This window comes from Sus scrofa, chromosome 13 (genome assembly GCF_000003025.6).
Source record: "Sus scrofa isolate TJ Tabasco breed Duroc chromosome 13, Sscrofa11.1, whole genome shotgun sequence".
Lineage (NCBI taxonomy): Eukaryota > Metazoa > Chordata > Mammalia > Artiodactyla > Suidae > Sus > Sus scrofa.
In genome coordinates this window covers 71,540,570-71,609,734 of record NC_010455.5, presented here as the reverse complement: position 1 = coordinate 71,609,734, position 69,165 = coordinate 71,540,570, and the positions used below count along the sequence as shown (strand labels likewise).

Below are 69,165 nucleotides of genomic sequence, written 5' to 3'. Positions count from 1 at the left end.
AGTAGGGGAAAGTGGACCCAAGCCAGGCACCCTCGCTGCCCCTGCCTTCACCCTGGGCCAGGGGCTTCACGGGGCCTCAGCCTCCCGACGTGCAGTCGGAGGCTGCTGGTCTAGAATTTCATGTATTTTAATTTGACTTTTTGCAAAGCAGCCTAACATCTTATAGGAGTGTGAAGAGCTGAGAGGAGGATAGCAGTGTTCCTCAGGCTGTTGCCGTCTGGTCTTTCCTTCCACTTTTCCTGTTTGTTTAAAAATAGGGTTCCGCCTCCATTGAGCCCTGCTTATTCTTAAATTCATTATGCCTAACTGATCTTGTGTGCGTCATTAACATAGCTTAAAATAATTCGGAGTTTAAATACCATGCCATTCATTACGAAAGCAATATAATTTTATTACAGAGAAGTAAAATACAGAAAATCAGAAGAAACACCCACATTTTCACAACTTACAGATGATGATTGTTGACATGTTGGGGTGTCTTCCTTTCCTCTTTTTTAAGACCCTAAATGAGGTTGTGCTGTATATATTTCTTTTTTTCCCTGCACTTACATTGTTTCTAAATTTAATTTATTCCAGTCATAGTTTTTTTTTAATAAGAAAGTACCCATTAGTCTTAACTCTTGTGTTTTAAATAGTAGCATAGTCCTCTTGACCCCTCTACCAGTGCCCTGCTTGTGATGAACTGTCACCATTACAACCCATTTGTAATGTTCCCTTCCAGGCCTTTTCCGTTCATTCCCATGTCTAGTTCATCAACTAAATTATGTATCATTATATATAAACTGACTCAACCCAGTTCACTTTAGGCAGAAAAGCCTAATTTTTTTTTTGCTTTTTAGGGCCACACTCATGGCATATGGAAGTTCCCAGGCTAGGGGTCAAATTGGAACTAAGCCGCTGCCCTCCGCCACAGTCACAGCAACGCCAGATCCTTAACCCACTGAGCGAGGCCGGGGATCAAAACAACATCCTCATGTCAGGGATTAAACCCACAAGCAGATGCAGCTTATACCATAGCTGCAGCAATGCTAGATTCTCAACCTGTGCCACAGGGGAACTTCCTCCATGTTGCAATTTTAACTTCCATTCTGTGAGCTTTTTTGTTTGTCTTGCTCCCCACTTAGGGTGGCAAGTTGTCCATCGTGGACTTCCATTTTGTGCTGTTTCAGTAACAGATTTTTTTCCCCAAGCAGTTGAAGCAGAATCCCAGAATTGAGCCTGGTTGACTTTGGCTCGGAACTCCATCCTATGAGCAGAAGGAATGTGTGCGATTTTCTGAGGCTGCCTCGTTTCAGTCCCATCCTGAGTGGTGTAGCTCCTTGGGGACCACCCCTCAGGGTGGTGGGGAGTGGACAGCATTCTCATTACCACATGGGGTGATGGGAGGAGCCTCCTGAAACAGGCTTTCCCCCATCTGCTGAAATCTTCTCACAGTCCTCAGATCTCTGCATGCATGTGAAGCTTGGAAGAGTGTTATGGATTAACCATACTTTGTGTCACTTCCTCCTTTGGCTGACTTTGTTTATTTCTAGGTTTTCATAATTTTGAAATTTTTGCTGTGTGGTGCTTGAAACAATGTATTATTTTTATTTTTTATTTCCCTGATTATTAATGAAATTGATAATTCAATTACTAATTGAAATTTTCATATGTATAAATTTTTTCTTCTTAAATTATTAGCTTTTGTTCTGCAACCAATCTATTGAGTTGTCATTTCTCTTGAGTTTCAAGAATTACTGAATATTGTAAAGAGTAATTATTAGTCTGAAAGTATTTTCTTTACAGCCGCATCTGCAGTATATGTAAGTTCCTGGGCTAGGGGTTGAATCAGAACTGCAGCTGAAGGTTTATGTCACAGCCATGGTAACACCAGCTCCAAGCCGCATCTGTGACCTACACCACAGCTCACAGCAATGCCCAATCCTTAAACCACTGAGCGAGGCCAGGGATTGAACCTGCATCTTCACAGACACTAGGTAGGGTTCTGAACCTGCTGAACCACAATGAGAACTCTGTAAAGTATTTTCTTCAGGACTTTCTCATTTATCTTTTTTGCTTGTAGTTTTTTTGTTTGTTTGTTTTATCTATATTCTTAATATTTTTTCATGAACATAGCAGTTTCCCGAAACTGCCAGAGCAGCCTGTGGAACAGCACCCCCAGGTCTGCAGGAGGCCCCATTCATGACTTTTGGTTCACGGACCTGAGGTGTTCATGTTCTCACTACAGTATGAATAACTCTGACTCACATCATCTATCCAACAGCCTTTGCCAGCTTTCCTGTTTGTTTTTTTTTAATTAGGATCAATTCCTTCAAAATGAACTAATGGGGTCAAAGATTTTAACACTGTTTTGAAAAGGGTGGTACCACATATAGAATCCCATTACTAGTCTAGAGAAGCACCTCCTTGTGATATTTTCACAACCACACCTGCTGTGTGCCTGTGTGACACTGAATTGGGGGAAGGTAGAGTGTGGTTGTGGCTGGGAATTCAGCTAATTGGTGCCCTTTCTTTTAGCTCTTCCTCCTCCAAGAAAGACACGTGCTGAGCTCATGAAGGCCATTGATTTTGAATATTACGGTTACCTAGATGAAGACGATGGTGTTATTGTGCCTTTGGAACAAGAATATGAAAAGAAACGTAGGTCTACATGCATTTCATTTCATTACAGGTGGCATCTGGTTTCTTTTCTCTCCTTTGAAGACAGGTTTTTATTTATTTATTTATTTATTTATTTATTTATTTTTGCTTTTTAGGGCTGCCCCTGCAGCATAGGGGGTTCCCAGGCTAGGGGTGGAATCGGAGTTATGGCTTCCGGCCTACACCACAGCCACAGCAACGTGGTATCTGAGCCTCGTCTGCCATCTGCACCGTGACTCATGGCAACGCCAGATCCTTGACCCACCGAGTGAGGCCAGGGATCAAACCCGTAACCTCATGGTTCCTAGTCATTTCCACTGTCCACGATGGGAACTCCTATTTATTTTTTAATTCTTCATTAGGGCTTTAAAAGTGTACAGTATAGGTGTACAATACAGTGACTCGCAATTTTTTTTTTTTTTTTTTTTTTTTTTTTTGCTTTTTAGGACCACATTCATGGCTTTGAAAGTGTACAATATAGGTGTACAATATAGCGACTCAAAATTTTTTTTTTTTTTTTTTTTTTGCTTTTTAGGGGCGCACTCATGGCACATGGAAGTTCCCAGACTAGGGGTTGAATCAGCGCTACAGCTGCCAGCCTCTGCCACAGCCACAGCAACAAAGGATCCAAGCCTCATCTGTGACCTACACTGCAGCTCATAGCAACTCCAGATCCTTGACCCACCAAGTGAGGCCAGGGATCGAACCTGTATCCTCATGGATCCTAGTTGATTTTGTTACTGCTGAACTTTGATGGGAACTCCATGATTCATGATTTTTAAAAGTTATGTTCTCCATTTATAGTTAATAGATAAGTCATATAGTATTTGTCTTTGTCTAGCTGGCTCATTCCGTTTTGCGTAATGTCCTCCAAGTTCATCCATATTGCTCCAAATGGCAAAATTTCACTCTTTTTTATGGTCGAGTAGTAAATCCATTGTGTGTATATGTGTTTGTTTAAATATATACCTATACACACGTACATACTACATCCTTATCCATTCATCTGTTGATGGACGTTTTTGTTGCTTCCGTATCTTAGCTATTGTAAATAATGCTACAGTGAACTTAGGGCGTGCATATATCTTTTCAAATTAATGTTTTTGTATTCTTTGGAAAAATACCAGGAGTGGAATTGCTGGGTCATATGATCTGTTTTTAGGTGGTTTTGTTTTTTGTTTGTTTGTTTTGTCTTTTTGGGGCCACACCCATGGCATAAAATGGAGGTTCCCAAGCTAGGGTGTGAATCAGAGCTGTAGCTGAGGGCCTATGCCACCGCCATAGCAATGCAGTATCCGAGCTGCATCTGCGACCTGCACCACAGCTCACGGCAACACTGGGGTGAGGCCAGGGATCACATGTGTGTCCTCATGGATACTAGTTGGATTTATTAACTGCTGAGTCATGATGGGAACTCCTATTTTTAGTTTTTTGAGAAACTTCCCTCCTGTTTTTCACAGTGGCTGCATCAATTTCCATTCCCAGCAACAGTATACAAGGTTCCCCTTTTCTTGACATTCTCACCCAATTTTGTTATTTGTGTTCTATTTGATAATAGCCATTCTGACATGTGTGAGGTGATCTTATTGTGGTTTTGATTTTTATTTCCCCAATGATTAGTGATGTTGAGCATTTTTTCAGTGCTTATTGGCCATCTTCATTACCTCTTTGGAAAATGTCTATTCTGTTCTTCTACCTTTTTTTTTTTTTTTTTAATTTTTCAGCTGCACCCTTGCACCCTTGGCATATGGAAGGAATGGGCCGGGGTGGAGTCTGAGCTGCAGCTGTGACCTACACCATAGCTGCAGCAAAGCTGGATACTTAACCCATTGTGCCATATCAGGAACTCCTCTTCTGCCCATTTTTTAATTGGTAGTTTGAGCTATATGAGCTGTTTATAGATGTTGGACTGGATATTGACCCATGGTCACAATTTTTGTTTTGTTTTTGCTTTTTAGGGCTGTACCTGTGGCATGTGGAAGTTCCCAGGTTAGGGGTCAAATTGGAGCTGCAGCTGCTGGCCTTCACCACAGCCACAGCAACGCAGGACTTGAGCCATATCTGTGACCTACACTGAAGCTTGTGGCAATGCCTGATCCTTAACCCACTGAGTGAGGCCAGGGATCAAACTCACATCCTCAGGGATATTAGTCGGGTTCCCTACCACTGAGCCACAGCGGGAACTCCCTGAAAACGTGTTTTTAAATAGTGCTTTGTGCCAGAAAGGAGTTTCCTTGTTTTGGCCTTTAGTGTATGTGGTCTGATAGTGAACTAACTGGTGTCCCTGAGGCAGGCAGGGTCATGCTGGGATGGAAGCAGTAGTGGGGGAAATAGAGGCTCAGCATTGGACCTAGTCCCTGTCCACCAGGAGTCCCCTGTCTAGAGTCCTCCTCAGACCAGCCTGCCTCCACCCCCTTTTTTCTTTTGCAGCTGAACTCCAGCATATGGAAGTTCCTGAGCCAGGGATTGAATCGGAGCTACAGTTGCCACCTGTGCCATAGCTGTGGCAATGCTGAATCCTTAAAACACTGTTCCAGGCCAGCGGCTTACTCTGCCTAAGCAGAGACAAGGCCGGATCCTTAACCAGCTGTGCCACTGCAGGAACTCCCCGGTCTGCCTTGAAATCGTGAAATGCCCACTCAGGCAGCCTTAGATCTGCTACGTGGCTAATGGGCCATCAGTGTAGGGCAGGGCGATTGTCCCAGCAGCACGTTCAGCCTTTCACCGACACTCTAGAAGCTCGGTGACAAGGCCGTGAAGGGTCAGTTGGTACTTGTCCCTGAGTGCTGCACTGAGCAGGCACTGATCAGGGACAGGAAGCAAGAGGTCAGGAGTCGGAGCTCTTGGCCAATATGCTATCCACGGGTTCCATTTCCACTGGGCCTGGCAGGAAGCCACTTGGAGTCATGCATGGAGAGGATCTGGTTGTGTCCCCTAAAAGCTGCCCTGCAGCTGCTGTGAGACTGCACTGCCCTCAGGTGGGGTTCCTACCACCTAGACCCTTTGCAGAGGGGTTGTGTTGGCTTTGGCCTGCATGCTGTTTAAAGCTTTCTTAGAAGCCAGAGTATGTAACACCTCTGCTCCCTTGTCTGCAGTCAGAGCCGAACTAGTGGAAAAGTGGAAAGCAGAGAGAGAGGCCCGGCTGGCAAGAGGAGAAAAGGAGGAGGAGGAAGAGGAAGAGGAGGTCAACATCTATGCTGTTCCAGAGGAGGAGGTATGCATGGAGAGCTCAGCCTTGGGTGCTCACTGCCTTCTTTGTGCCGTTGGGGAGCGGGTAGGAGGAATCTTGGCACCCAGATTCTGCTCTGCTCCTTTCTCCTTCCTCCCCTGGACCTTGGGGATGAAGGTCACCTCCTGGGATCATAGGGAGGGTTCCAGAGAGGAACGGCTGGGCCAGCCCCTTGTACCTGGGCTTCACACCAGGATGGCTTACTGGCCTCTCAGAGAGAGGCCCTCCTGAACTGGCTGGAGATGGAGTTACATAATACATAATATATATACATTCCTTTTCTCACATTATCCTCCATCATGTTCCATGTCCAGCACAAGTGACTAGATATAGTTCCCTGTGCTGTACAGCAGGATCTCATTTCCTATCCACTCTAAATTGAATCGTTTGAATTTACTAACCCCAAATGTCCAGTCCATTCCACTCCTTCTCCACCCACTTTGGCAACCACAAGTCTGTTCTCCAAGTCCATGAGTTTGTTTCTTTACTATAGATGGGCTCATTTGTCTGTATATTAGATTGTAGGTATAAGTGATCTTATATGGTATTTGTCTTTTTCTTTCTGACTTCACTTAGTATGAGAGTCTCTGGTTCCATCCATGTTGCTGCAAATGGCATTCTTTTGTTCTTTTTTTATGACCGAGTAGTATTCCGTTGTGTATATATACCACATCTTCTTAATCTGTTCATCTGTCAGTGGACATTTAGGTTGTTTCCATGTCTTGGCTATTGTGAATAGTTCTGCAGTGAACATAGTGGTGCATGTATCTTCTTCAATAAAAGATAGATGACTAAGAGTAGGATTGCTGGGTCATATTATAGTCCTGTATTTAGTTTTCTGAGGTACCTCCATACTATTTTCCATAGTGGTTGTACCAATTTACACTCCCATCAACAGTGGAGGAGGGTTCCCTTTTCTCTACACCCTCTCCAGCATTGTTGTTTGTTCATTGTTGATTCTTAAAACAGTGCAGGATGGTGAGAGTAGCGCATCTTCTAGTAGTGCCAGCCTTTCATTAATGATGTGCCCCGTGGCTCCTCTTCCTCTTTTTGCAGTCCGATGAGGAAGGCAGCCAGGAGAAAGGAGGGGAGGACGGGCAGCAGAAGTTCATCGCCCACGTCCCGGTGCCATCACAGCAGGAGGTAGGTCCAGGCTACGAGCTGCCTGTCCTCGTACGGGCCCCGGAGCGTTCAGTGCTCTTCCTAGTCCTTCCTCGTCGTTAGGGTGGCCCTGGCTTCTGGCCGTACAGCACTGGTCATTGGGCTGAGAACAGGGCATGGAGTCCACAAGAGGCAGGCTCTCACCTGCTGTTCCCATGCTTCCAGTGGGAGAGAGGGAATCTCATCACTGCCCGGGGTGTTGGGCTCCTGGGTGGATGCCCTTCTGGCTGGCCTGGGGTTGAGTGGCGGGGTGGTGAGGGCCTGACTGGGAGCGTTGCCTGAACCCCTGGCTCTTTTTGTCCACAGATCGAGGAGGCGCTTGTGCGGAGGAAGAAGATGGAACTCCTCCAGAAGTACGCCAGCGAGACCCTACAGGCCCAGAGCGAAGAGGCCAAAAGACTGCTGGGGTACTAGGCCCGAGCTTGGCTGTCCAAAGGGCTGTGATGTGCTGGGGGTCTTGGTTCCTCCAGCCTATGTTAACCTTTGGCAGGTGGCACCGGAGGCTTCCTTTTGCATCTCGCCTCCTTTGTCCCTTTCCGATAACTGCCCCATGCCCCTGGTGGGCTTTCTGTGGGCTGAAGGCATCCACATTGCCTCCTTCCAGTGTTTTGCAAGTGTGCGAACCCACTTATTTCTATCTTGGGTGTGTAAGACAGCCTACTCCCTGGCGGCCTGTGAGTGTCTCAGTAGCCACCTACTGCTATTTGTTGGGGGAATGATCATTTAGTGTCCACTACTGAAAAATGCAGCTTTTCCTAAAAAGGCATATTTGTGATTCCTGTTGAAGAATGAGCAGCTGTGTGAGCCCTGAACCCACATCCCATATGTCACAGCTGGCAGGTTGCCTCTGGGCTCCCTCTGCTGGCCTTGCTTCCTGCCCAGGTGGTGGGAACTTGAGTTTGCTACTTCTGTTTAGGACTGGTCCTGCAGAGAGCTTTTTTATTAAAGGTTTTTGTATTAAAGGGAAACCTCCATGTCTGAGGTCTGTTCCCTGGGTGGCCTGTCCTGAAGCCACGGCTGCACTGGGATGTGAAGTTCATAGTCCCCACAGGGGATGGGGGTCCGGAAACTTGCAATTGGGTGTGGGAGGGCTGGGACCAGTCTCAGCCCACCTGGGACCTGAGGAGGTGGCAGGGCCCCTGTACTCACAGCTGCACATCAGGGCTGCAGCACTGGCTTGTGGGATATGCACCACAGATGCCCAGGAGTCCAAAGCCACCATCCCTGCTGAGTCTCCTTCCCGGTGCGGAGAACCCCCAGCAGAGGCCGCAGCTCTGGGCGGGGTGCATGGGCAGCTCCCCAGGCTCAGAAGGGAGGGGTCCTGGGTTTGTCTGGGGCAGGGCCCCTAATGTCCTGGCTTCTGTGAGGAAGGGCTGGAGGGGCCCCTTGGCTGAGCTGCTGGGCAATTGTGTGTGCAGGGAGCCGGGCAGGGTCAAGGCTTGACCTTGGGGAGCCCTGGGGGCCAGGCAGGGTTGGACTCAGCCTGGGAACCCAGCACCCAGAGAGGGGCTCAGGAGTGAACTCAGTGGGGACTCTGGGCAGGACCTCTGGGCCCCGGCCTTGGCATCCCGTCTCAGAGTCCAGGAGTGGGCCTGGTGCCCTCTGAGTTTACTCAGGTCTGGGCAGTCCCCTGGGGTGGGCAGAGGCAAGGGAGGGACAGCCTCGCCCGGGTCCGAGCTCCTGGGGTCGTGGGAGCCTGGCTCAGACTGGCCTGGGGATGGGCTTTTCTTCCAAGGTCTCCTCGCCTTCAGGGAGAGCAGGCCATTCATACAGCAGGACTTTCTCGTCCCTGCAAAGATGGTGGCAGGTGCCTGGAGAGCAGCCCATCTGGAACATCCAGGCTCCAGGACTTCCTGACTCTGGCAGTGGAGCCCAGCAGGCTTCTCCCCACGGGGCCCAAGTCAGAAACAGGAGCCCCTGCCCCAGCCCTTAAGTTTATAGACACCCCCTGCACTGCCTCCCTGATCCCCACCCCCCGCCACACCCTGAGGCCTCAAGGGGCTTCCTGAGAAGGGAGGTAGGCAGTACTGGAGTCAGTGTCCCGCATCAGAGGAAGCCAGGCTCTGAGAGAGAAGCAGTTTCCTGAGAACACACAGGTGTCCCTGGCAGAGATGGGCCCAACCCAAGGCTCCTTCCTGCTGCAGGTGCTGGCTGTTTGCCTGGGGCCCAGATGGACATCTCTGCAGGGCTCCCACCCGGGGCCTAGAACAACAGGGAGTGACTTGGCTGGTGTGGCCACTTGTAGAGATGCCATCACTATGGCCCAAGTCATGCTCAGAGGCACCAGAACCAGTCTCAGGAAACTTTGATGAAATCTGTTTCATGGTTTAAATTTGCTTTGGCTCTGCCTGCAGTTTCCAAAATGGCAACTCTGCTTACAGATGTGTCCATAGACTTTCTACCCCACGGGCCCTGCTGTGAGTCTAGAACAGCCATCTTCTCTTGTGCCTTAATACTCAGCACACAAGCCCCATCCGGGCCTCATAGTGCCCTCCTCAGCACTCCCAGCCTCCTGCACTCTGACCCCTGGCTCTTAGGCAATTTATAAACAAGGATAAGATTAAAAGGCATCAAGAGGCAAAGGGGCCAGTTTTGTTTCCTCACAGATCAACCTACCCCCACCCCATCCTCTGCAACATCAGCAACTCACCTAGTCCTCCAAAGCCCCAGGAGAGGCTGGGGTGGGGGTGGGGGGTACCCTACTTCCAGTAGTTGAGGCAGCAGTAGCTTGGGCTAAAGAGCAGACTGGTCTGCTGTGGTGGCTGCCCCTGCCCCCCAGGCTCTCTCATGGCTGCTCTCCTGCTTCACCCTCTTGTGCTATAGAGTGAAGGTCTCCTATAGGGCTTTTCTGCATCACCGAGCCAGAGTTTCTGTCCCAGGAAGATAAGCTGTGCTGCCAGGTCCCTCTGCCAGGCTGGTAGGACTCTGAAGACTGGCAGGTGTGAGGCAGGGGAGCAGATGAAGTTGGGGAGGTGAGTGGGTGTCCCCTGCGTCTGTCCCTGGCAGGCCTGCTTGATGGGGATAGGGGGCTGGGGGCCAACTGGAAGCTGAGGGGAGGAAGACAGGGCAATCCTCCAGGGGAGGGCATTGCACCTCGGGTGGGTGGCAGTGAGTGGGAGGGCATCCTGGGCCTGGTGGATGTTGGGGTCGGGGTGCTGAGAGTCCAGTGACCCTGTATTTCCAGTCAAGAGTCTCCAGCATGAACCTGGCACTGTTGGATGAATCGGGGCTTCTTTGGCCCATGGTTAGGCATTTGGGGGCTCTGGGAGAGCCAGCGGGATGTCTGACATTTCTCTGGCCACCAGGCAAACTGGGGCTGCCTCCTCCCCACCCCAGGAGCCTCCCCAGCCCAGCCAGCAGCAGCCAGGCCCCCTCAGTCTATAATTGCTGTGGCATAGTTTTGCATTCTTGCTGCTTTTAATTTTTTACAGCAAGCCTTCTTCTGTATTAAGATCACAGGATGTCATTCATGGCTGGTGTCTGGTCTTCGTGGTGTTTTTCACCTTTATTTCCGATTGGTGTCACTTTTTGAGCACTAGCTCCGGCTCTGCCAAATAAAACTCAGATAGTATTGTTAGAGGCTGTGTATTTAAATAATGACTGCAGAAGGAAAGGAAAAGAAAAGAGAGAAGGAAGGAAGGAAGGGAAGTAAGGGAGAAAAGAGAAAGGAAGAAGAGGCAAGAATTCTCACCACTTGGAGGAGTTCTGATCCTGAGCGCTGGGGTCACAGCCCCTGCTTCCATTTATATGGCAGCTAGGATGATGCCACCATGTGGCAGTAGCACAAACTGAAAATTCATTCAGCCCAACCACCATTAGCTTTAAGAATGTTAAATTCTTGGCACATTTTAAAAAATTTGGCATGTGCATTATTTGAAATTTTGGGCATTGAGACACCAATATTTTTTAATTATTACATTTCAAACAAGCATAATTCAATTTCAGTTAAAATGTCACTGTGCTATTCAGGAATTTACCACCAAAGAGAAGAAATGCAGATTTTTTTTTTTTTTAACAGCATTACTGACATATACTTTACATGCCACAAAAACCTATTGTAGGTGTACAACTTAATATCTTAATGAATCTCCTGAACCATGCAACGCTCATGACAGTCCAGTTTTAGAACAATTCCATCACCCCACAAATGCAAATAGTGGCTGGGTTTTCTGGCATAAGCTATACCTAGGCCAACCTCCCCCCTCCACCAACCCCTAGCCAGTTCCAGGCCAGACCAATGGAAAGGCCACTTCTGCTAGCCAGCTGCTTGTCCGGTGTACCCACAGCTGCCCAATCTTCTTCCTTCCTCTCCCCCTGCCTCCTGTTGGTGGGACCTCAGCCCATCCTGTCTCCTGGACCCACTTTTCCCTTCCCTCCCATCTGGTGCTGCAGGTGGCCATTTACAGTTTGAGGCACACATTGCTTTGTGGGATCCTGGGCTTTAACCTGTCCCCCTCCCCAGAGACAACCCAGCATGTGGAAGTCTCCACTAACTATCCTCCAGTCTACTTGGAGGGACTTGTGTCCTGTGGCTCCAATCTGATGTAACAAATCTGGGCTCCTAGATCTGCTTTTCCATGGCACTTGGGGGCTCCTTTCATTTGGGTGTTTCCCATGGCAGTGAAGTTCAGTAACCCTTCACCTTCTCTATCAGTCTGCCTTTGTGTCCTGGTCCATTCTCTTCCCACCTGGCTAGTAAAGCTGGTCAGGATTCTGGGGCACTACTGGTCCTGGTGGACTTGCTCTCCGTGGTCTCCTTAAGTTATGGGAAGGGTGTGGATTTTTCTCTGCTTTGGTCACTGATGTATTCCAAGGCCTTGGAAGAGTACCTGACCAGCAGCAGGCATTAATCAGATTTTAAAATTATATGGAATTGGAGGGCTGCAGCCCCTTGGTAAGGGGCTGCCTATGGAGGGCAGGACTATTCTCAGTTCCCTTCCATCTTAGTAACTGGGGAGCCTTTTGGGGAATACATCCTATTTGATCTATTTTAAGCTTCTCACAGACATCTAGGTCTCCTCTCTCTGAGGAGCCCTGGTTCACTGGTCCATCCCAGAATGGGTCTGTCCCTTCCACAGAATTCTCCCTGAACCTCCCTTCTTCCTCCGCTGAGAACAATCTTTTTTTTTTTTTTTTTTTGTCTTTTGAGGGCCACACCCGCGGCACAAGGAGATTCCCAGGCTAGGGGTCTAATCGGAGCTGTTGCTGCCAGCCACAACCACAGCCACAGCAACGCCAGGTCCAAGCCGCATCTGCAACCTACGCCACAACTCACAGCAACACTGGGTCCTTAACCCACTGAACGAGGCCAGGGATTGAACCAGCAACCTCATGGTTCCTAGTCGGATTTGTTTCTGATGAGCCAGGACAGGAACTCCTCAGGACAATCTTTGATGCTTATCAGGTGGGTCAGTTCCCCCTAGGCCTGTGTCCCCATCCTGAGATGTTTGGGCAGCTCCCTCTACCACTGTGGGCTGCCTTTTGGGCTTGGGATCCCCCACCTCCTCCTGGCCTAGCCTCCCACGAAATGGGTCTCCCACTTCCACTCTCCCAGAAACCTGGCTGGGGTGGGGGTGTCACCTTGAGCACATAGCCCTCAGGCCCCTTCCCCACAAGGATTCTGGCCCAGTTTTGTAGCCAGCTTAGTTTTTGGCCTCACCGAAGCCTTCTTTGTCTCCTTTTCCTTATTCAACATGGGAAAATGCCACCACTTATGGCATCCTCTGTTGGAGGGGATCCCTGTCGGTGCTATTGGTGTGAGCACTGGCTGTCCCTTCCCCAGAGATCCATCCTAGAAGAGGCCATTTTGCGTCCAAGGGCTAGGTTAACGTGTCTCAGAGACCTCACCTTCCCTCGAGTTCGCTCCTGAATGTAGGTCTGGGAGAGCTCAGGTAGGAGAGGCCAGGCAGGTAGGGGAGCCCAGCTATGGGCCAGGTCTCGGGAGCGGGAGGCATACAAAGTCTGTGGGCGCTAGGCGGGTGCAGGGAGTGGTGCTACTGGAGGAGTTGGGCTGTGAGCGGGATTAAGGGCGGAGCCGAGAAGTGCTAACCCGCTGAGGGCATCCCCGAGGGCTCATTGGCAATGGGGGCGGGACCGAGAGCCGGGATTGGGGAGGGGTCTTGCCGGGGTAAGGGTGAGGGGGGGTTCTGAAATGGATTCTGATTGGGTCTTGTCTGAGGGCGGAGTCTCATTGGAGGCGGTCCTGAGAGGCAGTACTGAGGCTGCAGTACGGATGGGGGCGGGGTCTGATGGCAGGCGGTCTGGGGGCGGAGTCCGGAAGGGGCGTGTCCTGGGCAGTACCCAAAGCGGCCCTGAGATCCGGATTGGCCTGTCGCTAAGTAGAGGGCTGGACCAGGCGAGTCCGGGGCGGAACCGCGGCTGCGGGGCGGGGCAGGTGGGGCGGGCCCGGGCATAGCGGGCGGTGGCGTCCCTTCTCCAGGTGTTGCGGCGCTTCCACGTCGCCAGGCGGTCCGCGGCTTGCGTGAGCCCAGGCCGCCCCAGCGTCCAGAGTGCCGGCCCTTGGGCTCCCGAGGCCATGGCGGGGCCGGGCCCTGGGGACCCGGACGAGCAGTACGATTTCCTGTTCAAGCTGGTGCTGGTGGGCGACGCGAGCGTAGGCAAGACGTGCGTAGTGCAGCGCTTCAAGACCGGCGCCTTCTCGGAGCGCCAGGGCAGCACCATCGGCGTGGACTTCACCATGAAGACGCTGGAGATCCAGGGCCAGCGGGTCAAGGTGGGAGTCCCGGCCTGGGCCGCCGTGCAGCCGGGCCCCGGGGCACTAGGGACGTCAGGACCCTGGAGGGTCCCCTCCGTGGGGCGGGGGCCGCGGCTAGTTCCCCGACTGCTCTGCAGCGGCCAGCGCCCCCGCTAGCCCCCTCCCCGTCCTCGCGTCCGAGCAGGCCTGGGCCTTGGCTTCCGTGCGCACAGCGCCCGCCTCGGGGTGCGTGGGTGCGTGCGCTGGGGGGAGTGCGGAGGGGGAGGCCCTGCCCTCCAGAGCTGCACGCCGGGGGGACTTTGCTCCAAAATAGCTTATCCAGCGCCGGCAGGCGGAGCGCCTAGGGCACCGGCACAAGGGGGGGCTCCTGGCCGTCCTGGCCCTGCCCCACCACGATCGGAGTCTCCAATTCGGCCCTCGGGTGGGGACCCTAGGCAGAAGGGGACACCCCCCCTCCACGACTAGGCGGGACCAGGAAGTAGTTGCTTGTAGGGCCGGAGGGCCAAAACTTTTTGTCAGAATTTCCGGCCTGGCCACGCCTCCCTGCAGTCTCTTTGTGGACCTGGTGGTGGAACTTTACTCGGCCTGGGCCAGCCTGGGTCCCCTCCCCCAGCTCAGCTCGTAGGAACTGAAAACTTCACTAGACACCGGAAGGTGGGGGAGAGGACCGAGCGCTGGCAATGGCTCCGCACAGAAACAGCGAGATGTAGCTGTCTCAGTATCCTAGCAATTGTTTGATAACTAACATTGGTGATTAATGAATCAGTTTCTTCACCTGGGTGCCAGCCTTCCTAGTAGAGCAAGAGACTATATTGTTCTTGCTCCGTAACTTGACTTAACTGCGCTGCTCGGAAATCCTTTCCTTTCTCTCAAGGTTTTGAGTTCCCACTTCCCCAGCCAGCGCCTAAGAGCCCTGGACAGGGACTGCACAGGGCAAGTGTCTCTCCTGTTATCTCCGTGTTTTCGAGTTGAGCCGGATGGTTGTATTGGGTCCCTTGAGCCTGCTGCTGTGGAGCTCAGCCTCCCTGGGCTGCTATAGGCCTGCTATCCGTTGCCTTTTGCCAGGATGCTTAGCTCTTTGTTTCTGCAAAATTGGGATAATTTCTGGGTGTTGCCTCCCTCCTGCCCCACCGTGGAGCAAAACTCAGCCAACACTCTTTACATGACCACAGTGCCTCTGGAGTAGATGTGACAGGAAGCAAAAACTCCCTCCCTGAAGGGTTGGTTTTTGTTTTCCGTTTTTGTTTTGTTTTGGTTTCTGTGTGTTTTTGGTCTTCTTAGGATAGAAAAAATAGAACAAGGTCTGGCAGGCAGCTTTGAGTCATTATTCAGGACCACCCTTTAGAGCAGGTGACGAGGGAAGGGCTGTGGGATGGGTGGAGTGTGTCCTCGGGTGAGTTTGTGTCCTGAGATAATGCCAGAGCCATGGGGAAGTGGCGAGTTGACGGATAGGCATAAACAAACCTGCTCTCCCTCCCCTGGTGGCTACGGTGGTCAAGGAGGGGGCAGGGTGTTCCTGTTTACCTGGCAAGATAACCTGTGCTGAGTGTGTACTGTGTGCTGAGCACAGGTTATGCAATGCAGGGAGGCACTTCGTGATTTCTTTTCCTTCTGATCACCTCCAGATTGTTCTTCTTGGATGGGACCGGGATCAGGAGAGCAGTGTAGGCATGGTAACTCCCCAATAGTCATAGAGGCCACCCCTCTTGAGAGTGTGTTGTGTGTCAGATGTTGACAGATGTGTTCTTGCAATTAACCCCACCTCACGAGGGAGAGGCTGCCCCAGGCACACAGCTGGCAGGTGACAGACCTGGACTTTTTCTTCCAGCTTTTCTGACTCCATGGCTTTGGGGGTCTTTCCCTTTTACCAGATTCCTTCAAATGTAATTGTCTGGAGTGGGAAAGCCTGTGGCAATCATTTACCTCCTCATTTTGTAGCCAGAGAAGCCTGAAGCCTGGGCACTGAAGAGGCTATTAATTGAAGCTGAGGGGCAGGGTGGGGTGGGTGGGGGCAGGTCCCAGGTTCTAGGTCCTCTGGACTATTCAGCAGGAGCTGGTTGTTTTTCCTCACCTGTAAAGTATCTCTGGGGTGTCTTCCAGTAGTATATTAAAAAAAAAAAAATCTAGTTTACTGCCGTTTAATTTACACACAGTATATGTCACTCATTTTAGGTGTACATTTCTGGGAATTTTGACCAACATTTGCAGCCCCATAATCACCACCACCTTTGGGATATAGATTACTTCCATCAACCCAGAAAGTTCCCTTGTGTCCCTTTGTGTCAGCGTCCTTGCTTCACCCCAGGCCCTGGCAACCACTGATCTGTTTTCTGTCCCTATAGTTTCAGCAGTGTGATTTTAACTGGAGCCTTTGAGGAGCCAGATTTTATTGTTGTTGTTTCCACAGAAAGCATGTCCACATCAGGGATTTAGTTAAAAATCTTTCCAGGCCTGTCTGGGGTCCAGCAAGTATCCCGCGTCCAAGCTGCCTCTCCCTGGGCCTGCTGGCTCTGGTTAGTGCTTGAGGAGCCTCAGAGATAGGTCACCTAGTGTCTTTCCAGCTCCTCTGAGCTGCAGCACTTTGGCTGAACAGAGAAGATCCAGAGGCCCAGGACCACAAGGACTTTAGCCAGCTCCTCACCTAGTAGAGCCATACTAGTACTTTTATCTAGTTTCACATTGAGGTTCTACTCATTTTTATTTGATTGAAAAGTTATGCTGCCAAAAAATAAAAAGTTTGAAACATCACAAATCAAATTTCTATAGTCATTTCCCTTTGCAGCCAGAGTCACAACCAAACTCCTTACCTGGAGAGGTGGGCCCTGGTCTGCCTCGCCAATTTCATCTCCCTGCCTCTGCCACATACTCACAACTCCTCACTGCGCCTCTCTGTCCTTCACATGTGTCTGCCTCAGGCCCTTGGCGTCTGCTGCCCTGCCTGTCACACTCTGCCCCAGGCCCCCGTGTCAGGGCTGCCTCTCATCATTCAGCTCCCAGTGTACCTGCCACTTCTTCAGCCAGAGCCCTCCCCTGACCTCCCACACCCTCCATCCTATTACAGGACAAGTTCAGGGCTGAGTTCATAGCACTTACCAGGGCCTGACCTCACCTTCTTTGTGGGTTTCTCCCATTCAACATCAGGTCCTTCAGAGCACAGGGATCCGGTCTGCCTGGCATACCTGTGAATCTGGGCCTACAGCCATGTCAGACACATGGTACTCTCTTCATGTCTGTTGATTGACTTTTATTTATAGGGAGAAAGCTGAGGCCAAAATAAGGGAAGCGATCAGCATGTCTAAGACCACCACCCAAGTCAGTAGCAAAATCAGGCTTTGAACCCAGGGTCGTCCTGGCTCCTAAGTCCAGTGTTCATTTTCATACTTGACTACCCTTCTTGAGTCCCTCCCAGTTTATAAATAACCATGACCCTAAGATTCTGCAAGTTAATGAATCTAGTGAAGATGCAGTTGTGGCCACTACATAAATAAGCATGTGGACTTGGGGCATTTTATAGATTTTTTTTTTAATTTATGTATATTTTATTTATTTACTTTGCTTTTTAGTGCTGAACCCACGGCATAAAGAGGTTTCCGGGCTAGGGGTCAAATCGGAGCTACAGCTGCTGGCCTACACCACAGCCACAGCAACGCAGGATCTGAGCCGCATCTGCATCCTACACCACAGCTCACGGCCACACCGGATCCTAAATCCACTGAGTGAAGCCAGGGATCGAACCCGAAACCTCATGGTTCCTGGTCGGATTTGTTTCTGCTGCACCATGACAAGAACTCCTGTTTTATAGATTTTCAGTGGTGAGGGTTGAAACCCCAAGGAATTTCGGGGTGTTTGTCAGCTAATGGAGCATCCAGCCAGCTCCACATACCTGCTCTGCTGGTTAAGAAGGCTCCCTGGCCAAGGGGGAGGGCTCTCCGGTGCTACCCCATGCCTTTTCTCAGCTTTCCCTGCAAGGACTGAGCTTGGAGGGTGAATCTGGGAGCTGCTGGCCTTTCAGGTGGTGCCTCTGGAAGAGAACTCTGGACCTGGAGTCTGAAGAGCCGGGTCCCACACCTATCTCCAGGCATCCTCGTCACAAAGTGGCAGGTCCTTTGCCTCCTATAGCCCCAGGCTTCCTCCTTTGCAAAATAAGACAGATGATCTTTGTTCTCTCTGCTTCTTGGTGTTGTCAGGCAGCTGTGGAGACACTCAGAGTAGTTTAAAATTCCCCTGGTATGTTTTTGGGTAACTCATCCTCAAGGTTCAGAATTTAATGACCTCAAAGATGTAAAAGGGTATACAGTAAAACAACCTCCCTTTCGTTTCTGTCCGCCCCGTAAGTAAAGGCAGTCAGTGGGACCCGTTTCTTGTCTATCCTAAAAGTGCTCTTGTGAATAAACCAAGGCATTACACACACAAGGGATTATTTTATTGTTGCTGTTGTTAGCATTTTCCTCCTTAGATCAGACAGATTATTTCTTAACCTGCTCCCTCCCACCTCACCGTCCCCCAGGAAATCTCAGCCGGTGCTAAATCCTGCAAAATTCCCAAGCACTGCTCTGGGTCTGCTTATCTGGGACGACACAAAGGCCTCTTATGTAAACTGGACTGTGCACCTCACAGGGAATGCATACAGGTCAGCCTTGGAGAGTAGCACCCCTTTGCCAAGCTCTGTGTAGGGGTCACTGTTCCTGTGCTGGGGAGGCAGCCAGGGCTGTCCCTCACAGAGCTCAGTCTCTGCCCTGGGACCCCGGCCCTCACCTTTCAGGACCTTTGACCCTGGTGCTCAGGCCCCGTCCTGGGCTTCACAGGTCTCCTTGTCTGAAAGAGGGTAAGGCCTGGGTGGGAGGAAAGGGCTTCTTTTTTAAGTTTGCATCATCCTCAGACCTTACAACCAGGGATCTGGCTTTGCTCTTAGGCTAGTCCTGTTTGCATAAAGTTGGTTTGGCTATTCCTGTTTGATCAGAAATAGCAAAAGGAAAAAAAAAAAAAGAAATAGCAAAAGAATTTTTAAGTAAGAGAGCAGTTCTCCATCATGGTGGTTGTCTGAAGAAGTCTGTTTTTGTTTTTGTTTTTTTTAAGGGGCCACACCTGCATCATATGGAAGTTCCCAGGCTAGGTGTCAAATCAGAGCCACAGCTGCTGGTCTACACCATAGCCATAGCAACTTGGGATCCGAACTCAGTCTGCAACCTACACCACAGCTCACCACAGTGCAGGATCCTTAACCCACTGAGCGAGGCCGGGGATTGAACCTGCATCCTCATGGATACTAGTTGTGTTCATTCCTAATGAACCACAACAGAACTCCTGAAGAAATCTGTTCTTTTTTTTTTTTTTTGTCTTGTTGCTATTTCTTTGGGCCGCTCCTGCAGCATATGGAGGTTCCCAGGCTAGGGGTCGAATCGGAGCTGTAGCCGCTGGCCTACGCCAGAGCCACAGCAATGCGGGATCCGAAGCCGCGTCTGCAACCTACACCACAGCTCACGGCAACACCGGATCCTCAACCCACTGAGCAAGGGCAGGGACCGAACCCGCAACCTCATGGTTCCCAGTCGGATTCGTTAACCACTGCGCCACGACGGGAACTCCGAAATCTGTTCTTGATGCCACCAACAGCCATCCTTATTGGAAAATGAACCCCTCCTCCTGAGATCTGGGACAGTCTCGAGGCAGCCCTTGTAGCGGGAAGACAGTGGAAAGAGGGCCCGTGTTAGAGCCTCTTGGCCACCTGGGGCTTCGGGCAGCATCATTGCTTCCAATCTGTTCATGGTTGAGCCTGAGCTTTAGGGACCTGACCCACCATGGGACATCAGCAGGTGGGGGCTGACCTCATCGTGGTCACGTGAGGAGGGATTCTTCTCAGCCTGCTGCCTGGCTGCCCTGGTGCCATTTTACCTCCACTGTTACCCTGGTAGCAAAATGCAAAGAATCCCGTGGCCCTGCCCACTGAGAGAGGGCCTGCTGTATGAGAAAAGGCAAGTCTGCTAGGGCCACCCAGGGAGACAGAGTCTCAGGGGCCAGACTCCTCGCCGCCCAGTGCCTCCACCTGCTCTCATCTTTACGTGCGTCAGCCTGTTTGCATCTTCCTTGCCTCCGCCTGGCCCCGTGTAGCCAGGCCCTCGCAGGCCCTTGCTGAGGCTTGACACCATCTAGCTTCCTTTGGAGGCTTTGGGCACCAGGAGGTGGTAGAATTTGGTGGTAATGGGGCAGCCCTCTCTCCCCTGGGCCCCATCTTCCCAGTTTCTACCATGGTTCTCGTGCCCGGTTCCCCCTGGTCCTCTGGGCCATGTGACACCCCACCTCCCAGAGCGGGTAGGGCCGGTCAGCCAGACCTCGCCAGGCTCCTGGTCTGCTGCCTTGTCCTCACCGCTGTGTCACACCCTCTATTGTTGCCAGCTTGCATATGCACACAAACACACACACATACACAGAAAGGTTTGGGGACAATTTATAGTCCAGGCCATCATGTGTCATTTGCATTTTCCATTTTCTTAGATTTTGATTAGCAGTGTCCTGTCAACATCCTGATGCCATGTGCTGCTTAAACAAATCCTGATTAACTCAGATTAGTTGAGAGAATGGTGCATATGGCCAGCATAAACAAAAGAAAGCTCCTGCCTTCTAGAATGGCCTGTGAAATGCTGTTGTATTGAACATACAGCAACAGAACCAGGTCAGTGCTGGTAGCTAGAGGCCTCTCTGACCTGCTTTGGGGATCTGTGGATTGACCCGTCTCCTCCCTTCTGTGCTCTGCTTGGCCTCGGGCCTCCCTTTCTGGCACTGGCAGGTGCTGGCATGGCCTAGACCAGGTGTTTGAGTTTCCACACAGGCTGGGGAGTGATCACACGTAGGTAATCAGACCAGAAAGTGGTGTGACTGATTTGTGAAAAGCAGTACCAGAGTTTCCGCTATGGTGCAGTGGCTTAAGAGTCTGACTGCATCAGCTTGGCTCATTGTTGGTGCACAGATTTGATCCCCAGCCTGGCACAGTGGGTTCAAGAATCCAGCATTGCTGCAGCTGCAACTCTGATTCAATCCTGGGTTCAGTAAAGAACCTAGAACTTAGCTGTGTCACTAGGCACTGCCCTTCTCAAAGTGGCCTCCTTGAGAAGTTGTATGCACGTTTCCTGTGACAACCCCTCCTCCTGTGACAACCCTTAGGACCTGTAGTTCTGCCATTGGTAGGCCCTTCAGGGGGTTGATGACTAAGAGGGTCAGAGTCCACTTTGTCAGAGGCCTTTGGTTCCAGATGAGCCGTTGCCCACATCTGTCAGGGGCCTTGCCTGAGGACACAGGGCCAGTTGCCCTGAAGGGGCAAAGTTCACCTTCATTTGAGAGGCCTGCAGAAGTGGCCTCCAGCTCAAGGTGGCATTGGTCTTCATTTCCTGCCCTGGTGTCAGTCTCCTTCGCTGCTGTGTGAGGGGGCAGGACCACACAGTTGCTTAGGGACCAGCATTCCTGAAGAAAGTTCCCAGTAGTTCCAACCCAGATAGTTCCCACCCCTGCCTTTTTTATGCCTGAGAAGTGTAAAAATCAAATTTTAACATTAAAAATGTTCTATTTATATTTTCCAGTGAAACATTTATTTATTTATTTTTTTGGTTTAACTTGTTTTTTTACTCTTGGGCTTTAAGTCACCAAGAATGGATGATTTCATGACCAAAAAATGGATCACAGAATCAACTCCACTTTGCCAGCTAGGAATCATCAATATCTGCCGTGTTTGTATTATAGATGAAATGCTCAGAAAAAAACAACAACTTTGTATTGAAATCACAAGGTAAATAATGTCATGTGAACTCTGACTTTGCAGTTTTCATTGGGTTATTTTGCCAGAATAAGCCCTTGACCAGTGATGGCTGAATGAATGAGAAAAGAAAGAGGTGAGGGGGTCCGTTTGCCAAGGCAGGTTGTCCGTGGGTCTGGAAGCTCAGCATGCAGAGAGGGGTGGGTCTATGCCAGAGCTGGGGAACTGAGCTCAGGGTCCCCTCCCGCTGGGAAGGAGTGGGGATGGGTGAAAGGGTCCGTGTGCCAGGACGCCTGGGGCGGTTTGCTGTGTGTGTGGACAGGGGTATGTGCATCTACAGGTTATTGTTTTCTTTACGTAAGTCGGCCTTACCTGACCATCCTGTTCAAGGTAGCCCGCTACCAAGTTCTTTTTTTAAAAAGTCTTCATTGAGATATAACTCATGTAACATAAATTCTCCCATTTAAAATGTGCAGTTTGGGAGTTCCCTTTGTGCTCAGTGGGTTAAGAACTTGGCCAGTATCCATGAGTATGTGGGTTTTGATGGGCTTGCTCAGTGGGTTAAGGATCCTGTGTTGCCTCAAGCTGCAATGTAGGTCACAGATACGGCTCGGAGCCTGTGTTGCTGTGGTATAGGCCAGCAGCTGCAGCTCTGATTCGACCTCTAGTCCGAGAACTTAACATATGCCACAGGTGTGGCCGTAAAAAGAAAAAAGTGTACAGTTCTGTGTTTTTTCTTCTCTCTCTTTTTTTTGGGGGGGGGGCTGCACTTGTGGCATATGGAAGTTCCTAGGCTAGGGAACAGCTGCCAGCCTATGCCACAGCCATAGCAATGTAGGATTCGAGCCTCTTCTACGACCTATACCGTAGCTCACGGCAACACCGGATCCTTAACCTGCTGATCAAGGCCAGGGATTAAACCTGCATCCTCATGGATACTAGTCAGGTTCTTAACCTGTGGAGCCACAATGGGAATCCTGTTTTTTTGTTTTGTTTTCTATACTCATCACCAAGAGGGGAACCTGATACCCCTTAGCTCTCACTCCCATTCCATCCACCCTCCCCCAGCCCATCTCTGCGGAGCTGCCTGCTCTGGACACGCATGGACATGGAATCACATCAAGGGAGTCCTTGTGTAATGTTTTTGAGGTCTGAGTTACTTTTCACCCCTTCCTCGCCCTGCTTAGTTTTTCTTCCACTCACCACGCCCCAAGTCCTACTCACCAGGGCAAGTGGGAGAAGCACTCTGTCCAGGCGACGGACTGTTTCCATTCATCGTCTCTGAAGGTGTAATCAGTATGAAAAGCCCTGTATTCCTGAAGCTCCACAGCATCTGCTTTTATTGCTTCAATGCACTTCTTCGCATCCCCCTACCCCCGCCCTGTTCTCGGAAGGTTGCACAGGGCAGGAGCTGGGCTTAAAGTCTGTCCTCCGTTGTGACCGTGACCGTGTGCTCTGCTGTGCTGTGTTCCAGCGGCCCTGGCCCCACCTTCCAGCTCTCCAGTTTACTTTTCAGCCATATCTATTCCAGTATTCATTTTATCTTTTGGGTTCTTGGACAACTACATTTTTCATTTCCTAGATCTCCAGTTGATTCTTTTTCATATCAGTAATATTTTCATCCTCAGGATATTATTAATACTTTTATTTTCCCCAATTTTTCACTGTGAACAAGTTCAAAAATGAAAAGTTGGAAGAATAGCACATGTATACTATACATACTATACATACTATACATAGATTTAACTGTTGTTCATCTTTTGCTATATTTGCTGTATCTTTGGGTGTAATATAAATTTTTTTATTTGAAAGTAAGTTGCCAATATCATGATGCTTCACTCCTGGATACCTTGTCATAAGACTTTTAAGAATAAGCACAGTATATTATCAAACTGTAGCAAATCAGTGTTTCCGTAATCATCTACTGTCTAGTCCATTTTTGAGTTTCCCCATCTTCCTCCAAAATGTCTTTTATAGTGTTTTTCCCCTTGAACCAGAGTCCAGTGTGGGTTTAGTCTAGAACAATGCGTCACTTAATTTTTGATGACAATGATTTTTTTGAGTCAATTTCTGAATTTTTCTCCCATTTCTCATGGTGTCTTTTCCATTGTTCCTCTATCCCTTACATTTTCTGTAAACTGGAGACTGTGCTTCGAGGCTCAGTGAGACTTGCAAGAAAGGGTTTTGGCGAGAATGAGTCATGGGGATGTTTGCACCCACAGTGCTGCCGAGCACGCGGCATGTGACATAGGTCCCCTACTGGGGATGAGGCCAAGTTTGATCTCCATTCTGATTTATTGTTAAAGATTCCTTTTTGCTCTCTTTGTTTCTTGGGGTTTCATTTAAGGGACCTGGGCTTGAGCTGGCCTTTTCTGTCTGGAGCAGCAGGCAAATTGAGATGAAAAGGGAAAATGCCAGAAAAATGCTTCTGTTGAGCATAATCTTTGTCGTTGGCTGGAAGTTTCCATATGACCCCCAGGGCAGAACCTGCCTGTTGGTGGGTTCAGGGTTTGTTCCATGAGTACTCCCGTCTCCCAGGTGCTGTTTTGAGCACTGATGAGAGAAAAGGTACCTGAGAGGCGTCTCTGTGCCCCAGGAGCTCATGTTTGATTGTGGGGACAGATGTGCACATGCCTGAGTGGCATAGATGCCATCCATGCTGATGTTGCAGGGGTGAATTGCCAAACTGCGGCCTGACAAGCATGTGAGTGGTTACTGTGGCAGTAGCAGGACCAGATATTTGAAGTTCATTCTATTCCTGAACGACAGAGCCTGCAGGTACCATGCTGTCTCAGGGCATGTGCTGGGTGCCTAGGGTACCAACGAGGCTTGGTCCTCTCCCAGGGGTCACAGAGGCAGTGGGTTTCAGCCTGGGCCCTCAAGGAGGACAGTTCCCAGTGAATAGATTTTGGGGCTCTGCTCCCAGCTGTGTTCGTGCACAGCCTTGGAGGCAGGAGGGGCCTGATGTTCATCTGAGGGCTGGATGAGATGCCTTTCAGTCGTGCTGGAAGGAGTGTGCTGGGCTGAGGAGGCAAATGGTCAGCTTTGTCTGGTGTGGGGTGGGGGAGTCCAGGAGCTGCGGTCCCTGCCCTCACCCTCCCTGGGAGCACAGGGCTTCTGTGTCCCGCCTGGGTTCCCCATTGTGCCTAAAGGGGCTGCGAGCAGGGAGGTGGCTCAGTGAGTCCCACCTTGGTTGTCAGCTCCCAGGGCCTTCTTGCTGCTGAGGGAGCCCAGGCTTCCCTCAGCCTCCACGGGCAGAGGCTGGGCCTTTCCCACCAGGACTTCAGGACAGGCTAACTGGTTCCTGTGGGTCGGGTAACTCATCAAGTCATTTGGTTTCATGACCAATGTCCGGGACACGGTCTGTGGAGGAGCAGTGCACACAGCAGAGGGCACACGGCTTCGGAGTTGGACCACGCTCTCTGATGCAGCGAGTCACCCACCGGGGCTGCCTAAGGATGGAAAGCACTGTTGGGGAGCTCCGGCAGAGCCAGCCCCGAGGGTCTGAAAGCACATCTACTACCTTTGCCCCATGCTCCCACCACTGTCCCCATGATGCTGGAGAGGAAACGCAAGCACCAGGAAGCTACCTGACTGTCCTTGGTCCCTCAGCTGGTGGAACAGAATATGGGAATAGATCTCCCTTTCTCTTCCGTGGCTGTGGCCCTACAGGGAGAGCCGCATGGTAGCAAGGGACACAGAAGCCCCTAATGCTTAGATCCTGAGCAACCATGTTCAGGGACAGGAGGAACTTGGGCCCAGGAGTCTGTCTGCTGGCTTTACCTACAGTGCAGAGGTGCTGTCTTATCAGGTCCATGTGATGTGCCCCTCCAATGTGATCCCGGGGCCGAGGCAGGAGAAGGGACAGCGGCTAGCCAGGGAGTGGCTTGCAGACCACCTCCTGGTTCTGACTCCCCATGTCCTGGGAAGCAACAAGCAGCAGCACAGAGACTTGTATTTGGGGCCATCTGACTAGTTTTCAGAGTTTTGTCTTGGGAACTCTTCTTTCCAAGGTTCTTTTCTGCCTTGAAGAAGCAAGGAACTTCCCACTGCTGGTGACATCAGGCAGAAGAAAGTCTGTTCAAATAAAATCCTCTTCTCTTTCCATTGGGAGGAATGGTGCCAGACACAGGTTCTGGGGCCTGAACTGCCAACGGTGCTGTTTATTTTATTTAGCCTAATAAGCAGAACTGACTTCCCATGGGGGTACGTGGGAGCTCTGTCCAGAAGCCGTGGCCAGGATTCCCTGGAAAGCAGCTCTCCGCCTTGGGCCTTGTTGCCTTCCCACTGGCCTCACTGCAGGACCTACCCTCAGCAGGTTTCCTTGTCCAGCACCTACTCATCACCAGGGTTCGAAGGAATGAGATGGGGTCTTTCCATTTCAGAGCCTGTTCTCGATGGCAAAAGATACCTGTTTCCACCATGAGGCCTCTTTTGTTTGGCCTGCACAGTAGTGATTTGCTTGTTTGCTTTTTATGAATTTGCTTTAGACAGGTTATCCTTTTCTGTCATTTTATTGCATTTTATGTTCCTTGCCTGGACCCCAAAGGCACCCAGGTTTGGGCCTCTTAACATACTATGTGCTGTGCTATTATAGAGACAAGACTAAAGGGCTGAGGGCCGAGGCCTTTGTGTCACGGGAGCCTGACCAGGTGACCTTGAACTGGGGTTCTGAAGGTTAGCTAGGAGTTCATCAGAAGGTCAAGATGAATGCAGTCTTTCCTGGAAAAGAGATAATGACAAAAGGATAATGGCCCATCATGGGTGTGGTGACTCAGAGGAACTGTGTGAACTGGGAGTTGTCAGGTGTGGGCTTAGCAGGGAAAATAGCCTCATCGCTCACCTCGAGACGTGCTTCCCTGATCGAGGCAGCCACCTGTAAGCTCAAGCCTGCTTGTCACCCAGACAAAGAAGGACCCAAAACCCAGGACTCCTCCTGCCTTGATCCCCACCCCAGCACTGCCTGTTTGTAACTCACCTGACTAACCCCTGCAGAAGTGGGTGGGAGGCAGCCCCTCTCCCGGCTTTTGAGTCCTGGGAACCTTGTCCATCCTGAGCGGGCCTCCCTCCTCCCCTCTGCGCCCTGATGCTCCTGGATGTCACTCTGGTTGTCAGCAGCTCAGAGGATTTCCCCCACAGCCAGACGAGAGAGCCTGGCTGGGAAGGTCAGAGCAGCTGGCACTGTGCTGCTGGGAGGGGAGCGTTGGGTGAGGGCTCAGGTGTGATGGCAGGGCAAAGTCCCCATCTGCCTGTCCAGTGAGTGTTCGGGTGGAGAACTTCTGGCAGGTGGGGAAGGAGGAGGGCGCGGTGGTGGTTTCCACTGGGCAGGTGTTCTCCGGACTTGAAGGGGGTAGTTTAACGGTGCTTGTGTACTCTGGGTAGTGAAACGTTCGCTTTGGTGCATCAGGAGGGAAATCACCCAAAGGTGACCTTTCCTAGGCTGGTACCAGGCTGCTAGAGGGAGGCTAGGTGGGCCACGTAGCAGGCTCTGAGGGCAGACAGGTGCTCATCCATGCAGGGAAGACAGTCCATCCAGACAGGTGCTGTATGTGAATCCAGCACCTTGGGCAGGGTGCTGGGCGTATGCAGAAAGCCAGCCGGACACAGCCTTTACCTTCAAGAAACGCAAGTGAAGGAGGGGACAGTAAACATTTAAGAGGTGCCTGTGTCAGGCCAGGTGCTGAAGAAAGTGAGGGGAGAGGATGGTGCCCTTTAAGGCAGCGTGGTGGTCAAGGCCTGTCCAGAGCTGATGTTTGCATCTAGGTTGGGCAGGATTGGCAGCGCCAGGTGCATGTCTGGGAGAACATTTCAGCCAGGGGTCTTGAGGCCTTGGAACGCTCAGGGCCAGCAAGGAGGCAGACCCTGGGAGCTTGGGGGGGTGTATCAGAGGCTGGAGGACAGAGGGGCTTGCGGGATCTTAGCTGGGTTCTGGAAGCTCCAGGTTAGCTGCTGTAAGGACAAAGGACTGGGTACCGGAGTGGCAGTCAGGGTGGGTGGAAGCTGTGTGCCACATGCAGCAGGGGCAGAGGGGACCCCCAACCATTGGGCCTCTGCTGAGGACTGGGGCAGGGAGGCAGGTAGGCAGACAGGCAGATGGGCTTGGACTCAGCATGAAGCTGAGATGCCTTCCTTGGCCAATCACTGTGCCTCTAGACCACCTTTCTCCTGATGCTGGGTGTGAGGCCTGCACCCACAGCCCCCACCACCACCACCTTCCCTGTATCCATGTGGTGGTTCTGCTCTGGCTTCTGCCGTGCCGTCCAGGTGATGGCTCAGGATGCTGCTGATCTGCTCGCCTGGTACTCAGGTGGCTGATCAGACTCATTAACCTTCTCTCAGTTTCCCTGGGGCCCTGCCAAGTGGCAGGCCTGGGCCTTCAGTGGAGGAGCCGTGCTTGGCCGTGGGGAAATCAGGGTGCTCCTGGTCTGGGTTCTCTCAGCTCTCGGAACACAGCATTTGGGTCAAGAGACAGGGCCACCTTTGCGATCCCACAGCGGGACTGTCCTCCACCCCACAGCCAGGGACACTTTACAGTTAGAGCACGTGTCTTAGCCTGGGCTCCCCTGAGAACAGTCCGAGACAAGAATCCACAGGAAGCTCCTGTGTTTCAAGGACAGAAGAGAGTCAAACAGAGAAGGGAGGGATCGCTCTGGAGGCTGCATCTCAGGTTGGCCTCCGTGGGAGGTGGGGCTTGATCGGCCCTGCACCCCTGCCCCACACCGGCATTGAGCTGTGGGCTGCCGAATCCCTCTGCCTCATGGGTCCCAAGTGCTTGGTAGTTTCTGGCAGGTCTCCTGGTCTAAGATTGGAGAGGCTGCAGCGATGGTGGGTACAGGGTGCTGCTGAGACATGCAAAGTGGGATAAGAAAGGCTCCCTACTTCAGATGCTCTCCAGTGGCTTCCCTCGGCAGTGAGAATAAAACCCACGCTCCCCGTCGGCCCCTGGGAGCCTCCCTGCTCTAGGCTCCGGCCCTTCCAACAGCTTCACCTTCTGGGGTGCTGCTTTTTCACCATCTGGCCACACTGACCCTTGTGTCTCCAACTTAATGAGCTTTGTCCTGCCTCTGGGCCTTTGCACTGTCCTCAGGACTGGCCTCAGCCCAGGTGCCACCTCCTGTGACTGCCCTCAGATGTCCGCATCCTGGGAACCCCTCCCACTACCTTCATTTTCTCCAGAGTGGGCTCTGCTCCTCCTGCAAGCATCCAGCTTGCCTCCTTGTCTGCCTCCTTTTTACTAGAAGGGAGCTATTTCTGTGTCACTCCTGAAGCACCTCAGTCCCTCCAGCAGGGGCTGGTGGTGGCAGACACTCAGTCCACACCGAACAAATGAAAAATGTGGGGAGTTCCTGTCGTGGCACAGTGGTTAACGAATCCGACTAGGAACCATGAGGTTGCGGGTTCGGTCCCTGCCCTTGCTCAGTGGGTTAACGATCCGGCGTTGCCATGAGCTGTGGTGTAGGTCACAGATGCAGCTCAGATCCTGTGTTGCTATGGCTCTGGCGTAGGCCGGTGGCTACAGCTCCAATCGACCCTTAGCCTGGGAACCTCCATATGCCGCGGGAGTGGCCCAAGAAATGGCAACACGACAAAAAAAAAAAAAAAAAGAAAAAAGAAAAATGTGTGGCCATGTGCACAGCCCGTGTGTGTTTCTGTGAGCAGGTCATGTGTGCTGCTTTGTGTCAAAGCGCCTTTGCATGTATTGGAAACGTGGGTCCCAAATGACCCCAGCTCCGTAGCATTGTCTGGTGGGCGTGTTTTTCAGCCCCTTCTCTGTACGGCCCACTGTGCGCACTGAGCCTGTCATTTGACCCCTCATGAAAGACTGACTTCAGTTTTACCACAGAGACACCAAGCTGGTGGGAGACAGGACTGGTGTGGGATCTTGGCTGAGCACTGACTCTGCTCTCTCCCTTCCCCTCACTCTGATGTGGGCAAAGTAGGGTGAGAACATTACCAGTCATGGGAAGGACCTACTTTCCAAAAATACCTGCTCCATAACTGCCCAAATTTTGCCTGTTGCTTGACCTAGATAGTGTAATCTGTAGCTATTTTGTTGGGTTTTAATTTATTTTTAATTGTTATCAATTATACTTGTCTATGACTTATTTTTTTATTTTTTATTTTTTTTGCTTTTTAGGGCCACATGTAAGTTCCCAAGCTAGGGGTTGGATTGGAGCCACAGCTGCCGGCCTACAGCACAGCCACAGCAATGCGGAATCTGAGCCACGTCTGCAGCCTACACCATAGCTCATGGCATCACTGGATCTGTAACCCTCTGAGTGATCTTTTACCCCAGGGACTGACTCTGCATCCTCATGGGTACTAGTCGTTTCATTTCCTCTGTGCCGCAACGGGAGCTCCATTGTCTATGATTTAAAGAGTCATTTGGTTCAATGAGGCTCTTACCAAAAGGTCTCCTCATAACACCACCCCCACCTCTGGGGCAGTCGCCAGTTGCAGGCATCACCTGTTGACTTCCTACTTTGGAAGATGACGATTTACCTCTCAGCACCACCCTAGCCCCCCATCTCTCTCTCTCTCACACACACACACACTCACATGTACACTTTGCATCCTCCCAGTGGAGTTGTGTGGTGATGTTGATTAGATCAGCAGTACGTTCCTATCAGTTCTGTTCCCAGAATATTCAGTCCCTTCTCCCTACCTTTACTGCTACCACTCCGGTCTTTTACCCGGATGATGGCCATAATCTCCTAATTGGTATCCCCATTTCTGTCCTTGCTCTTTTATGATCTATTCTCCACAAAGTGATCAGAGTGATGCTATTAAAGTAAATCTGGGACTTCCCTGGTGGCCTAGCAGTTAAAGGATCCAGTATTGTCACTGCTGTGGCCAGGGTTTGATCCCTGGCTCAGGAACTTGCACATGCCATGGGCACGACCAAAAAAAAAAAAGTTAATGTGATCAGTGCTGGCTTCCCCCTTCATCACAGTGATGGCCGGCATTCTCGCTATGGCCTCCAGTGCCCTGAAGATCTAGCCCCTTGCATAATTGTCTGTCATCCCTTCCTCCTCTCTCCATTTTTGCTCTGCTCCAAACACTGATCTGCTGATTTGCTTGCTTGCATCTTGCACCAGTTGTATCTCTGCCTCAGGGCCTTTGCACCCGCTCCCATCTCTCTCAGGCACCTGCACAGCTAACTTCTTCGGATCTTTACAGTCATCTCAGTGAGGCCTGACTAGCTAAGCCTCCTTCCTCACCATACTTCATAACTTCTGCCCCTGCTTGATTTTTCCACCTTATCCCTATCTAATGTACTGATTATTTTATTACTTATTTTATACTAAATATCTTATATTCTATATTTCTATATAAATAAATATATATATATCCTTATTACCCATTATTATCTTATTTAGCTTCTGTCGTGCACTAGGCTGTAAGCTTGAGCACGGGAATATTTATCTGCTTTTTTGGCCCTGGTATCTCTGGTGCCTAGAACATATAGCAGGTGGCCAGTAAGTCCTTGTTGAAATGATTCTGTAAATACCTTTTGATTAGTAAGAGCTGTTTGTTCCCGGCTAAGCCATGTAGTCTAGGTAGCATGCTGTCATTTTTCATTTCCCGTGTTCATCAGGGTTTCCTGCCATAGTCATCATCTTGTTTTTGCTTGAATTAATGGTAAATACATCTCCAGACTCTCTCCTAACTAGCATAACTCTCCTCTCCATCTGTCCCACATACCGTGTAACTTTCCTCTCAATTTTATTGCTTCTCTCAAGTCTATTTTCTTTTTTTTTTTTTTTTTTTTTTTTTGTCTTTTTGGTCTTTTGTTGTTGTTGTTGTTGCTATTTCTTGGGCCGCTCCCGCGGCATATGGAGGTTCCCAGGCTAGGGGTCGAATCGGAGCTGTAGCCACCGGCCTACGCCAGAGCCACAGCAACACGGGATCCGAGCCGCGTCTGCAACCTACACCACAGCTCACGGCAACGCCGGATCGTTAACCCACTGAGCAAGGGCAGGGACCGAACCCGCAACCTCATGGTTCCTAGTCGGATTCGTTAACCACTGTGCCACGACGGGAACTCCTCAAGTCTATTTTCTTGAAGAGGTTCCTCCCAGACTGTTCTTTGATTTCTGTTTTAGTGTTTGTTTGTTTATTTATCTATGTATTTGCCTCCCAGCCGCATATGGAGTTCCCAGGCTCAAATCTGAGCTGCAGCCCCACAGCTCGATTCTTAACCCACTGCACTGGGCTGGGGATCAAACCTAAATCCCAGTGCTCCAGAGATGGCACTGATCCTATTACACCATTGTGGGAACTCCTATTTTAGCAGGTTTTTTTTTTTTTTTGGTAGTTAGAGGAATTTCTGTAAGAATTCAGTCTATTGAAATTTATTAAGGCTTATCTTACGGCCCAGCATATGGTTTATCTTAGTGAGTATTCTATGTCCACATGAATAAAAATTGTGCTGTTCTGCAATGTGAGTGCTGTGTTCTGGGAATGTCAGTTAGGTCAATACTGTTGTTTAGATATTCTTTATCTGTACTGATTTTTTTTTTCCCCCAGTCTACTTACTGTGTCAGTTATTGGGAGAGAGATGTTAAAATCTCCAACTGTAGTTGTGAATTTGTTTCTCTCTTTAGTTACCACTTTTTAATTTCATGAAATTAAAAGCTCTGTAGTTAGTGCATGCATATTTAGTATCATTATGTCTTTCTGATAAATTGCCTCTTATCATTATGAAGAGTTTCTTTAAGTCTTTAATATAACTATAACCATCATCATTATTCTTGTAATTTGTTATGCTTACTTTTTGTGAGACACACACACACACACACACACAATTTATTTAATTATTTTCTGTTTTGGCTGCCCCAAAACATATGGAGTTCCCAGATCCAAGCTGCAGTTGTGACCTGTGCTACAGCTGTGGCAATGCCAGTTCCTTTAACCTGCTGTGCCAGGCTGGGGATCAAACCTGCATCCCATTGCACCAGAGTCACCGCCAATCCCTTTGCGCCACGGCGGGAACTCCCATTTATTTATTATTTGTTTTACTTTCTACCTTTTTTTTTTTTTTGCTTTTTGGGGCTGCACCCACAGCATATGGAGGTTCCCAGGCTAGGGGTTCAATCAGAGCTACAGCTGCCAGCCTATGTCACAGCCTCAGCATCACAGGATCCAAGCCGCATCTGTGACCTACACCACAGCTCACGGCAATGCCAGATGCTTAACCCACTGAGTGAGGCCAGGGATTGAACCTGCGTCTTCATGGATACTAGTCAGATTCATTTCCTCTGAGCCATGATGGAAACTCTGCATTTTTTTTTTTTTTTTTTTTTTTTTTTTGTCTTTTTGCTATTTCTTGGGCCGCTCCCGCAGCATATGGAGGTTCCCAGGCTAGGGGTCTAATCGGAGCTGTAGCCACAGGCCTACGCCAGAGCCACAGCAACGCGGGATCCGAGCCGCGTCTGCAACCTACACCACAGCTCACGGCAATGCCAGATCGTTAACCCACTGAGCAAGGGCAGGGACCAAACCCGCAACCTCATGGTTCCTAGTCGGATTCGTTAACCACTGCGCCACGACGGGAACTCCGAAACTCTGCATTTTTATATTTAAAATGCCTCTCAGGTAGAAAGCACATAGTTTGATCTTGCCCTTTTTTCCAGTCTGACAAACAGTGGCTTTTCATTGTAATGTTTAGTCCATTTATATTTAATGTTGTTGACATAGTTGAATTTAAATCTTCCATTTGCTCTTTCTCTTTGTCTTTTTTGTTTTTTATTCCTTTGTTTCTTTCCTATTTTCTTTTCACTGATTTGATTTTTTTTTTTTTTTTTCCTTTTTAGGGCCGCATCCATGGCATATGGAGATTCCCAGGCTAGGAGTCAAATCAGAGCGGTAGCTGCCAGCCTATGCTATAGCCATAGTAACTCGGAATCCAAGCCGTCCAAGCCGTGTCTGTGACCTACACCACAGCCCGTGGCAACACTGGATCCTTAACCCACTGAGCAAGGCCAGGGATTGTACCGTGTCCTCATGGATACTAGTTGGGTTCATTACTGCTGAGCCACGACGGGAACTTTCTGAATTTTTTTTTTTAAGAATACCATTTTATTTCCTGTATTATACCACTGTTTCTCTTCCTGGTTGATATAGGATTAACGATATGCACCTTTAACTTATAAAGTCTCCTCAGAGTCAGTTTGTATGTACCCCACTTCCTACTTCCTAGCTGACACTTAACACCCTCATTTCTCCTTTCACATCTGATGCTTCGTGAGAGTAGTAACCTTACAATAGTATCATTTCATCTATCTGCCCCCATTTCATCTGTGCTATAATTGTCATATTTTTGGTAATGTATTTCTAATGCATTGTGAACCCAACTTTATAGTCATTACTTAAAATTTTACATGCGGGAGTTCCCGTTGTGGCGCAGTGGTTAACGAATCCGACTAGGAACCATGAGGTTGCGGGTTCGGTCCCTGCCCTTGCTCAGTGGGTTAACGATCTGGCATTGCCGTGAGCTGTGGTGTAGGTTGCAGACGCAGCTCGGATCTGGCATTGCTGTGGCTCTGGCGTAGGCTGGTGGCTACAGCTCTGATTCAACCCCTAGCCTGGGAACCTCCATATGCCGCGGATGCGGCCCAAAGAAATAGCAAAAAGACAAAAAAAAAAAAAATTTTTTTTTACATGCGATCATCTTATAAGGAAATTACAAGAAGAAAAAAACAGTGCTTTATATAAACCCACTTATGTGCCCTTCTGGTGCTTCTTGCTCCTTTTATAGATCGAGTTTCTGTTTAGGGTCTTTACCCTTCAGGATTTCTTGAGGTGTGTGTCTTCCAGGGAGATTCTCTAGATTCTCATTTGTCTGAAAATATCTTTATTTCACCCTCATTTTTATTTTTCATTTTTGGCCGCTCTGTGGTATATGGAGTTCTCAGACCAGGGATCAGATCTGAGCCATAGTCAAGACTTAAACTGTAGCTGGACAACACAGGATCCTTAACCCAGGGATCCAACCTGGGTCCCAGTGCTCCCACCCTCATTTTTTTTGTGTGTGTCTTTTTGTCATTTCTAGGGCCGCTCCCGCGGCATATGGAGGTTCCCAGGCTAGAGGTCAAATCGATGCTTTTAGCTGCCAACCTACGCCAGAGCCACAGCAATGCTGGATCCGAGCCGCCTCTGCAAACTACACCACAGCTCATGGCAACACCGGATGCCTAACCCACTGAGCAAGGGCAGGGATGGAACCTGCAACCTCATGGTTCCTAGTCGGATTTGTTAACCACTGCGCTACAACAGGAATGCCCCACCCTCATTTTTGAGAGAGATTGTTTTCCCCCTGGATATAGACTCTTGTGTTCAGTTTTTTCTTTCAGTACTTTTTTTTTCCTTTTTAGCATTTTTCAGCACTTTGTGGCATTGTCTTCCGGCTTCCATGATTTCTGGTGAAAAGTCATGTCATTTTTCTTGCTGTTTCCACATATGGACTATGTCTTTCTTTTTTCCTACTGCTTTAAAAATGGTCTCTTTGGGTCCCTTTGTGGCGCAGCGGAAACGAATCTGACTAGGATCCATGAGGACGCAGGTTTGATCACTGGCCCCACTCAGTGGGTTAAGGATCCAGTGTTGCCATGACCTGTGGTGTAGGTCGCAGACGAGGCTCGGATCCTACATTGCTGTGACTGTGGTATAGGCCAGCAGCTACAGCTCTGATTTGACCCCTAGCCTGGGAACCTCCATGTGCCGTGGTGCAGCCCTAAAAAGACAAAAAAGAAAAATAAAAATGGTTTCTTTTACCTTTGTTTTTCATCAGTTCAGATATGGTCTTCCATGGTATATTTTGTATTTCTTCGGTTTGGTGTTTGGTGAGTGCTTTGGATCACTAATTAAGTCCATATGTATTTTTTAATCAAATTGGGAATTTTCAGTCCTTAGTTCTGCCACGTGCTCTTTCTTCTCCCAGGACTGCAGTCCTGTGACTATGAGGCTGCTTGGTTGTCCCATAGATCCCTGTGGCTCTGCTCTTTTTTCTTCAGTCTTTTTTCCCCTCTTTGTTTTTCAGATGAATCATTTCTATTGATTTTTCTTCAAGTTTGCTGAGTTTTCCCTCTCCAGTCTGCTCTTAAGGTCATCAAATGAATTTTCTGCTTCACTTATTGTACTTTTAAGTTTTAGAATTTTGACTTTTTTTTTTTTTTTTTTTTTTTTTTTTTTTTTTTTTTTTGGTGCACCTACAGCATGCAGAAATTCTCAGGCCAGGGATCGAACTCAAGCCACAATAGTGACAATGCTGAGTCCTTAACCACTAGGCCACCAGGGAACTCTGAGTTTTGATCCTTTCTAAATATGTTTTTAGAAATAATTTCCATTTCCCTGCTGAAATTCCCGATTTGCCCACTCATAGTGATCATATTTTGCTTCAGATCTTTGAACATATTTTCCTTTAATTCTCTGATCATCTTTAAAATAACTGTTTTATAGTCTTTGTCTACTAAATCCAATATTTGGGCCATTTTGGCATCATTTTCTTTTCTTTTTGGTCTTTTTAGGGCCGCACACACAGCAGATGGAACTTCCCAGGCTAAGGGTCGAATATGAGCTGCAGCTGCTGGCCTATGCCACAGCCACAGCAATGCGGAATCTGAGCTACGTCTGCGACCTATACCACGGCTCATGGCAATGTTGGATCCTTAACCCACTGATCGGGGCCAGGGATTGAACTTGCGTCCTCATGGATACTAGTCGTTTGCTATCACTGAGCCACAATGGGAACTCCTCTGATATCTTCTTTTGAAGAATATTGATTCCTGTCCTAGTAGTCAGTTCAGTTACTGGCTGGTCACCTTGAACCTGTGTGGCTTGTCTTCATGTTCTGTTAGGGCAGAGAGGTGCAGGTCCGACAGTGTTTCTCTAGCCTTTTAACTTGATGGACTTTGGATTTCAAATGTGAGAGCTTGGTTTTAGGCTTTGTTGGGGGCAGATGTCCGGAGACCTGCCTCTAGCTGGGATCCTCACTATTAGGGTGCAGCCTTCCTGACATCTCAGCTTAATACGTGGGCCACTAACAAGGTGCTCAGGGGGCCTCTTCCCATGGCTGGGTTGGAACTTCCTCATCCCCCACTACTGCCCGGCTTCCACCTGGTCTGGAACTCCCACGTAGACCTTTGTCCTCTCCCACCCCGTTACATCCAGACTCTGATCTCTGCCTCCCTGCTCAGTGGGCCCCCCTGGATCCCAGCCCCATGTCCTGTGGTCAGGAAACTGTCCCCATTAGAATCTTGGTGATTATGGGGTACAGTCAAGGATTACGGTCTTGGAGTTCCCATTGTGGCTCAGCAGAAAGGCGATGCTGTGACTGTGGTGTAGGCCCGCAGATTTAGCTCTGATTAGACCCCTAGCCTGGGAACTTCCGTATGTTGCGAGTGAGGCCATGAAAAGACAAAAAAAAAAAAAAAAAAAAAAAAAAGGATTAAGTCTGTGCAACCTCTCTGTATTTTTCTGTTCATGGCTGTCTAGAGGCGGGGGGCCTGACTGCACTGTTGACTCCGCCTGGGCTGGAGGCTGCCGGCGAACCATGTGCCTGTCCCAGGGAGTGCCATCCAGGCCTAGCCAGGCTCACCCCTGGCTCCTGTCTTGGGCTTTCCCTACCACCTTGGGGTTCCTTTCGCCTTTCTGTTAAGTTGAAATCTCTTCTCATCCCACGTTTTCTTTGTTTTGGTGGTTTTCAGCAGCTTCCTGAGAAAGAGTGGCAGAAAGGTAATTTTTGAGACCTATATGTCTGAAAATGCCTTCGTTAAACCATCAGACTTGACAGATGGCAGTTAGGTGGAGAATTTGGGGTTGGAAATCATTTTCCCTCATAATTGTAGGCATTGTTTTGTTGACCATCTAATGCAACGTGGGTCTTTTGTGTGAAACCTGTTTTTCTTCTCTCTCTGTTTTTTTTTTTTTCCCATGCAAGTTTTCAGGGTGTTTTTTCCTTCCCCATTGTTCTGAAGTTCCCAGTCACGAGCTTTGTGGGTCTGTTTTCCTCCATTGTGTGTATGCTTCGTGGCCCTTTCCATCAATTCCATCAGGGAATTTTTTGAAGTATTTCGTTGGTTTCTTTCCCCTTAATTATACTCTTATTTATTTATTTATTTTAGGGCCGCACTCGCAGCACATGGAGGTTCCTAGGCTAGGGTTGAATCAGCGCTGTAGCTGCCAGCCACGGCCACAGCCACAGCAACGCCAGATCCAAGCCACATCTGTGACCTATAGCACTGCTTACGGCAATTTTGGATCCTTAACCCACTGAGTGAGGCCAGGGATTGAACCCATATCCTCATGGATACCAGTCAGGTTCATTACTACTGAACCATGACGGGAACTCCAGATTTTACTATTCTTTTTTCCCGAAAGTCTTACTGTCCTGATAGTGGACCTTCTAGGCTGGTTCCACAATTTTCTTTCTTTCTTTCCCACCTCTTTTTTCTCCCCTTTACTTGGAAGGAGTTCTTCAAGTTGATCTTCCAGCCCTTATGTTGCATTTTTCTTTTATGTTATATTTTTAATTTCCAGTAGTTCTTTTTTCCTTTCTGAATGCTCTGTCTCCTTGGAATAAAAACATTCTTTTATTGTTTCACGGCTCTTTTCCTATTTCTAAAAACACTGATGGTTGTTTTTGAGACTGCTTTGAGAAGCTCTGCCCAATTTCTGTTTCCTCCAAGCTGCCCGGCCTCTGGCTTTATGTTACATGCTCCCCTCTGGGGTGTGGAGTGAGTCCTTGTGCACCTGGACGCCAGGCTGATGTGGTGCCATGGGCCCTGCCTCTTGCATCACCCCTGAGTGAGTTGTGCTCCAGGTCTGCTTCCTGGAAGTACTCACCCTGTGGAGCAAATAGGAAGTCTTGGGCAGGGGTGGTTGGTTGTGTCGTGGCCCAGAGCATGTCAGCTGTTGGACTTGTCTTGGGGGGCCCACAAGAAAGTGGTCACCTCTACCATGTCAGGTCCCAAGCATGGAGGTTCTGTCCCTGCCCTGGATACCCCTTGAGAACTAGATGAAGAGGCTCGTGCTAGTGGAGGATGGTGGTGGGCCTGCAGCTCAGGGTAGACCCGTGCTGGTGCTCACCCTCAGCACCCTGAGGCCGTGGAGTTTGTGGAGCAGAGAAGGCAGCCCTGAGCTCCTGAGACCCTGGCACCTGCCCGCTCTGGGGCCCGCCTGCAGCTTGGCTCTCCCAGCCCAGGCCCAGCCTCCACAAGAGGACCCTGCCCGTTGCCTCCCTTGGCCCTCACCGCCCTTGTGAGCATCTTTCTCCATGCACAGCAGAGGCAGAACAGAGAGCCCGAGTTCTGGGAGCACCTCCCCATAGCCCAGAGGGGGCAGATGCTGAATGTTCACACAATGGAGGTGGTGGACGTGACCCCAGCGTCTAAGAGAGAGAGGACGCAGGATCGAGTGTCCTTCATGCCATGACACAGAGCCTGCCTGCTTTACCTGGAGGCGAAGACAGGGCTGCCCAGCTCCCCATTGCTCACCTTGGCCGCTGAGTTACTTCTCAGGGCTCAGAAGGACTCTTTCTCTTTTCACCTTCTGGCCCCTTCTGTGTGGTCCCTGCTGAGCTGTGGCTGGTAACCTGCCCCTCGAAGCATCGCTTTGGGCGTGGGTCTAGGGGCTTGGCTTCTCCATCCCCTGAGCTTGGCTGCACCTCCAGGTTTACAGGGCTCCTGTTTCTTTAGCTGCAGATCTGGGACACAGCTGGCCAGGAGCGATTCCGCACCATCACGCAGAGCTACTACCGCAGCGCCAATGGGGCCATCCTGGCCTACGACATCACCAAGAAGAGCTCCTTCCTGTCAGTGCCTCACTGGATTGAGGACGTGAGGAAGTATGCCGGCTCCAACATTGTGCAGCTGCTGATTGGTGAGCCAGGCCCACTGTCCATGTGTCTGTCTGTCTCAGTCTCTCCTCCTTTTTTTTGTTTTTTTTGTTTTTTGTTTTTTCAGGGCTGCACCTGCAGCGTATGGAGGTTCCCAGGCTAGGGGTCGAATCGAAGCTGTAGCTGTTGGCCCTCACCACAGCCATGGCAATGTAGGATCCTTAACCCACTGAGTGAGGCCAGGGATCGAACCCTTGTCTTCATGGATACTAGTCAGGTTCGTTAACCACTGAGCCACGGTGGACATTCTTTTCTCTCCTCTTTATTTATTTATTTATTATTATTATTATTATTATTTTTCGTCTTTTTGCCTTTTCTAGGGCCACTTTTGCAGCACATGGAAGTTCCCAGGCTAGGGGTTGAATCGGAGCTGTAGCCGCAGGCCTACGCCACAGCCACGGCAACGCCAGATCCTTAACTCACTGAGCAAGGCCAGGGATCAAACCTGCAACCTCATGGTTCCTAGTCGGATTTGTTAACCACTGTGCCATGACGGGAACTCCCTCTCTCTCCTTTTTAAACAAAGGGTAAGCTGAGCACCAAGAGGGCTGCACTTAGCCAGACGAGGTGCAGAGCCAGGGCCTGAACCATGGTCTTGCAGATTGTAAAGTGATAGTCAAAGCTGGAATGAGGGCGAGGTCGGGAGGCAGAAGCACAGCTGTTGCGGCTGGCTGAGTCTTCACGGATGTTCTCATAACTCTGCCTCTCCTCGTTTGTAGGGGGATGGGCTGAGGCTTAGAGTGAAGAAATTTATCCCGGTCCACACAGCTTGTGAGCATGTCAATGGAGGATTTGGGTTCAGTTCTGCTGATCATAACCCAGCAACTTGACCTGTCTGCCACACAGAGGGGCTTTGCCAGTCTTCGTGGGCCTCCAAGTCCCTCTGAAGGCTTGGTGACATGCAGCTGCCAGGCAGCACCCTCAGCACCTGGTTCAGGAGGTCCAGGTGGGCCTGTGTGTGTCTAACAAGTCTGCAGGGGATATGGTGACCCCGCTCTGAGAACCGCTGCTGCAGAGGGCTGCCTTTTCCTTCTGCATAAACCTCCCAGGCCTGGGCTCTAGCAGCTTTGGCCCTTGTGTGGTCCCTGGGGTCCTTGTCCCAGCTGTCAGGCTGGTTCCTCCAAGGTGAGCTCGAACAGAGGGGCCTCACGGGGTGTGGGTGCACTTGGCAGGTAGGGCTCCGCTGGCAGGAATGGGGACTCTGTCCACCAAGCCTTATGCTTCCCTGTCATCCAGGACTTTTGAAATAAGACATTCTATTATAGAGCATTTTATACAAGTACAAAAAAGGAACAGTGTAGGAGTTCCCACTGTGGTACAATGGGATCAGTGGTGTTTTGGGAACGCTGACATTGCAGGTTCGATCCCTGGCCCAGTGCAGTGGGTTAAGGATCCAGTGTTGCTGCAGCTGTGGCTTAGGTCTCAACCGCAGCTCAGATCTGATCCCTGGCCCGGGAGCTCCATATGCTATGGGGCAGCTGAAAAAGAAAAAAAAAAAAAAAAAAAGAATAGTGTAATGGCTTCAGATACAGCAGAGGTAATTACTCTTGTCCACATTCATCCTCTCCCTGACCTCACCTTATTTTGAGGAAAATCCCAACACCAAATCATCTGCAGATATTCTAGCGTGAGTCTGTACAGCTACAAACACTTAAGAAACATGTAACAAACAGAAGTACCATTTTCACACCTAAAAAATAATGACATTTGCTTAATATAAGCAAATACCTGATCTATATTCCAATTTATAGCTGCTCATAAATATTGCCCTTGCTTTTTTTTTTTTTTTTTTTTTTTTTCCAGTTTGTGGAAATCAGGACCCTGATAAGTTCTACACATTGAAATTGGTTTGCTGCACCATTTCAGGTTACCAAAGAAATTTTAGATCTTTATAGATCTATTTTTTGATCTTTTTTTTTTTTTTCTATTTTTTTAAGTTTGTTCTTTCTACATTACTAAGTCACTTAGAGGCTTTAAAAAGTTATTCTAGAAATTGGGCCAAAAAGTAGCTGACCAGATTATTTAGAACATAATGAACATCTCACACCTCATAGACGAGGCAAAGGATTGCTCTCAGGAGCAGCTGTCGTCTGCTTTTATTATCAGAAAAGCAAAATAAAACCCATGATCTTACAGAAAACAGGAGAGAATAAATAATAAACATAATAACAAAATTTTAGCAAAAAATTTAGCAGTGCCAGGTTTCTTTAACTTGGCCATTTATGGAGTGCTGCTAGGTGCCAGCCCACCTTCACTGTGTCATTTAATCCCTAAGCCGCTGAAGATGTCGTCCTCGATGAGGAGGCTGAGACCAGAGGTGAACTGAATTACCCAAGGGTCACACAGCAGGTGACAGGAAGCTGACATCTGTAGCCAGGTTTCCTTTCAGCTCTGAGTGCCCTGTGCTTTTCATCAAACTGTACTGTTTCTGTTTCTTAGGAAGAAGCGACACAGGATAGAGGCCTCTGGCAAAGATAAGGGAAGAGATAAGATGAGGGGCTGAAGGATGGGGTGAGAGTGTTAAAATTCGGCCTCCCGGGCACTGTGTTTATCTGTTTATCTGTAGCTGCACCTGCCTGGCGCCCTGGCCTCACTTCCCCTGCTTCCTCCCAGGGAACAAGTCGGACCTCAGCGAGCTGCGGGAAGTGCCGCTAGCCGAGGCACAGAGCCTGGCAGAGCACTATGACATCCTGTGCGCCATCGAGACGTCGGCCAAGGACTCAAGCAACGTGGAGGAGGCCTTCGTGAGGGTGGCCACGGAGCTGGTCATGAGGCATGGGGGCCCTCTGCTCAGCGAGAAGGGCACTGACCATATCCAGCTGGACAGCAAGGATGTCGGAGAGACCTGGGGCTGTGGGTGCTGACCGGGCGCAGGGCAGGCAGGCGGGGCCCCACCTGCTCTTGCCCTCTGGCCTCTACGCCCAGCCCCCCAGAGCTGGCCCTCCAGGGCACCAGCCGGATAAAGTCCTGGAATTATCCATCCTGTGGCCTGGATGGTTGATGGGAAGGCTTCCCTCCAGGACAGAAGAAGCAGGACTTCTCCTGCAGGAGACCCATTGGCACAGGGTAGGATGTGGGTCCCATCCCGCAGCCAGCGGCTGTCGGCACGCTTCGCATCCCAGGACTGGCTGGAGCCTGCCGGCATGGGCCTCACCCACCCCACGTGCCCTCTTTCTGACCATTTCACACCTGAGGCTGCGGCATTTGTCGCTTTCCAGGAATGTGGCTGGTGCCCTGGGTCCCCGGGTCATTCCAGCCAGAGCCCTGGGCCCAGCAGACTTGGTTCCTGAGCACAGGCCCAGGGGGGCCCTGGCTCCCCCCTTTCTTCACTGCCAGCCCTCAGTTCACAGGCGCCCTGCAGCTCGGCTCCTGCCTCACGTTTTCCATGTAGCTTCTCATTTTCACTGGCATAAGCGTGGGTCACAGCCCACAGCTGAGTGCAGACCATCTGTTGGCTTGAGCCCAAAGTTGTGCCATTGAGGTTGCAAAACCAGCTAGTCCTTTAGCTCTGGCTCTCAGAAGCTTGAGGTAGGAGGGGAGTGTGGACATTTAGGGAAGAGGAAGAGCTTGTACTCCCAAGGCCTGGGGCCGAGAGGGGCCCTCAGGTTGCCCACTCTCACCTCTACCTGCAGACTCCCAGTCAATGTTTGAGTTTCCCAGATGGAGGAGGTGAGGCTTTGCAGTCCTGGGTCTGGCCAGTTCATGCCCCTGGCCACCCACCCTCAGTGGCCTCCAAGTACACTGGGCACTAGGGCGGGACAGCAGGGCCGCAGGGTCACTGCTGCAGCTCAGAGACCGGGGCTGGGCGGTGGCAGGTGGTCCTCCTACACCAATCCCAGGCTCTCCTCCTCTGCCAGGTTCAGTCCCTCAGACCTCCCTTGTGGGGCCCCAGAAAATAAACTGCTCTTGGAGCCAAGGATGAGGCCTCACCAGAGAGAACCAGCCCAGAGGCAGCCGCACAGCCTTCCTGGCCAGCACTTTGTCTGGCTGACCCCCTTTCAGGTAGGCCTGGCTGCAGAGCAGGAAGCCAGACGTTGCACAGCAGCCCCAGGAGGTGGGGTTGGATGGGGCTGGTGGCTCCCTTCCAGCCAGGACACAGCCTTGGAACCGCTGAGCCTGGTTCTGGAGGGGTGGGATGCTGACCTGCTTGGGCCAGGAGCTTCTGGGCAGAGTCTGCCTTGAAGGGATCAGCCTCCTGGGGGCGGGGAGTGAAGTAGGGACTGGGAGTAAGAAGGCTGCGTGGCTGTCGTCCTCTGTGGCCTCGCTGATGGGATGGGCCCCGTCCTTCCACCTGCACAGTAGAAAGTGCCTGCACTGGGGGGTTGCCCAGAGGGGGCCCCTTCAGGCCAAGGTCAGAGGTCCTCCAGCCCCAGGGCCTCTCTGCTGGGGGCTCATGCTTGGGCAGAGCTCAGCTTTCAGCCTAGGCTCCAGCTGGAAGACCAGGCTCAGGAAGACCACTTGCAGAGAGCTGCTGCTGGGGGCAGGAGGTACAGGCAGGAAACATGGGTGCTGGCCCTACCTGCTGACCCCGGGCCTCAGGGCTGGGCATGGCCTTCAGTTGCATCTCAGGGCTTCTGGAAAGAGGCAGGCCCTCCCCGCCTCCTTCAGAGGGAGCCCTGGGCATGGTCACAGCAGTGGGCAGCTGACTGGTGACAGGGTTCGTTTGCCACCTTGGACCTCGAGCCATCCCCCTGTGCCCTGAATCCCAGCACAGGGTTACTTGCAAGGAAAGGAGCCCCTCACTGTGGCCCCTTCCTCATCCAGAACCAAGGTAACATCGCTTCCCTCCCTGCCACCTTCACAGTCCCAAGATGTCAGAGCCTAGGACCTCGGGATCTCCTGCTACCCATCCTCTGCATGGAGCAGCCTCGCTCTCAGAGTGTAGCCTAGAACTCGGGTCACCTTGGGCTCCCTGCTTTTACTCCCTACCCTACCACCATGCCCCCTGCCCTTCCCCACGCGGGCCCCATCCCCTCACCTGGACATCTGATTGACCTTGGCCTGGGCTTCCATGGCCCCAAGCACCCTCCTGCTGTGGTCAGAGGCTGCTGTGAGAGGTCCCTTGTGGTCCCTCCCCAACTCTGACACCTTCCAGGGTTGATGTGCCCTCAGGCAGTTGTCTAAGGCCTCCAAAGCTCCACAGGCTTCTCCAGCACCTTCTGCTCCCAGGAGCCCTCTGTCTAGGCCGACCCTTCTGTGCTTCCCCTGTTTATTGACCCTGCCCTTGTATTCGTGTCCCTTAGAGCCCCAAGAATGACCAGCTGACAGCTGAGGACTGGCCCCAGCTAGTCCCCAGCTCATCATGCCCTCTGGCAAGGAGTTCCAACCCCACCATCTGCCTGCCTACCTGCCTGCGAGGTTCCTGGTTCTGCAGAAAGGCTTGCCCTGCCCCAGCCTCAGACCCAGGCTAGTGCTCAAGGTGTGCTGGCCAGGGGGGGCTGGTCACCTCTGAGCCTTAGTACCCTGTCAAATGGGGACTTGGACTTGGGTAAGAGAAAATGGGGATGTGTAAGACAACACAGGCAGCCTCGTCTGCCCCCTCTCCCAGCCAGAGGAGAGTGGCTTAATCTCCTTTGTTTATAAGTTACCCAGGAACAGGAGCAGTGGGGGAAGGAGGGCCAGGAAGTGTCCCAGCCACCAGACTGGAGGAGGGGTCTGTGGCCTGGGCTGAAGGGGGACCGGAGGGGCAGGTGTTTTACACTCACAGGAGGAGGAGCTGGCGGGCAAGGAATAGGGATCCTGACTCCTGAGCCAGAAGGTGGAGTGGGGGTGGGGGTGTGAGGTGCCCCAGGGACACGGGCCCCAGCAGGCGTGGAGCTGGAGGAAGCTCCTAATTCATATTGAATTCAGTTCCCTCCACTCTGGGGGGCTGCCGGGCCGGGGCCTCAGGGACCTCTGACCCTGCACCTGGACAGGGGTGGGGAGGGCCTCAGCGCAAGGATGCCGTTGCATTTGGGTTTTTCACATTGCCTATTTATGAATATATGAATCTTTATATCAAATCTATTTTTTAAAACATGGAAACGTTGCCTTTATGGAGACTTCGCAGAGCCAGAGCGTACACATTCCTAAACCATTAAACGTTTCTGTAATGAGCCAATGGCCCCAGACTGGTTTTCTCAGCTTGGAGCCCAGAGCATGCCGAGGGGCCTCCTCTCTACAAATGTGTCACCCTCCTGGATGGCTTCCCCTGACTGGCCCCCAGGCCTGCCCACTGCCCATTGCTTGGAGCCCCGTTGAGACCCTCCCTCTGTTCAGACCCATGAGGGGATCCCCACCCCCACCTCCTACCATGAAGAAGCAATCAGGGCCTCAGGGATACCTGTGAACTTCTCTGGGCCCCAGGCTCCTTCAGCTGGCTTTATGTTGGGGAGGTGGTTGGGGACCAAGCCCAGTATCCCTCATGCATCTCCATGCCTGGGAGGGATGTGTTGCCAGCCCTCTACCCTTGATTTTTTTCAGGTGCGCCAACATGCCCAGGGCTGGGAGTCTGTTCGTGTGCCCTGTGGTCCTGGGCAGGCAGGCTATTATTCCAAGTCAGGACCTGAGATGCCCTGGCAGGTCTGGGTTGTTCCCCTACACCGCCCCCCCCAACACACATATCGCCCCGACCAGCGTGGGGCGCGGAGCCAGGCACACAGTAGGCTCAAGGAGCTGCTGAGTGCCTGGATCAGGGCCCTGATCCCAAAGTCCACGAATCCATAGCCCCCCAAAATAATAGGGGGGTCTCTGCTGATGGGGAGGGCATGGCCCCCATCTGTCCCTCCTGCTCAGGACAGACTGACACTGGGGGGTCAGACCAACCTCCACTCTAACCCCAGGTCTCCCTGGACTGGCTAGTGACCCTGGACGAGATATTTCTCTGTCAGAGCCTAGTTTCCTCATGTGGGACACCAGCTCCTGTGCTGCCCGCCTCCCTTCCTGGGAAGCCCCAGGGTGCATGTTAAAGTGTGTGCATGTGCATGTGCATGTGTGTGCGGTGGCAGGGGTGTATGTGTCTGTAAACTTAAGGGCTGGGGCAGTGTCTCCTGTTTCTCACTGCCAGAGTCAGGAAGTCCTGGAGCCTGGATGTTCCAGATGGGCTGCTCTCCAGGCACCTGCCACCATCTTTGCAGGGACGAGAAAGTCCTGCTGTATGAATGGCCTGCTCTCCCTGAAGGCAAGGAGACCTTGGAAGAAAAGCCCATCCCCAGGCCAGTCTGAGCCAGGCTCCCACGACCCCAGGAGCTCGGACCCGGGCGAGGCTGTCCCTCCCTTGCCTCTGCCCACCCCAGGGGACTGCCCAGACCTGAGTAAACTCAGAGGGCACCAGGCCCACTCCTGGACTCTGAGATGGGATACCAAGGCCGGGGCCCAGAGGACCTGCCTGTGCCTGTGAAGTGACTATGAGCCTGGGCCTGAGTGCCCCTCCACATGGTCCAGAAAGACAGTACCTCCTCACCCAGTTTGCAGAAAAAGACCCCTTTGTGTGGCTTCATGCAGGGCCTCCCACATACTAAGTGCCCTGCAAGTGGATGCCAGATGATTCATTCCTAAGGCAGAAACCAAACTCTCAGCCTGTGGACTATTCTTGTCAATTAATATGTTTTTATTTGTTGAAGTATATTTTAAAAAAATTAAATTTAGTTGCCAATACTTGAATAATTCAGAGATTCTATGTAAAAATCTAGTTTCCCAGCCTCTCTGGAGAAATGGAACACTAGGCACCTGGTGCACCTCTCCACATGGCAACATTCAGCTGGGCCGCCAGGTGGAAGGCAGGCACTGTGGCTTCTCAAGTCCCTACCACTCCCTCTGTTCACCTGCCCCAAGTTTGGGCTCCTCTTCCAGCCTCACCTCTATGGGCCAGTGACCTCCAGTGCTGCTCTGTGTCCCTTTGGCCTTCCTGTGTCACCCTCTGACCCACAGGTCTGTCACTTGGCCCTCCTTGAGAGGGGGACCTTGGTATAATTGATTTGGTTGTTATCTGATATGGTGGAGAAAAGTATTACTGAACTGCTGGCACCAGATTCTTCTCTCTTGTTTGGAGATTTGGGTGACTTTTTTTGGGGGTAGGGGAGAGCTCAGACCTTGAGGGTGTCTGACCCTAGCACGAAGACGGGGGGCTGCTTCCACAGGAAAGGGAGGAATTTGTTGTTTTGTTTCTGGGGAAGAGTGCAGAGGAGGAAAAGGAGAGAGAGAGAGAGCAGAAGATGACAAAAGATGGGGTGCCCTCATGGACAGAACAGAGAGTCAAAGGCCATTTGGGAAACAGTGATGTGCCTTCCAAGGCCTGTCTGTCACAGAGACAGGTATAGCCCCTCGCCTTCCACTTGGGGTCCATGCGTCCTCTCTGCTCACTGCTGTGTCTGAAGACAAGGTTTCCTGGAGCTTGGAGAGGGGCTGGATGTTGACGGGAGGTTGGTCTGGGCTGCGAGAGGCCATGTAGGAAGCAGATGCTGTCCCTTTGAGAGGGTATCCCAGGACCCAGTCTCCCAGGACCCGCAGGCGCAGGGGAAGGGCTAGGGGTGTCGAGAGATTGTGGAACTGCAGGTGCCTGGAGAGGGGCGTGGAGGTGGGACAAATCATGGCACTAGGAACTTGGAGCGGGTGCACAACAGAGAAGCCCCAACTGAGGGACGCTGGTTTCCAGAAGGAGCCAGGCTCCGGTACTAATGGGAAACCCATCTCTGAGCTGCCGGTTTATTTTGGGCTCCGGGGGCGGTAGCACCGCCCAGGGCCTAGACGGTGCACAGCAGGCCCGCCAGCAGAGCCAGGCCCAGCGCGGCCACGACGGCCAGCGCCACGTCCAACCACGGCCCACCCGGGGACGCCCAGGACGCCCGGAGACTCCAGCCGCAGGCTCCCAGCTCTGAGCCGCTGAGCTGGCTGAGCGCGCGGCCGGAGGCGTGGCCGGGGCTCGCACAGCGCACGCGCGGCAGCTCCCCCGGGGCGCGGTCCTGCAGCCAGAGGCGCAAGTACGTGAGGCCGCAGTCGCAGTGCCAGGGGTTGTTCGCCAGTTGGAGGGTCTGCAGCTGGAGCATGTGGTCGAAGGCGCCGGGCGGCACGGAGCGCAGGCTGTTGTTGGCCAGCAGGAGGTGGCGCGTGTGGGCCGGCAGGGCGGGCAGGGCCGCGAGTCCCCGGCTCTGGCAGTCCACCTCCAGCCCCATGGTGCCCAGGGTGCGGCAGCTACAGGCGGCCGGGCAGTCCTCGGCCGCCTGAACGGCCGTCCAGAGCAGCAACAGAGCCGCCCACGCCGGCATCGGGCAGGTGGGCTGCGGGGACAACTGGTAGTGAGATGGGGTGGTAGTACTGGGGCCTGCACCCTATCCTGAGGATCCGTGGGACCCGACCGGACAAAGGACCACTCACCTCCCTCTCAGGCCTCGGCTTCTCCTCCGGGAGGTGGGCGGTGGGGACAGGGAAGTGAAGCACGACGACCCAGGCCAGCTGATCCTCCCCGGAAGCTCAGAAGGCAGGACGCTCAGCTGTGTTGGGGGCAGGGGGTGGGGCTTAGTCCCTTCTTGGGACAGGGGAGGGCCCTGCTGTCCCCTAGCAGAGACCCCAACCCCTGCTCAGGGTTGGGGGGAGCAGATGCCTGCTAAATGATCAGAGCCCTGGCCCTAGCCTCTGCCCCCAGAGCCTGGGAAGGGTCTGAAGAGGGTCTCCCAGACTGTGCCCAGTCCCCACCCCCAGCGCCTAAGTCAGGGTCTGGCAGATGGTGTTCATGCCACAGACCACACAGCTTGGCCAGGGCAGAGAGTTCACATGGTCCCTGGTGTAGACAGTCGCTGGGTGAGGATGTGGAAAGGACATAGGGATGGGTACCCAGAAGAGGCTCCACCTGGAAAGCAAGGCTCTCCCTTAAGTTGGAAATCTGAGGCCCAGAGAGGGAGAGTGACTTGTGCATGGCTGCCCAGAGACCAAGCACTCAATCTCAAGAGCCTGGCTCTGCCAGGTTCACTGCCTTTCCTCTGGGACTCAGTGGGGGCTGTTTCCCCTGCTGCAGACAAACTCCCCCTCCAGGGCCTGGCTCGGGGCAGGCTTCCAATGAGTTGGTTGAATAAACTAATCAATCTCGTCACAGAGCAAATACCCCCCACTCCCATCCTCTCTAGGGGAATGAAGGAGGGACAGAGGCTGGACTTGCCTGCTGGCTTCCTTCCTGCAGGACCTGGATCTGCTCCCCGCCTCCCACCCCTGGGAGGCCCTACCATGTAGGAGGTGGTGCTGGGAGATGAGGGCCACTTACCTGGCAGGCCTGCTGTTGGGCACCCCTTTCTGTGTCCTGAACTATTCTGGCTGAGGGTGCAGTGGCTGCTCTATGTGGTGCAGCAGATGGTGGCTCCTGCCTGAGTGGGAGGAAGGAAATGATGAAAATAGCCTGGCTTATCCAGCATGCAGCCCCGGAGGGCCTATCTCCAGGAGCTGGTCCTGAGGCGTCCTGGGGCCTTGTGCACAGAACCACAGGTCAGCCCCCATTTACGGAGGCGGGGGTCCCACTGTACATCCCACTGTACCCCATTGCCTCCATGAGTCTCACTACAGGATGTGTGGGAAAACCCTGTCCCAGGAGGTGGAGGAGGCTTCCAAGAGGAGGGGGGGTCTGTTGCATTTTCAGTGCCTTTTAACACTTCCTGATCCTTCTTTTTTTGTTTTGTTTGTTTTTTTAGGGCCGCACCCTCGACTTATGGAGGTTCTCAGGCTAGGGGTCGAATCAAAGCTGTAGCCGAAGGCCTACGCCACAGCCACAGCAATGCCAGATCCAAGCTGCTGCTGCAATCTACACCACAGCTCACAGCAACACTGGATCCTTAACCCACTGAGCGAGGCCAGGGATCAAACCTGTGTCCTCATGGATACCGGTCAGATTCGTTTCCCCTGAGCCACAACAGGAACTCCTAATTCAATTATAGGAGTTAAAATCAAGCCTAACAGTAAAATATTATAATTATGAAGATGAAGCATTAATATATTCATTTTATTATGTTATAAACTGTCAATAATATGAAATATTAACTTTGTAAGGTGTTTGCAGAGATGGCAATATTTGCACCTGTGGTGAGGTGGGGGGTTCTGAGGTGTGGGAGCCCCTGGGGAGTAGCAATGCTTTGGGAATAAATAGAAGGGGTTCTAGCAACCAAAGGGCCCAGGAAAGGAGCCCAGAGTGGCAGCTGCAGAGGAGAGGAAGGGGACCCCTGGCCATCCCCCTGGTCAGGGCCAGTGTCGGCCACAGATGTCAAACCTGAGAAGAGGGTCTCAGGTCCCCAGTCTGGGGGTTCTAAACCCCCTAAAACTCAGAGGGTTCAGGCTGGAAAGTGCAACTGAAGCCCAGAGTGGCCATGCCACCAGCTGAGGGGACACCGGACTGTGAGCAGGGCCAGGTATCACCCCAGCTTGGGAGGAGGGGGAAGCCTGCACATCTTCCCACTGATCCTTATTCCTGTAGTAGGTGGCAGTAGTGGGGGTCACAGTGGCCAGGCAGAGGTCAAGGGCAGGGGGCAAGGGCGCTTTACCCCCTCACCCAGACCCCCAGGAGCATTCCTCACATGTAGAACAGAGAGCGGGTGTCTGTCCTGCAGGGCACGGAGCTGACCTCATTCATGTGTGTGTTTATCACCTGCTTCTCCCATGGAGTGCTCCCTGGAGAGCTGCAGCCTTCTTAGCCTCTCGGTGGCCCTGTCTCAGTGCTGGGCCAGCACTTGCACATCCCGCAGCAGGGAGCCGTGCCACTGCCTGCGTGAGCCAATGAATGGCTGCGCTACAAAGGGTTCATTCCATCAGCAGTTGAGACCTATCCTCCTTAGTCTGACCCTCACTGCACAGGGTACCTCCTAGTGTACCTGCCACAGCAGCACTGCCAGCAGCCCTCTGCTCTCAGAACACCTGCCATTTCCTTTGTAAATACCCAGAGGTGTGTGTTACAGTGTTGCTAATGGGAGCAAAAAATGGGAACCAAAGGGAGACATACTGGCACTTGTCAGCTTGGAATACCATACAGATATCCCACACAATGAAGTAAAACTCTTAAGAATTATACTGAAGGAATTTCTACTTGGTATAGCTGAGTGACAAGAGTAGACTGCATGCAAGTGTAAGATAATACCGCTTTGGTAAAACAAATTGTGATAAACATCCCTTGCCTAGGACTGCTGGAGAGTGTGGGTGCTTATCTCCTGTCATAGTGCACCTCTTTGTGGAAAAACTGGACTGTGCAGATGAGTAGGAAGAAGACAGCAAAAATTATCTTCACCCCCAACACCCAGCAAGACTATCTGTTATTTCTTTGCTGCGGGTATCATTTTCTTACCCAAATAGGGCCACAGGCGGCCCATGTTCTTCGAAACCTCCTTTCCCACCCATGGATACACCTGCCTATCATCAGCACTCACGGCTGCACTCTGGACACACATTTATTCAGGGATCCTGGGCATCAGGGCCTGACCTGCTCTCCTTATCTCTCGCAACAGGCCTTTTTGGGGGCAGAGTGGGGGCAGCCAGCCGGGTTTCCGAGGGGCTGCTCCTTCCAGGGCTGCTGGAACTGGCTGGCCTGGCTGATCACACATCCCTGCTCCTGCCTCATCAGGACCCTTGCTAAGTCACCTCCCTTCCTGCCTGTAAACATGTCTGTAAACATGCTCAGGACCCCTTATTCTGGCATGTGTGTGTGTGTGTGTGTGTGTCCTTCCTTCCCATCTGCTATAGGGCAAGGGGTCCTGCTCCTGTAGGAATTCCTAGGACTAGCCCCCACCACCCCTCAGCCTGACCCCAAGGCTGTGCCTGTGCTTTGTTTTACGGCACAGCTGCCCCTAACAGATGGCGGCTTTCCAGGAGGCCAGTCTGAACATGGGGGCCCTCAGATGCAGAGAGCCTTCTACAGCTGGTGGCAGAAGAGGAAGCCAGAGGTGCAGTGGAAGGGGACATTGAGGTGCTTGGGATTGCTGACTTGAGGAGGAAGTGAGCTCTTCCCGGGGCCTTGGGAAGGGGTACAGCCTTGCCCACCCAGAGCCACGTGTCCTCTCTGTCCCAAAGAAGTGAGGGGTGAGAAGAGCTGCTGTCAGCGGTTATGTCTGCTGTGTTATAGCAGCAAGAGGACAGGGTAGGGGGAAAGACTCAGCTCCCAGGCTCTGCCTTCTGCCCCTTCCATGGCCTCAAGGACATGGCCCCTCCTACTCCCTTCCTCTGTCACTGGACCCTTCCCAGCAGATGACAGGTGCCCATCCCGAGTCCACATCTTCTCTCCCCGCCCAAGGCACCGCTTCCTCTTCCTCTTCCACTAGGACTCCTCTTCCAGGGCACTTAGCAGGACCTAAAAATCACCTTATTTTTATGTTTTATATGCCTTTATGAAATGTCTTACTCTGAAAGTCAGAAGAGCAGACCCATTAACTGCTGCTTAGGACACACTTGTGCCTGACACCCAGGAGCAGATGTAACAGCTGTCTGTCACCTTGGAGGACCACATCCCCTTGGGCTCCCACCAATCCACTTCTCTCCAGGACGGCTGCATCCTGGGGCCTGGCTCAGCCTCTGGCTGCAAAAGTTGCCCTCGCTGCTCTCAAAATGCAGTGTCTTCAGGTTAAAATCAGCTCCTTGGCAGGGTCCTCTTTGGCTTCCTCTCCAGCCTCCCTGTCATCGCTGCGTGACAGGAAGCTCAGGGCAGGTCAGCCTCATCACCCCCTGCCCACCACACACCTCTCCAGAGCCCTCTCCTACATTTTACCTGCAGGCTCCACCCTTTCAGATCCACCTAGGGTGTGACTTCCTCCAGGATGCTCTCCTTGACCCGCTCCCCCAGCTGAGTTCGTGGCACTGCTGGTTGCTTGTGAGTCTGTCTCTGAGCCAAGCAGTTCCTCCGGGACTGTCCTGGGCGCTGTTCACAGAGCAGGCCTGACAAAGCTGGGCAAGGGTCTCAGGTGGTTTCAGGTGGTCCATGGCTAGGACAGAAATAATGAGAAAAGCAGGAACAGATCCCCCTCCCCTGATCTAGAGGGGTTTACTATCTTCCTGAAGCAATTTTTCCTTCTCTCAGAAGCAAAGGCAATTAAGAGGTCTATATTGTCATGGAACACTTTTAGCCTATGTGGCCCTGGGGTGGAGGGTGTTGGGGGGAATGAGTGAACCCCCCAGAAACCCTGCTTGTGAACCTGAGGGTGTTAGTTGCACCACTTGCCCTGCGGTTGGGGATTCCCATCATTGCTGCCCATCCCCCAGGCACACTGAGCCTAAACAGAGAGGTGTCTGCCTGAGTTGTTGGGGGGAACTCAGAGTCAGCTGTGTCCAGTTTGATCTCAGGCCAAGTGAACCTGGTTAGGACCACAGGACTTCCTACAGGGCCTGCGTGTGTCTGCCCCTTGACTTTTGACATTAGAGGCCCCAAACTCCACTCTAGGAAGATTCTAAAGTGGCCTTTTTATTCTGCGCCTTCGGCCTGTGAGGACGGTGGAGCAGGTGCATGATCCTTCACCTTTTCCTTATCGCCCTTTGCCGCCCCCTCTGCGCAGCCGCAGTGTTATCCTATAAATACCCCAGCCCCTCGCCCCCCGCTCTCCCTCGCCCAACGTGGATTTTTGATTAGCTGTCTTGAGTCAGCCCTTCTCTGCCACAAGCCTGGCATCTGGGCGAAGGGCAGACGCAGACGGACCCGGCTGTAGGATCACTCGCTGCGTCTTTACAGGCCCGCGCCTCCATCAGCAAGGCTCTTTGGGTCCTGGCGTCTGAGCCTGTTGTGCAGCGCCAGCCGACGGTCTGGGCATAGTCCCAGCCTCTCTCGGCCTCAGTGAGCGCGTCTGTAAAGTGGGAAAATGAAGCGTGAAACTTGAATGCCGCAGGCGTGGACCTGGCGCTGCTTTCTCGGGCTTCTAGGGCGCAGGAGTGGCTTTCCGCCCCGGAGTCGGAGGGCTTCTGTCTCAGGACCTGCAGACCCGACACCCGCCTCCCGGCGCTGGTCTCTTCGGCTCAGCACACGCACCTGGTCAGAAGCCAGCCGTCGCTGCATCTTCTGTGAACTTACGTTGGGCGGCCGCCTGTGCAGGGTAGGTAAGGCTGCTTTTTCTAAGCTAACTTGGAACATACACTTTGCTTGTTAAAGTCATTTGCGTACATTTTAAAAAAGTGAGCTGATTCTAAATAAGAGGTAGAGTAGGTAGGAGCACAGGTGGTGGGGAGATAGGGCACCTCCCCAGGGAGGGGAATTGAAGCGAGTCAACACGCCACACCCTGCTTTAGAGTATTAGGACCTGCTCACCTTTGCTTAGCTATTTCAACGCGTGCCGTCGCCACCTGGTGGCGAGAGTGTGAAACTACAGTATGTTCTTCATGAAGGGCTGAGCTGGGTGGGGAGGCAATTTCAGGGCAAGAGAATGATTTTGTTGCCAGAAGGTGAGAGGGGACCTTAGTTAGAATTTCCCAGAAAACACTTTTAACGAGTTTCAGGCCATCTTAACAATCCCGAAGAAGCCTTTCTAGAAAAAGGCAAAAAGGAGAGTGGTGAATGTGAAAGCTGCTCACAAAGACCTGTTCTATTTTTCCTGAAAGTGGTAGAATTCCTTCTCCGCCCCTGCCCCTCCCCAGCCTCTGCCCACCCAGGGCCAGCTTCAGAGCCTGTGACCAGTGCAGCTGTCCAGAGCCCACTCAGGAAAGCCTTGGGGTTTGGTGCTTTGCAGACACTATCCTGAAATTCACGATCATTGCATTGTTCTGAAGTCCAGGGGTTGGTGGAATCTGCACCAAGGACTTGCAGACTTGGCGACACTCTCCGCTTCCTGTCACCTCCCCAACTGCTGGCTGCCTGCCCTCTGACCTTCCAGGCCCCAGCCTGCTCTTGGCCAGGGTGTGTTGTGTCAGCCTGTAGCTGGTGTGGGGCCGGTGGCGGGATCCATCGGGCCTGCCTCTTCCCACAGTATCCCTAGGCCCTTGAATGCTTCTTCAGCCGGCTTTGTGTCTGGACAGCCTTGTCCTCCTTCCAGCCTACTAGTGGTTACTTTCAGGCTTCTGATGGTTACTTATATACCCAAACACCTGCCAGAGCACTCCCAGAGTAACTTGTGTTCTGAGGAAGTATGGTTTTCATTGGGAAATGTTTGTCTAGTGCTGTTACACAACAAATCATTCTCCAAACTAGCAGCTTAAGGCAGTAACATGCATCCATGTATTATGTCCTGGTTTCCATGGGTAGAGACCTTGGGAGTAGCTTAGCCAGGCAGGTCTGGTGCTGGATTATGCAGTCAGGATCTCGGCTGGGGGCTACACTCATCTGAAGACTGGACTGGGGCTGGAGGACACGCTTCTGAGATGTCAACTGGGCTGCTGGCTGGAGGCCTCCCTTCCTTGCTGATCTCCTGTCCCGAGACCTTTTCCGGGAGTGCCTGGGTATCCTCCTGATGGGGGGAGGGAGTAGGTAGCCCAGGCCTTTCAAGCACTGGTGTCCAAGGGCACAGGGTTGGTTCCGCCATTCTCTATTGGAAGTGCATCTCTAAGTCTAGCTCACACTCAAAAGGAAGGGAATTTGGTTTTATACCTCAAAGGGAGAGTATCAAAGACTTTGTAGACATTTATTTTTTAATAACCAGATTTTTTAGTTATTTTTCTTTTTCCGCCACACTTGAGGCATATGGAGGTTCCTGGGATCAAATCTGAGCCACAGCTGTGGCAACACTGGGTCCTTAACCCACTGTGCTGGGCTGAACCAGCACTGCCACAGAGACAAGCTAGATCGTTAACCCACTGTGGCCACAGTGGGAACTCCTCTTTGTAGACATTTTAACAGGAAATTTTCAAATTCAAATTTCCTATTAAAATGGCAAGGGCTCCAACAGGAAAACTCCACAGCTTTCCTGAGAACCATCTATGAAGGGGTCGATTGGTTAGTGGAGCTCCCAGGAGCCTCAAGGGCAGGAAGCTTCTGGGTCGGGGTCACGACTGATTCTCAGGTCCTGTTAGTGGTGAGGGTTTCTCAGGAATTGTGTACTTTCTCTGCTTCTGACTGAAGGAAACCCTGTTTTCCATGATGTCAGCTCCCCAGGCTCCACCATTTCTCCCACCGGGAGATGTGGCCCCAGCCTTCAGCGCAAGGCTGAGGGTTCAGGGAGAGCCTTTCACCAGGGCTGACTCTGCAGAGTTGGCTGGCGGACCTCCTGTATGCGTTCTCCCTTTATTCACTCTTAATGGAGTTTACCTTTTAGATCAGTTTTATCTTTTTTTTTTTTTTTTTTTTTTCTATTTCTTGGGCCGCTCCTGCGGCATATGGAGGTTCCCAGGCTAGGGGTCTAATCAGAGCTGTGGCCACCAGCCTACGCCAGAGCCACAGCAACGCAGGATCCGAGCTGCGTCTGCAACCTACACCACAGCTCACGGCAATGCCGGATCGTTAACCCACTGAGCGAGGGCAGGGACCGAACCCGCAACCTCATGGTTCCTAGTCGGATTCGTTAACCACTGCGCCACGACGGGAACTCCTAGATCAGTTTTAGATTCACAGCAAAACTGTGTGGAAAGTGCAGAGCTCCCCAACACTTCCCCCCGACTCCCTGGCCATGAACATCGCCCCCCACCCCCAGCATGGTGTGTTTGTTACAGTTGATGAACCTACATGGACACGCCATGAAAATTTCCTAGCCTTTTCACATTGGCTTCTTTCACTTAACAATATGTATTTAAGTTTTCTCTGTGTCCTTTCATGGCTTGGTAGCGCATTTCTTTTTAGCACTGATTAATCTGTCTGAAGTACTACTGTTTGTCCATCCACATACTGAAGGATATCTTAGTTGCTTCCAAGTTTTGGCAGTTATGAATCAAGCTGCTATAAACCACTGTGTGCAGGTTTATATGTGGGCATAGCTTTTCGGCTCATTTGGGTGAATGGCAAGGAGTCCAACTGTTGGATGGTAGGGTAAGAAGACATTTAGTCTTTAAGAAATTGCCAAACTGTCTTCCAAAGTGGCTCTATCACTTGTGGCATTCTACCACAAAGTGGCATTCCATCCACAATGAATTATTGAGCATTCCTATGGCTCCACATCCTTGTCAGCACTTGGTGTTATCGGTGTTTTGGATTTTGGCCATTCTAACAGTTTTGTACTGGTATCTCACTGTTTTAATTTGCATTTCCCCAATGACATACATTGAACATCTCTTCATTTGTGGATTTGCTATCTCTATAGCTTCTTTGGTGGTTTGTTTGCTTAGGGTCTTTGCCCATTAAAAAAAATGATGTTGTCTTACTGAGTATGAGTTCTTCGTATATTTTGAACAGTAGTCCTTCATCAGCGATGTCTTTTGCAAATATTTTATCCCAGACAGTCTTGTCTTCTTGTTCTTTTGACACTGTCTTTCTCAAATCAGAAAACTTTTGCTTTTTTTTTTTTTTTTTTTTTTTTTAAGGGCTGCACCCATGGCATATAGAGGTTCCCAGCTGCTGGCCTACACCACAGCCACAGCCACTCTGGATCCAAGCTACGTCTGCGACCTACACCACAGCTCATGGCAACACCGGATCCTTAACCCACTGAGCAAGGCCAGGAATCGAACCCGCAACCTCATGGTTCCTAGTCAGATTCGTTCCTGCTGCGCCACGATGGGAACTCCAGAAAATTTTAATTTTAACAAAGTCCAGCTATTAACTACTTTTTGATGGATCATGACTTTGTTGTATTTAAAAAATCATAGCCATACCAAAGGTTGCCTAGGTTTTCTCCTGTGTTGTATTCTAGGGGGTTTAAAGTTTTTCTTTTCTTTTTTTCTTTTTTTTTGTCTTTTGTCTTTTTGTTGTTGTTGTTGTTGTTGCTATTTCTTGGGCCGCTCCCGCGGCATATGGAGGTTCCCAGGCTAGGGGTCGAATCAGAGCTGTAGCCACCGGCCTACGCCAGAGCCACAGCAACGCAGGATCCGAGCCGCGTCTGCAACCTACACCACAGCTCACGGCAACGCCGGATCGTTAACCCACTGAGCAAGGGCAGGGACCGAACCCGCAACCTCATGGTTCCTAGTTGGATTCGTTAACCACTGCGCCACGACGGGAACTCCTAAAGTTTTTCATTTTACATTTAATGATCCACTTGAGTTAATTTTTATGAAGTGGAAGGTCTGTATGTAATTTTTTAATGTGGGTTTCCAGTTGTTCCTGTGCCATTGGTTGAAAAGATCATGTTTGTATTATATGGTTTTTGTTCCTTTGTCATAAATTAATTGACTCTAGTTGTGTGGATCTACTTATGGGCTTTCTGTTCTGTTCTGCTGATCTCTTTGCCTATTCCTTTGCTCGTTCCTTACGGTCTTGATGACTATTGTTTTGTAATAAGTCTTGAAGCTGGGTACAGTCAGTCCTTTGACTTTGTTCTCCTCTTTCAATACTGAGTTGGCTGCTCTGGGTCTTTTGCCTCTCCATGTAATCCTTGGAATCAGACTATTGATATCTACAAAATAACTTGCTGGAATATTGATTGAAAATACATTGAATGGAGAGACCAACCTGAAGACTGACGTCTTGGTAATACTGACTCTTCCTCCAGGATCATGGAATATGCCTCCATTTATTTAGTTGTTTTGTTCCTTTGATCAGTTTTCTAATGATCCAGATACAGATCTTGTACACATTTATTAGATTCATATATAAATTATTTCATTTTGGGGAGCTGCTAATAAGGTAAATGACATTGTGTTTTGATTTCAAATTTCACTTGTTCATTGGTGGTATATAGAAAAGTGACTTTTGTATATTAACCTTGTATCCTGAATTTTATTATACATAGTTTTTATTCCCCTTTTCATTGACTCTTTTGGATTTCTGCATATATAATTATGTAATCTGCACATAGAAACAGTTTTATTTCTTTCCTCTCAATCTGTATGCCTTTCACTTTTGTTAATTTGGACTGCTATCACAAGGTGCCTTAGACTGGATGGCTTGAACAGTAAATACTCCTTTCTCACATTCTGAAGGCTGAGAGTCTTGAGATGAGGGTGTCAGCATGATCAAGTTCTTGGTAGGGCCCTCCTCCTGGTTGACAGATGGCCATTTTTCTCATTGCAGCCTTACACGGATACAGAGGGAGGAAGCATGCTTTGTGTCCCTTCTCATAAGGGCACTAATCATCCTGAGGGCTGCACCCTTGTGACTCAATCACCTCCCAAATGTCTCATCTCCAAATACCATCATGTTGGAGATGAGGGTTTCAACATATCAACTCTGGGGGGATACAGATATCCAGTCCATAGCACCTTTGATTTTCTTTTCTGGTCTTTTGCACTAGCTTGGACTTCGACTAAGATGTTGAAAATGAATGCTGAGAGGGGACATATTGCCTTGCTCATAATCTTAATGGAAGTTTCTTGTTTCTCACCATTAAGTTTGATGTTCTTTGTAGATTTTCTATAGATGTTCTTTATCAAATTGAGGAAATCCCCCTCTATTCCTAGTTTCCTGGTAGTTTTTTTTTTCTTTTTTAGTCACGAATGGATGTTTCTTCAAACAACTTTTCTACTTCTATTGATATGATCGTGTGGCTTTTCTTCATTCTGTTGATGTGATGGGTTATATTAGTTGATTTTTAGATGTTGAACCAGCCTTGCATACCTGCAGTAAATACCACTTGGTCGTGGTGCATAATTCTTTTTACACATTGTTGGATTAGATTTGCTAATATTTTGTTAAGGATTTTTGCATCTTATTTTTGTACATCTTTTCTTTGTACAGTTTTGTATCAGGGTAATAGTGGGCTCACAGACTGAGTGAAGAAGTTTTTCTTTTGCTTCTGTCTTCTGGGAGAGATTGTAAAGAATTGAAAAATTTCTTCCCTAAGTGTTGGGTAGAATTTACCAATGAGCCCATCTGAGCCTGATGTTTTCTCTTTTGGAAGTTATTAATTACTAATTCAGTTTCTTTAATAGATGTAGGTCTATTCAGATTTCTTCTCATATAAGTTTTGGCATATTGTATCTTTCAAATAATTATTTCATTTCATCTAGTTCAGATTTGTGGGCTTAGAGTTTATAGTATTTGTTTATCATCCTGTCAGTGTCAATGAAATCTATAGCAAGGTTGCCTCTTTGATTTCTGATACTGGAAATTTTTGTCTTCCCTCTTTTTCTTAATTAGCCTGCCTAGAGGCTAACTGATTTTTATTAGTCTTTTCAAAGAATTGGCTTTTGGTGTCATTGATTTTTTTCCCCCTTCCATTTTCCTGTTTTTAAAAATTTTATTGATTTCTGCTCTAAGTTTTATTTTTATTGAAGTATATTGATTTAATATATTGTTTCAGGTGTATGTCCTAGTGATTCAATATTTTTGCAGATTATATTTCATTATAGCTTATTATAATAATGGGAATAATTCCCTGGATTATACAGTATATTCTTGTTGCTTATCTTTGTTATTTTATTAATTTATTTAGGCCACTCCTGTGGCATATGGAAGTTCCTAGGACCATAGTTTGAATCCAAGCCACAGCTGTGACTTATGCCATAACTGTGACACCAGATCCTTATCCTACTGCATTGAGCTGGGAAATCTAACTTGAGCCACTGCAGAGACAATGCTGGATCCTTAATGTGCTATGCCACAGCGGAAATGCCTAGCTTATCTAATTTACATATAGTAGTTTGTATCTAATAATCTAATACCCCTAATTTGTCCTTCCACCTTCCGTCTCCTGTTTGGTAACCACAAGTTTATTTTTTATGTCTGTGAGACTGGATTTGTAATACATTCATTCGTATTATTTTTAAAATTCCACATATAAATGATATATTGTTGTTTTTCTGTCTTATTTCATGAAGCATAGTATTCCCTAGGTCCATCCATGTTGCTGCAAATGGCAGTATTTCATTCTTTTTTATGGTGGAATATTATTTCATTATATTATATATATATATATATACACACACACACACATTTGTCTGTTGATGGACATTTAGGTTGCTTCCGTGTCTTGACTATTGTAAATAGTGCTGCTATGAGTACTGGGGTGCATGTATCATTTTGAATTAGTGCTTTCATTGTCTTCAGATAGATATACCCAGGAGTGGAATTGCTAGATCATGTGGTAGTTCTAGTTTTAGTTTTTTGAGGAACCTCTATACTGTTTTCCGCAATAGCTGCACCAGTTTGCATTTCCACCAACAGTATACAAAGGTGCTCCTTTCTTCACATCCTCGCCAGCATTTGTTTTTTGTGGTCTTTTTGGCAATAGCCATTCTAACAGGTGTGAGGTAATATCTCATTGTGGTTTTGATTTGCATTTTTCTAATAATTAGTGATGTTGAGCATCTTTTCATGTTTTTTTATGGTCATCTATCTTTTTGGAGAAATGTCTGTTTAGATCTTCTGCCTATTCTTTGATTGGTTCATATGTTTTTATTTACAAAACTACATGAGATATTTGTATATTTTGGAGATTAACCCCTTGTCAGTTGCTTCATTTGCAGATTGTCTCCCCTTCTGTGGTGTTTTTTTTTTTTAATCTTCCTTTCTTTTCTTATTTATTTTGTTTAATTTATTTTTTTTGTCTTTTTGCTATTTCTTGGGCTGCTCCTGCGGCATATGGAGGTTCCCAGGCTAGGGGTCGAATCAGAGCTGTAGCCACAGGCCTACGCCAGAGCCACAGCAACGCAGGATCCGAGCCGCGTCTGCAACCTACACCACAGCTCAGGGCAACACCGGATCCTTAACCCACTGAGCAAGGCCAGGGATCCAACCCACAACCTCATGGTTCCTAGTCGGATTTGTTAACCACTGCGCCACGACGGGAACTCCCTGGTTTTTTTTTTTTTTTTTTTAATGTTTCCTTTGCTGTGTAAAAGCTTTTAAATTTAATTAGGTTCCATTTGTTTATTGTTTTTATTGTCATTACTCTAGGAGGTGGATCCAGAAAACATTGCTGTGGTTTATGTCAGAGAGTGTTCTGCCTGTTTTCCTATACTAGTTTTATAGTATCTGGCCTATGTTTAGGTCCTTAATAAATTTTGAGTTTATTTTTGTGTGTGGTGATAGAGAATGTTCTAATTTCATTCTTTTACATGCAGCTGTCTGCTTTTCCAGTACCATTTGTTGAAGAGATTGTCATTCTTCCATTGTATGTTCTTGCCTCCTTTGTCATAGATTGGTTGAACATAGATGCTTGGGTTGATTTCTGGGCTTTCTATCCTGTTGCACTGATCTGTATTTCTGGTTTTGTGCCAGTACCATACTGTTTTGATTACTGTAGCTTTGTAGTATAGTGTGAAGTCAGGGAGCCTGATTCCTCCAGCTCTGTTTTTCTTTCTCAGGATTGCTTTGGCTATTTGTGTTTCCATACATATTTATAATTTTTGTTCTAGTTCTGTGAAAAGTGCCATTTGGTAATTTGATAGGGATTGCATTCGACGTGTAGATGGCCTTGGGTAGTATGATCATTTTGATAATATTGATTCTTCTAACCACAAAGCATGTAATATCCTTCCATCTGTTTGGGTTTTTTGTTTGTTTGTTTGTTTTTGTTTGTTTTTGTTTTTGTCTTTTTAGCACTGTACCCATGGCATATGGAGCTTCCCAGGTAGGGCTTAAATCAGAGCTATAGCCACTGGCCTATGCCACAGCCACAGCAAAGTCAGATCCTTAACCCACTGAGTGAGGCCAGGGATCAAACCCATGTCCTCATGGATGCTAGTTGGCTTCGATAACTGCTGAGCCACGATGGGAACTCTGGTTTGTGTCATCTTTGGTTTCTTTTACTAGAGTTTTATAGTCTTCAAAATACTGGTCTTTTGTCTCTTGAGGAAAGTTTATTCCTAGTTATTTTATTCTCTTTGCTGTGATGGTAAATGAGATTGTTTCCTTAATTTCTCATTCTGATCTTTCATTGTTAGTATATAGAAATGCAAGTATTTTGTATCCTGCAACTTTTCTGAATTCATTGATGAGCCCTAAGAGTTTTCTAGTAGTGTCTTGAGGCTTTTCTATGTATACAGTGACAGTTTTACTTATCCTTTTCCAATTTTGATTCTTTTTAAATTTCTTTTTCTTTTCTGATTGCTCTGGCTAGGACTTCCAAGACCATGTTGAATAGCAGTGGTGAGAGTGGACAGTCTTGTTTTGTTCCTGATATTAGGGGAAAGGCTTTCAGCTTTTCATCATTGAGAATGATGTTAGCTGTGGGCTTGTCATATATGGCTTTTATTATGTTGAGATAGGTTCTCTATATACCCACTCTCTAGAGAGTTTTTAATCAAAAATGGGTGTTGGATATTGTCAACAGCTTTTTCTGCATCTGTTGATATGGTAATAGGAATTTTATTCTTAAGTTTGTTAACATGGTGCATAACATTGATGGATTTGTGGATATTGAAGAATCCTTGCACCCCTGGGATAACAAATACCATTTATTGAAGAGATTCTTCCCCCCTTTGTATATTCTTGCCTCATTATTTTAGATTAATTGGCCATAAGTGCATGGGTTTATTTCTGGGCTCTCTAGTCTGTTACATTGATCTATGTATTTGTTGTGCCAATACCATATTGTTTGATGACTATAGCTTTGTAGTGTAATCTGAAATCAGGGAGCATGATAACCTCCTAGTCTGTTCTTTCATAAAATTGTTTTGGTTATTTGGAGTCTTTTGTGTTTGCATACAAATTAAAATTTTTTTCTAGTTCTGTGAAAAATGCCATTGGTGTTTTGATAGGGATTGATTGCACTGAACCTGTAGATTTCATTGAGTAATACATTCATTTTAATAATTTCTTCCAATTCATGAACACAGTATATCTTTTCCACGTTTCTCTTGTCTTCACTTTTTTCATCAGTGTCTTAAGAGATTTCTGAGTACAGGTCTTTTTTTTTTTTTTTTTTTTTTTGTCTTTTTGCCTTTTCTAGGGCTGCTCCCACATATGGAGGTTCCCAGGCTAGGGTCTAATCAGAGCTGCAGCTGCCGACCTCCGCCACAGCCACAGCAATGCCAGATCCGAGCCGCATCTGTGATCTACACCACAGCTCATGGCAATGCCGGATCTTTAACCCACTGAGCAAGGCCAGGAATCGAACCTGCCACCTCATGGTTCCTAGTTGGATTCGTTAACCACTGAGCCATGATGGGAACTCCTGAGTACAGGTCTTTTACCTCCTTAGTTAGATTTATTCCTGGGTATTTTATTCTTTTTGATGTGGCTGTATATATAATTGTTTGCTTAATTTCTCCTTTTGATAGTTCATTGTTAGTTTATAGAACTGCAGCAGATTTCTGTATATTAATTTAGTGTCCTTCCACTTTATCAAATTCATTGAGCTCTAGCATTTTTTTGGTGGTGTCTTTAGGATTTTCCTCTGTATAGCATCCTGTCATCTGCAAACAGTGACGATTTTACCTCTTCCTTTCCAATTTGGATTCCTTTTATTTCTTTTTTTGTCTGATTGCTGTGGCTAGAATTTCCAATACTATGTTGAGTAAAAGTGGTGAAAGTGGGTATTCTTGTGTTGGTTCTGATCTTAGAGGAAACAATGCTTTATGCTTTTCATCATTGTGAATGATTTTAGCTGTGGATTTCTCTTATATGGACTTTACTATGTTGAAGTCCAGACTCATTTTCTGGACAGGCTTTTTCTTTATCATAAATAGATGTTGAATTTTGCCAAAAGTTTTTTTTCTACATCTATTGAGATGATCATGTGATTAAAAATTTTTTTTTCAATTTGTTACTGTGGTGATCACATTGATTTTTTTTGTGTGTGGATATTGAACCATCCTTGCATCCCTGGGAAAAATTCCACTTGATGGTGGTATATGATCCTTTTAATGTATTTTTGGGTTCAGTTTGCTAATACTTTGTTGAGGATTTTTGCATCTATGTTCATCAGTGATATTGGCCTGTAACTGTCTTTTCTGTGTATGTGTATCTTTGGTTTTGGTATCAAGGTGATGCTGGCCTCATAGACTGAGTTTGGAAGCATTCCTTCCTCTGAAGTATTTTGGAATAGTTTGAGAAGGAAGTTAACTTTTCTCTAAATGTTTGGTAGAACTCTCCTGTGAAACCTTCAGTCCTGGACTTTTTTTGGGAGTTTTTTTTTTTTCCCTTTTAATTACTGATTTCAGTTTCATCACTGGTAATTAGTTTGTTGATATTCTCTATTTCTTCCTGGTTCAATCTTGGGAACAGGTTCTAGGAACCTGTTCTTTTCTTCTAGGTTGTCCATTTTATTGGTGTATAGTTGTTTGTAGTAATCTCTTATACTCCTTTGTGTTACTGTGGTATAGGTTGTGGCTTCTTTCTTTTCTTTTCTTTTCTTTTTTGGCCATGCCCACAGCATGCAGAAATTCCTGGGCCAGGGATTGAATGCAAGCCATGCAGTGACAGTGCTGAACCCTGAACTGCTAGGCCACCAGAGGATGCCTCATTTTTCATTTCTGATTTTATTGATTTGGGCCCCCCTTTTCTTTTCCTTTCTTTTCTTTTTTTCCTTTTGTCTTTTTGCTTTTTCTAGGGCCACACCTGCGGCATATGGAGGTTCCCAGGCTAGAGGTCTAATCAGAGCTGTAGCTGCCAAGCCTATGCTACAGCCGCAGCAACATGGGATCCGAGCCGCGCCTGCAACCTACACCACAGCTCACAGCAACGCCAGATCTTTAACCCACTGAGCAAGGCCAGGGGTCAAACATGCAACCTCATGGTTCTTAGTTGGATTCATTAACCACTGAGCCACGATGGGAAACCCCCCCTTTATTTTCTTGATGAGTCTGCTTTATCAATATTATTTATCATTTCAAAGAATGATCTCTTAGTTCCATTGATCTTTTCTATTTTTTTTTTCAGTCTCAATTTCATTTATATCCATTCTGATCTTCATAATTTCTTTCTAACTTTGGATTTTGTCCTCCTTTTTCTATTTTTTTTTTTTTGGCTTTTTAGGGTCATGATATATGGAAGTTTCCAAGCTAGGGGTCACATTGGAGCAGTAGCTGATGGCCTATAACACAGCCACAGCAGTGTGGGATCTGAGCTGCATCTGCAACCTAAACCACAGCCCATGGCAATGCCAGATCCTTAACCCACTGAATGAAGCCAGGATCAAACCATGGATACTAGTCAGGCTCATTACTGCTGAGCTGTGATGGGAACTCCATCTTTCTCTAGTTCTTTTAGGTATAAAGTTAGGTTGGTTTGTTTGAGATTTTTCTTTTTTCCTGAGGTACGCTTGTATCACTCTAAACTTCCTTCTTCAAACTGCTTTTGCTATGTCTTAGAGATTTTTTTTTTCTGTGCCTGTGACATGTGGAAGTTCCCTTGCCAGGGACTGAACCAACACCATAGCAGTGACTGGAGCCACTTTGGTGACAATGCCAGACCATTAACCCACTGCACCATAAGGGAACTCCCTCATCAATTTTTTTTGGATTGATAGGTTTTCATTCTCATTTGTCTCCAAGTATTTTTTATTTTTGTCTTTTTGTCTTTTCTAGGGCTGCACCCATGGCATATGGAGGTTCCCAGCCTAGGGGTCTAATCGGAGCAGTAGCCGCCAGCCTATGCCAGAGCCACAGCAATGTGGGATCCGAGCCATATCTGCAACCTACACCACAGCTCATGGCAATGTGGGATCCTTAACCCACTGAGCGAGGCCAGGGATCTAACTGGCAACCTTATGGTTCCTAGTCAGATTCATTAGCCACTGAGCCACAATGAGAACTTCTCCAAGTATTTTTTTTTCTTTTTTTTAAGGCCACACCCACAGCATATGGAGGTTCCCAGTTTAGGGATCAAATAGGGGCTGTAGCTGCTGGCCTACACCACAGCCATAGCAATGCCAGATTGGACCCACATCTGCAACCTACACCACAACTCATGGCAACACTGGATCCTTAACCCACTGAGTGAGGCCAGGGATCTAACCTGCATCCTTATGGATACTAGTCAGATTTGTTTTGGCTGAGCCACGATGGAAACTCCTGTCTCCAAGTATTTTTAAATTTCTTATTCAACTTAAAAAAAATTTTTTTTGGCTGCCCTGTGGCATATGAAGTTCTTCAGCCAGGAATCATATCTGAGCCACAGCTGTGGCAAGGCTGGATTCTTTAACCCATTGTGCCAGACCAGGAATTGAACCCTCATGCTGGGCTCCAGAGGCACCACTGTTCCTGTTGTGCCACAGGGGGAATTCCTTCTTTGATTTTTATTTTCAGTGATTCATTGGTTGTATGCTAACATATTGTTTAACCTCCACATGATTGTGTTTTTTGCAGTTTTTTCCTTGAGTTGATTTCTTAACTTTTGAAATCAAAAATACTTGATATGATTTTATTTTTCTTAAATGTACCGAGGCTTGTTTTGTGGCCTAAAATGTTATCTATCATTGAAAATGTTTCATGTGCACTTGATAAGAATGTATATTCTGCTTTGGGGTGGAATGCTCTTTATATATCTATTAAGTTCATCTAGTCTAATGTATTATTTAAGGCTGGTATTTCCTTACTGAGTGATCTGCCCATTAATATAAATGGGGTGTTAAATCTCCTACTATTATTGTGTTACTGCCAACTTCTCCCTTTATGTTTGTTAATAATTTGCTTTATGTATTTAGGTGATCCTATGTTGGGTGCATATTTACAATTGTATCTTCTTGGATTGATCTCTTCATCATTATGTAATGCCCTTTCTTAAATCTCTTGTTATGGTCTTTGGGTTTTTTTTGTTTTTTGTCTTTGTAGGGCCTCACCTGCAGCATGTGGAGGTTTCCAGGCTAGAGGTCTAATTGGAGCTGTAGCCACTGGCCTACACCACAGCCATAGCAACACAGGATCTGAGCCAAGTCTTCAGAGTACACCACAGCTCATGGCAACACCGGATCCTTAACCTACTGAGCATGGCCAGGGATTGAACCTGCATCCTCATGGATGCTAGTCAGATTCATTTCTGCTGAGCCATGATGGGACCTTATGGTCTTTGTTTTAAAGCCTATTTTATCTGGTATAAGTATTGCTAGTCCAACTTTCTTTTGATTTCCATTTGCATGGAATATCTTTTGTCATCCCTTCATTTTCAGTCTGTGCGTGTCTTTAGATCTGAACTAAGTCCCTTATAGGCAGCATATATACATTTTGGTATCCATTCAGCTACTCTGCCTTTTGTTTGGAGCATTTAGTCCATTTACATTTAAGGTAATTTTTGATAGACATGTAATTATTGCCGTCTTGTTAAATTATTTTTGCTGTTGTTCCTTTATTCTTCTCTTCTCTTATATGATGACTATCTTTAGTGTTATGTTTGGATTCTTTTCTTTTAGTATGTGTATCTATTATAGATTTTTGGTTTGAGGTTACCATGAGGTTTATATATAGCAATCTGTATGTGACTATTTTAAGTTGCTGATCTCTTAATTTTAACCATATTTTAATATCCCCGAATTTTTACTCACATGGCCTCACAACTATGCCTACAGCATTCAGAGGTTCCCTATTCAGGATTTGAATCCATGCCACAGCAGTGACAATACCAGATCCTTAACCATTAGACCACCAGGAAACTCTGCACAATTACTGTTTTTTTTTTTTTTTTTTTTTTTTTTTTGTCCTTTTGCTATTTCTTTGGGCCGCTTTCGCGGCATATGGAGGTTCCCAGGCTAGGGGTCTAATCAGAGCTGTAGCCACCGGCCTACGCCAGAGCCACAGCAACGCAGGATCCGAGCCGCGTCTGCAACCTACACCACAGCTCACGGCAACGCCAGATTGTTAACCCACTGAGCAAGGGCAGGGACCGAACCATCAACCTCATGGTTCCTAGTCAGATTCATTAACCACTGCACCACAACGGGAACTCCCAATTACTGTTTTTGATGTCA

At 49.3% G+C, this 69,165-nt stretch overlaps 3 protein-coding genes across 8 annotated transcripts in view; 2 read left to right on the top strand and 1 right to left on the bottom strand.

Moving 5' to 3' along the window:
- The window catches only part of LOC102162880 (pre-mRNA-splicing factor ISY1 homolog), a 21,099-nt gene extending 13,101 nt beyond the window's left edge, over positions 1-7,998 (top strand). For both annotated transcript variants that reach the window (XM_021069415.1, XM_021069414.1), the window contains 4 exons: positions 2,518-2,640; positions 5,736-5,854; positions 6,926-7,012; positions 7,337-7,998. In XM_021069415.1, coding sequence (XP_020925074.1) covers positions 2,518-2,640; positions 5,736-5,854; positions 6,926-7,012; positions 7,337-7,444 — 437 coding nt within the window. In that variant the 3' untranslated portion in view covers positions 7,445-7,998. The remainder of the gene's footprint in view (positions 1-2,517; positions 2,641-5,735; positions 5,855-6,925; positions 7,013-7,336) is intronic.
- Positions 13,417-45,485, top strand: RAB43 (RAB43, member RAS oncogene family). Its single transcript, XM_021069416.1, has 3 exons — positions 13,417-13,763; positions 39,186-39,369; positions 41,999-45,485. Exons 1-3 carry the CDS (start codon positions 13,566-13,568, stop codon positions 42,247-42,249), a joined length of 633 nt encoding a protein of 210 aa, XP_020925075.1. The 5' UTR covers positions 13,417-13,565; the 3' UTR covers positions 42,250-45,485.
- On the bottom strand, positions 44,601-50,967 carry GP9 (glycoprotein IX platelet). Of its 5 annotated transcripts, none has more exons than XM_021068317.1 (3): positions 49,617-50,967; positions 48,737-48,852; positions 44,601-48,651 (listed from the first exon to the last, which is right to left on the bottom strand). In XM_021068317.1, exon 3 carries the CDS (start codon positions 48,625-48,627, stop codon positions 48,106-48,108), a length of 522 nt encoding a protein of 173 aa, XP_020923976.1. In that variant the 5' UTR covers positions 48,628-48,651; positions 48,737-48,852; positions 49,617-50,967; the 3' UTR covers positions 44,601-48,105.

What these genes read in the sequence shown, in the direction of transcription:
- RAB43 (XM_021069416.1), top strand. Translation starts at nt 13,566, where the DNA reads ATGGCGGGGCCGGGCCCTGGGGACCCGGACGAGCAGTACGATTTCCTG. An exon ending in TCCAGGGCCAGCGGGTCAAG is followed by an intron (nt 13,764 to 39,185) that starts GTGGGAGTCCCG and finishes CTGTTTCTTTAG; the next exon opens with CTGCAGATCTGGGACACAGC. An exon ending in CATTGTGCAGCTGCTGATTG is followed by an intron (nt 39,370 to 41,998) that starts GTGAGCCAGGCC and finishes GCTTCCTCCCAG; the next exon opens with GGAACAAGTCGGACCTCAGC.
- GP9 (XM_021068319.1), bottom strand. Translation starts at nt 48,627, where the DNA reads ATGCCGGCGTGGGCGGCTCTGTTGCTGCTCTGGACGGCCGTTCAGGCG.